General features: G+C 42.3%; 1 protein-coding gene across 1 annotated transcript; it reads left to right on the forward strand.

Annotated features, from left to right (window-relative positions):
* Positions 1-15,322: 15,322 nt before the first annotated feature.
* Positions 15,323-53,825, forward strand: tle3a (TLE family member 3, transcriptional corepressor a). Its single transcript, XM_088996333.1, has 21 exons — positions 15,323-15,771; positions 16,190-16,351; positions 16,615-16,715; positions 16,887-16,950; positions 20,873-20,917; positions 31,055-31,117; positions 31,617-31,721; positions 39,255-39,459; positions 39,849-39,856; positions 42,923-43,045; positions 44,983-45,033; positions 45,377-45,529; positions 45,979-46,111; positions 47,143-47,318; positions 48,170-48,243; positions 48,341-48,590; positions 49,126-49,373; positions 50,043-50,190; positions 50,265-50,415; positions 51,854-51,930; positions 52,214-53,825. The coding sequence occupies exons 2-21, from the start codon at positions 16,328-16,330 to the stop codon at positions 52,319-52,321; spliced, it is 2,307 nt and encodes a 768-aa protein (XP_088852459.1). The 5' UTR covers positions 15,323-15,771; positions 16,190-16,327; the 3' UTR covers positions 52,322-53,825.
* The last annotated feature ends 18,264 nt before the right edge of the window (positions 53,826-72,089 follow it).

Consider the following 72,089-nt stretch of genomic DNA (forward strand, 5'->3'; position numbering starts at 1 on the left):
CCCCCGTCCTGTCCTTTGTCTCCCGCTCCGACATGCCGCCTACGATTTATCTCCATTTATTTGAATTTCACACCTAATGAGATTCTTCCAGTTAGGATGGATCGGAGCGAGGCTGGAACGCCATTAGTCACTCACACTGTGAAGTCGCAGATAAATTTAGGCGCTCGCTGGGAGCCTGTCCAACTCCATGCACAAAATTAGGATACCGTGAATGTTTTTGTTTTTTTATTGCCTGCATTGATTATTTCTCTTACCGGCAAATATCATTGACCCCTCCCATCTTTATATTGCTTGTCCTCGTTCAGCTTGTGGGTGAGCTGGACTTTCCCAGCTGACGTTTAGAAACCTGTGAGTTACTGACCTGTTACAATTGTTGTTTATGAGTACTGTAAACTGTAAATAATACCGTCAACTACCATTCTAAGTGATTTAGAACACACTATAAAAACTGATTTGATTACAAAACAAATACAGTCAAACCTCGGTCTTGGTTCTCAACCAATGCGTTTTTTGACCAAACATTTCGTTTTTTTATGCCTCGATTTACAACCAAAAATCGTTTCTCGGCTAAACTGGGTGTCCCTGAATGCATCACTCAACTTCCCTCCGCTTCCTTATACGTCACTTCTTTGTGTCACGTCTCATTGTGACTGACGCATTATCTTCGTGTAGCGTTCCACTGTGAGAAGGCGTGTTGGCATTGTTCAATCACGATTGAAAAAACGTAGACGTTGATTACATTCATTATCATGGAAAATGTTTCAGTTTTCAACCAAATTTTCCTGGAGCGGTTTATGGTTGAAAACCGAAGTTTGCCCGTACATCCATATGGGACAAAGGCTCTCAATACAGCCCACTAACAACGCAGGCTAAACTTAATTTTTCACTGTCTCTCAGTCACCAATCACTGCTTTTTTGACTCATTCACTGTCATTCTCGAATTTATTCGGGAATAGAAAATATGACGTAGGGCGCCATTCCCGAATTTTGTTCGGGTTTAGTTTTTTTATGCTATGGTTTTTCATGGCCTCTGGCAATATTTTTTTTCCATAAGAGGGCGGTATTTCCTTTTTGCATATTAGCGCTTAGTTCCAGCTTCAGCTGTTGTTTAAGCTCTACATAAAGAAATATATGTATGTATTGCATTGCACTTGGGACAGCCACCCTCATTTCAAGCTCACATAACTCCAAAACCATATAATTTAGGAATTAATTCCAGAACCCACAGAATATTGAGTTTTAGGACCAAATAAACATTCAATACAGCGTTAGAAACCTTAGACTCTCTTCCTTCATCAGAAAAAAATAGTGAATTCCTAAATTATATGAATCTGGAGTTATATGAGCTTGAAATGAGGGCGGCAGTCCAACATACAATGCAATACATACATATTGGTTTATATACGTAGCGCTTTAACAATAGCTGAAGCTGGAACAAAGCGCTAACATGGAAAAAAGGGAAATGCTGCCCCCTTGTGGAAAAGAAAAAAAAACATTGCTAGAGGCCATAGCCCACACTTTATCAGCGCTCACACAAGAAAAAGCAAAACCTGGCGCTCAACGTCATATTTTCAATTCCACAATAAATTTGCAAATGGCAGTGAAAGAGTTAAAATGGCGTGAAAAATTATTTGAGGGATGTCGGCGGCAGCAAATAAAAGCGGAGATTCTGTGTTGAGCGACTCAGCGGCACGTTGTGTGCGAACATGTGGCGTGTGTGTATTTTCTTACCTTGGTTCCATAACGTGACTGGAAGTGTGACCCGCTCGCTCATGGCGATGGTGATCATTCCACTTGCTTTCATTTACGCCACAAAAATGATGAAACAGAAAAATAACACACACCTCTCAATGGTTCATTTTCGATCAGGAGGGGCCCAAAACTTTTCGACCATCGATCGCTTGCTGGGGGCCCCTCGATTTCACATTCCTAAACTAAATGTGGGGTCCAGTGCATCCATGTGCGCATATCTGTCTATCTAGCTGGCTATCTATCTAATTGCTATCTATTTGCTGTCTATTAGCTATTTGGCTGGCTTGCTGGCTAGCTAGCTATTAGATGGCTAGCTAGCTAGCTGGCTATTAGCTAGCTTGCTAGCTTTCTATCTATTTGAGTTATTCCGGGTTGAGTGAATACTGGCACTTGTGGCTCCCGCTGCTCACCCACAGTGACTGTAAAGTTTCCTTGAGAGTTTTGAAAGGCCCTTATAAATTAAATGTATTATTATTATTATTATTATTATTATTATTATTAACATGAATTGCGCCAGTGTTACTTTGACAGCTCCCAAAATGTATCCCTTGACCTCCCCTCCCAACCTCCCCAATGAAATAGCAATGGGGTGGTTTGTTTTAGCCACCGGCAGTGGCGTTTCTGGCTGCGTGTCAGTAATCCAATGGCTGTAAATCCCACATTGGGGGTTAGCGGGGGGACGGAGGGGTGGGGGTGGTTTATGGACCTGCAGAGGTGAGCTTTCCCTTTGCCTTCCCGGAGAGGAGCTACGTGCTTGACATGTAAATGTGATCATTTGGCGGGTCAATTATCCTTCTTGCCTTGGCTGCAGCTCTGTTTGGTTGCTGACAGATAGAGACCCCCCCTCCCCCCGCGCCATCCCTCACCTCAACCCCCCCGAGCTTTGTTTGATCCCTGACAGGCGCAGCTTGTCAGTATGTGCTGGTGAAACATCCCTAATCAAAGAATCTGTCGGAGCGAGGCCACCGGCTTCCGCGGGGCTGAGCATCACCGCAGCCCTTTCATGTCGTGCGGCTGAAGGGAAAGGGGGAAAAAAGGCCGAGTAGGATCTTCGGCAGGTATACTGCGCTCTTTGTTTACGCCTTTTCCGAGCAGTGGGGATACGCAGATGGCCAACAATTATTTCTCTGTGCGCGTGGCTGCTGGCGGGCCACCAGCTTGCGTGAGATTGGTGTAATCCTTTATTATTTATGATTGTCTGGGATTTTTGGATCAAGATTGAACGCAATCTGTTGAATAACACCGAGATGAGCGCCAGGCGGGCGAGTGCGGAATGAAAGGCAAACAAAGAAGGGAGCGAGTGTCCTGGAAACATGCAAATGAAGATGCAATACTCACTGTTACCGTTGCTCCCGAATGCAACACTCTTTAATCCCATTAACACCCACTAAATAAACCATTTGTTCTAAATTTGCCACTGGTGCTGTTTATGCTAATCGGCCATTTGCTGGAGGCCATTTCACGAGGCATTTTGAGGGCACTTGCTAATAATTACATTTAATAAGGAAGTAGATTTCCATCCCCATTTGAAATAAAAATAAGAAGCTTAGCCTCTCTCACAGGACAGCGTTTAATTGTTGATTTGGCTCGAGCTCACTCTCTAAGGGCATCTGACATTTTTAACCCTTCTGCTTCCTTGTGCGAGGATACCACACCACTTTGAGTATATTGCAATGGCAGCACAAAAAAAGTTGTTTGGTCTTATGATGACATTCTACTGACTGTAATTACATAATTTGAGGATAAAAATAATGCTTTTTGTTCCCGTCTCCTTCAATGCATATTGTGCTTCTCATTCTGATGTGTACATATTGGCCACCAGAGGGCGTTGTGAGATTAAATGAGATAATAATAATAATAATAATAATAATAATAATAATAATAATAATAATAATAATATGTTTCATTTATAAGCGCCTTTCAAAACTCTCAAGGTCACTTTACAGTCACAGGATAAGTTTTTTCTGTGGGCGAGCACCGGTAGCCACACGCACCAGCGTTCACTCAACCCGGAAGTAATTCAAATAGATAGAAAGTTAGCTAGCTAATAGATAGCTAATAGATGGCTAATAATAATAATACTTTGTATTTCGAAGCATCTTTCAAAACTCTCAAGGACAGAGATAATAGATAGATAGATAGATAGATAGATAGATAGATAGATAGATAGATAGATAGATAGATAGATAGATAGATAGATAGATAGATAGATAGATAGATAGATAGATAGATAGATAGATAGCAAATAGATAGCCCATACATAGCTAGCGAGGTAGCTAGCTAGATAGCTTGCTAGATAAATGGATAGCTAGATAGATTAAAAGAAGTGAAGAGAGGAAAAAAGAAATAACAATAAAGTCAAGCGAAAAAGACAAAAGAGCTAAATGGGATAAAAGAAAGTTCAGTCAAAGAACAAAAAAAAGAAAAAAGGCACATTCGAACAGTGTGACAAAATGGCCGCCAAGGCAAAAAAGAAAGTTATAATAATAATTATTATTATTATTATTATTATTATTATTAATATTATTATTATTATTATTATTATTATTATTATACATTTCATTTCTGTGGGTGAGCTGCTGGGAATTTGGATTTGCCTTTATTAGTCTTGCAGTCAACTAGTATCAAATAGTAGTCTTGGTGCAACACACAACGATTCAACATCGCGTTATTAATGTTTTCCTTCTAATTTCGCCATCAACACGAAGTTTTCAGACCAAACTAAGTACCCAAAATGAATTGTGTGTCGCTTTCTCGGTCAGTGACGATTACCTACCGTGACGTCACGGTAGGTAATCGTCACCAACTCAAAAACAAGACTTCCTGAATATTTAGCGTCCAGTTTTTGTCAACAAAAAAAAACTCAAATTGTTGGTCCGTTTTGTAGAAATAAGAAAAAAATTGGCTTTTTTGGCGGGTGCATTTGGATAAGTTCTTTTAAAATAACACTGAAGACAATAAATAATAATAATATGTTTCATCCCCTCCACATATTACTTCTGGAACACACAAAAAAATGAATAACCAGTTTTCAAATTTGAAGTAAAACATAATGACTCTTATTGTGGTTTATATAGGACAATGAAATTTTGGTTTGGGCTTTAGAAAACGTCATGGAATTTCACAAGTTTAATTTGCTTTCACAGGCTGAATAAAATGATGCGGCGGGCCAGATTTGGCCCCCGGGCCTTGACTTTGACACCTGTGCTTTAAAGGCAAAACGTGCAATTTAAAGCAAAGGTTCTTTGCTCCATCGCTGACGTACGCATTGAGTTGTGCATTCAGTGGGAGGAAAAAGGCTTCGCTTATTTCCACCTGGCCAATCTCATGATCCCAATGGAGCGCCGAGTTCTGCTCTGGCGGGCCCATGAGTGCAAGTTCCAGCTCTCCGAGCTCTCTGATCTTCTGTCAGACCTTTTTTTTTTTTACTGACAACTTCCGGAGCTCTCTATTATACTTCTCCACTCACTCTTTTCCCCATTCGCACACTGGGCTTCTGTTTTTCAACTCAATAATGAACTGAAGTCGCCCTCCAGAGAAGGCCACCATGCTGGTTCCTGTTGAAGGGATCTTTTTCTCCGAGCCCCTGTTAGTCAGCAGGTCCCCGAGGGAGCTCCTGAAAGTATGTTTTTAAGTGGCACTGGGTGTGAAAAAGTTGAAAACTGCTGATCCATGCCACGTGTTTTATGGTACAGTGAGACCTCAACTTACGAACTTAATTGGTTCCCAGACAGAGTGTGTAAGGCGAAAAGTGTGTATCTCAAAAAAATATTTCCTATAGGAAACCATTAAAATGGGAATAATCCGTTCCCGGGGTTCCATAAAATATACTTTTCAACTAAATAAGCCTTAAAACTACACACAACATACCTTATTCTATGTATAATAAATGTGCTATTGTATTGTAATGAAAGAAATACACTCCATTGTATCATAGTCATTTTATTTACATTTGTGATGGTCATTTATGGCTTGATGGAATGGCGTTGGAGGTCGAAGGTCAAAGGGAATTGCTGTTGGGAAAGAGAGGCGCATTACATGAGGACTGTAATTAAAGAAATAACCTGTGCTGTAAAATAACGTTTTATTTACCTTTTTGATGGTCGTTGATGGCTTATGGAAGGAGAGTCACCTTCCATAAGGACTGTTCGTAACTTAACCTCTTGTGCTGTTCGGTCGTGTGCTTCCGCCGAAGATCACTCCGCCAGCCGTGGTGGGTGTGACATTTGACGTTTGTAAGACAAAAAGTTTGTAAGTTGAGGTGTTTGTAAGTTGAGGTCTCACTGTATATTTTAGCATTAAGCTAGTGCGTCTATGCTCGATGAAATTATGTGCTAAGGCAACAATTGTTGGTGTTTCAATCTACAGTTTAATTAATGTTTGACTTGTATTGGTAGTTTTACAGTAAACTTTAACTGACTGTGACAAATAAACCGCTTGAATCAAGCTTGTGAACTCTGTGGGTCTTCTTTTCAATTTCCCTGAAGTGATTTTCTTCAACGGATTCTCACCTCTTGACATGGAATAGGCATTGACCAATTGAATTAATTATCTTCTTCTTTTATTTTAATTATGTATGTATTTATTTATTTGTTGAATTTTTTAATTATTTTTTTAATTCATGTATTTGTTTGTTGATTTGTTTATTTATGAATGTATTTATTTGTTTATTTGCCTATTTGTTTATTTATAATTTTTTATTTGTTCATGTATGTATTTATCTTTTTTATTTATTTGTATTTTGTTTAGCCATTTATTTATCTGCCCCTTTGTTTATTTTTTATTTATTAATAATGTATTTAGCTATGCATTTTTTATTATGTATCCATTTATGTGTTCATTATTTATTTATGTATGTATTTATTTATTTGCCCATTTATTTATTTACACATGTATTTATTTTTTATTTGTTAATGTATCTATTTACCGATGCGTTTTTTTCATTAATTTGTTATTTATTTTTTGCAAATCTGTTTATTATTTGTATTTGTTAATTTATTTATGCATGTATTTGTTTGTTTATCAATATATGTGTTATTTATTTATTGATTTATGTATTTTCCCGTTTGTTTATTGAATAATTTATCGCTCTATGCTTTTTTATTTTCACGTTTATCCATTTATTTATTTGTTTATTCGCCCATTTGTTTATTGACCCATTTGTTTATTTTTTATGTATTTATTTATTTATTTATTTATCTATGTTTATCCATTTATTTGTCATTTATTTATTTGCCCATTTTTTATTTTTTATTTTTGGATTTATCCACGCATTTATTTATTTTTGTTTATCCGATTATCTATTTATTTATTTATGTATTATTATTATTCATTTTTATTTAGTTGTTTTATTTATTTATTTATCTATTTATTTATTTATTTATTTACATGTCAGTGTTTTTAAATGTTGCACAGGAGCAGATTTGTTTTTCTTTTATCACTATATCGTGTTTATTTACCGTATAGATCGCCAGTGGGTCGTAAACGTATCACCCGCATTAAACAGCGATTTGATGGATGTGCCTGGCAGTGTGAGTGAGGCAGAAGAAGCAGCGTCTCATTGAGTTTGTAACAGGTCAGCTGTGAACGATGACACCGTACATCTTCACCAGGCGCTCACCAGGTTGGCTCACATTTCACACGCTCTGACCTCTGTGCCAATTACATTTTTCCAGCATGCGCTCATTACCTTGATAAGGCGGGCAGACGATCATGTGAAGTCATTCCCATGCCATGTGAAAGGAATCATGAACCATGACTGAATTTAGGGCCAAAGAATCTTTTTAATCACATCAACCGTTTAGCAAACTGGATTAAAGTAACCAAATCAGCTCAAGATTGGCTTAGTCAACTGGTACTGCTTGAACCTCTGATGCGCTTAGTGTTGAATCATTCGTAGGTGTTTGTGTCTCAAATTGTGGGTTACGTCTAGAAATGAAGCAAAGACAGACCGCCTGTGAAGTCGCTGCACTAAAGCAATGCGTGAATCACTTTGGTGGTCTACTGGCAGACAAATTACAGTGTCACCCTTCTGCTTCGTCTTCCTAGGTTTCAAATGCCGTGGACAGCAAAAATAATAGTTTGCAACATCCATTTATCCATTTTCGAGATGGCGGAGCCAAAGTAGGTTCATAGGCAGGATTATTTATGGCAGCCATCTTAGTTTTAACCCTATGGTATGTTTAGGTTTAGACAGATTTGAAACATTTTTACATGTGATAGTTTTAAGTCCAGTTTTTGTCAACAAAAAAACACGAATTTTTGGTCCGTTTTGTAGAAATAAGAAAAAAAATTGCCTTTTTTGGGGGGTGCATTTGAATAAGTTCTTTTAAAATAACACTGAAGACAATAAAGACTCATTCAATAAATCGATTTCAATAATGATTTGTATCGTGTTTGTCCCTTGATGTCATTTTTATATGGAGCTAACAATCAGACAGCTTGCATTTAACTCATTCACTGCCAGACATGTGCAAAAATGTGTCCAGTCCAGTTCCAGGGTTTTTGTCATTGTCACTTGAATTCGAAGAACCACAGATTATTGAGTTTTAGGACTACATCAACATTCAATGAAGCGTAAGAAACCTTAGGCTCTCTTCTTTCATTAGAAAGAAAGTTCATTTCTAAATTATATGGGTATGGAGTTATATGAGCTTGAAATGAGGGTGGCTGTCCAAAATACAATTCAATACTTACATATTGGTTTATATAGGGCAGGGGTCGGGAACCTATGGCTCGCGAGCCATATATGGCTCTTTTGATGATTGCATAAGGCTCGCCGATAAAACTAAATACATATTCTTGCTTTTTCGGCATTCATTTCCTGTTGGGGCTGCAGTTGGCGGAAAGCGCAATTTTGATTGAGTGACACTGACCTAGGTTGGCGGAAAGCGCAATTTTGATTGGACGATCCTGGCCGTCATGTTGAAACAGGTAAACGCCCCGTTAAATGAGCCCGACGAGTACACTTCAGCTTGAATGCACCGGAGCATTCGCCTTTCAGAAGAGAAAAGGTTCTGATTGGAACTTACAATGAAACAGTCGAATGTCAGTGACATTTTAACAAGCCCCATGTTAACGTTAGCATTAATATACTTCTGCGAGAAGTATGTTGCAGATAGTAAGTGTGGAAGCTAATGAGCCGTGTGCAGGCTAGCTAGCAGTAACTTCGCGTATGGACCCGGAAAGTTGACTTTCATTCCGATCGTTCCGCTGGATTTTTACCAATCATGAGGAACGGAAAATCATTCATGTTAACGGCAAGTGCTATCACAAAGTTCTTTTAAAACACACATTCTGACATTTTGATGAAAAGTGGCCACGTGTGCGTGCGTGTTTACATGTGTGTGAGCGCGCTAGTTCGCGTGTGTGTGGCTCTCACTGAAAAACATTTCGAAATATTTTACTTTTATGGCTCTCTTAGTTAAAAAGGTTCCCAACCCCTGATATAGGGCTTTAACAACAGCTGAAGCTGGAACAAAGCGCTAAGATGGAAAAAAGGGAAATGCTGCCCCTTGTGGAAGGAAAAAACATTGTCAGAGGCCATGGCCAATGCTTTATCGGCACCCAAACAAGAAAAAAAAACTAAAAAATTCGGGAATGGTGCTTTAATTCCTAAATAAATTTGTGAATGGCAGTTAAATTCCACCAAAATGATGTTACGCTACCTGAGCCACCACTTAGACCAGCTTTGAGCTGCTCTTAATTCTGGTCTTCTTTCTGTCTCTAAATTCTCAGGTACGCCGGAGCGCAGTAAAAGAAAATGCCCTCGCTCTGCTGGAATTCCCAGCATGGCACAACCCGGTCTGCCAAATTCCAAAACACGGTAAACTAAACTTGCCCTCACATGAAAAAGAACACGTGCCAGTTTTTACCCGCAGCTCTAGCGTGCCTGTCCACGAAAATACTGCTGCTTCACTCATTCACTGCCTGACATGTGCAAAAATGTGTCCACTCCAGTGCCAGGGGTTTTATCAGTGACGTGCAATCAGGGAAGGCAGGTGAGGCTGTGCCTCACCTGTCATCATGGAAATATCAAATGACAAAATTAATTAAGCAGTTATATTTATTTAGTGATTTGTACTTTAAAGTTCTTTTCCATTTAACTTCACCATTTTTGGATTTTTTTTTCAAAATCGCTGAATTTTCACATTTACCGTTCAAATACTAAGTGGAGACGAGTGGTGAGGCAGCAGCCGGCTGAGCCTCACCATGGATTGCGCAATGACTATGCTAACTGTGCTGGCTTGCTATGCAGTGAGACCGCATTGCTGTCCCTCTGCATATTGCTATTAAAATGTTCAAACATTTTTAGTATATGAACTAAATTTCAACAGTTTAGCTGGTGTATATAATGTACAGTCACTGTGCATTATAAACACTGTACTGCAGTGTTTATTTTATTTTTATCAAAACTGTGTGCATAGGTGAGGCACACAGTTCTCCTGCCTCATGACAGGGGGCGCTGGTGATTCTTTTTGCACCTCCTCATCTGCAGAATAACAAAATTAGTGACAGCAAGCCACAGTATACAGTTAGCAAGTTAAGTGCAACCATCCAGTCATTTTTTTGTGTTGATTGGCCTTATTTTCAGAATGGAGGATTACAATATTTAAAATGAAAGAAAGAGAGACTTTTATAACTGAAGAAGGAGAAGGAAGGCTTCTACAAAGAAGGTATAGATGCCTTTTTTCAGAAGGAGCGGCGCATGGACTTCATTTATAAGTAAAGGTAACACGATAATCATGTTTTTTTTTCATTCTTTTTTTCCATGCTACAGTTTATATAAAGAATGCTGACATGGCATTTTACACAAAAGACGTTAACCGTTGCCAATCAAATGGTGAATAAGCTACTCTGTAGAGTTCGTATCTTTGTAAATCTGACTGTGATGACGTCAGTGCCTCACCAGCCACGAACCTCATCGCACGTCACTGGTTTTTATCATTGTCACTCAAATTCCAAATTAAACGGGTATGGAGTAATATGAGCTTGAAATGGGGGTGACTGTACAAAATACAAGACAATACCATACACACATGTTGGTTTTTGTCGCGCTTTAACACCAGTTGAACCTGGAACAAAGTGCTAACATGAAAAAAGGGAAATGCTGCCCCCTGCAGCACTTTAACTGCACCCAAGCATGAAAAAAAACAATACCCGAACAAATTCGAGAATGCCTCTCGATGTCCAAATTTCAATTCCCGAATAAATTTGTGAATGTCAATGAATGAGTTATAAAAAACAATCATCCAGTCATATTGTCAGAGAAACGTCTGTGCAAGCTCTCAGTCGTACAGGAGTGGTCCATCGATGAAAAGGTTTCTTCAGCCGTCATCTGTACTTCTTTGAAGGTGTCGGACGTTTCGCTTCTTATCCAAGATGCTTCTTCAGCAAACTAAAGTCTTACTGGTAGTTTCGGCACTATGATAGCTACTGATAGCTTCTATTGTCCTGACTAACGACTGGCCTGATTGCCCTATTTGCTCTGGTATCACCTCATCAGCATTACTAATCCTATGTTGCCGAAACTACCAGCAAGACTTTAGTTCGCTGAAGAACAGATGACGGCTGAAGAAACCTTTTCATCGATTATTGTCAGAGATGTTCGATCGGACAAAGACTGGAACCCAGAAAGATTGTCTTTACTACCAGCAGGAGATGCAGCCATTCATGACAGACGTCTGAATTCTGCAGGCCTCTGCCAAGCTATTTATTGAGAGTAATTGAGATAATTCTGTAATACACATGCCAGGCCAGTAGATGGCAATGTCAAGAAACATCATCCACGTCTGCGGCGATATTGCTACATGCACACTTGTCCATCCACAGTGCACTAAAATCACACCTGGTGATTTTTTTCCTTGTCATATTTGACGTCTCTTAGATGCAAAACATTTAAAGGACAACCGACGCCACCGGACAAGTTATGTCCATAATTTGTAAAATCACTTCAAATGACTTCTACTGAGCGTATTCTACAATAGACATTCTATAGCTATATTTTAAGACAGACTGAATATTCAGGAAGTCTTGTTCTCGAGTTGATGACAAAGCCTGACGTGACGTCACGTCTGGAACGCCCCTGACCGAGAAAGCGACACACAATGTCTTCGTGTGTTGACCCCGGAATTAGAAGGAAAACACGTAAATAACGCAATGGTGAATTGTTGTGTGTTGCAGCAAGACTACTATTTGATACTAGTTGACACAAATTCCCAGCAGACAAATCAACCCATTTCCAACGGAGCTTGTGCGCCATCTTGTGCATTTTCTGGGACGCTACATTGGAGTCCAGATGCATCAAAATGATCCGGAAGGACTTCTTTAATTGATTGCAAACATTTATGCTTTCCTCTTCAGAGCTATTTGAATCATATTCATAAGTGGATGAGTAACAAGAACGCATCTTCTCCGAATCTGAAGCCATTGTTTTGATTGTAGAGACGTCCTGGCGTGACATCACAAATAAGGGGGCGGGACCTTCTGAAACTGAAACTTTCTGAGGTCATTTTGAAGTAGTTTTGGGACACTTTAACTCCTTTTTCTATTGGTGATTTGCATTTGACTAAAAATATCAGCCTGCGTGTTTTGGGGATTTTAGATGCTATAAAATGTTTTTTTCTGATGTCAGTTAGGAAACAAAAAAATGGTGTCGGTTGTCCTTTAAACAAGATGTTATCAATCACGGGTGTCAATATTTCAACGCTGTTGTCCAACACAACAGTTTTTTTCCTGTCAGGTTTACCACCCCTTAAAAGCTTGCAGTTGCTCTGACAAACATGACGTCCTAACCGTAATAAAAGTGAAAGAGTCGAACATGGCTATGAGCTCCCGCTAATTGTTCCGTGCTAGCGAATGTTTGTTTTGTGTTAGCGTCGCGCAGAAAGCGAGCCGGTTGGCAGCGGCAGCGAGAACAATCACCGCTCTGTCAAGAATTTGAGCCACCTCTGCAAATAGGCCAGTGTGTAATGCCCAGGGCTGGGAGTTCCAGTCAGGCTGGGCTTTCCGTGTAAATAAACAGTGCTGAGGGCTCACGGGGTGGACAACCAATCACCTCAAACCCCCCCTTCTCCCTCTATCTGGGGTTTGGCCAAACCTTTGTTGCCTTTAATCCAAGTGCTCTCTATTGCACAGCAAGGGGGGTTGCCTGGCTCAGATTAGGCTCTTGTGTGTGCTTGAGTTTCTCACACAGTCTTTATTTTGGGGGGGGGGGGGGGGTGTGTTAGGAAGAGGGGGGTGGAAAAGAGAGAGAATACAAAAAAAAGCAGCCATTCCGTTTCCTGAAGGTGACTGACAAGAATGACAAGTGGACCACTGCTGGGCTCAGAGTTTAACATGACACAATGACCTTTGCATTGCCAAACTACTACTACTGTACAAACATGCCATGCTTTCACACTTTCAGGCCTGGCAGAACATCACTCCAGTGAGGAAATAGAGCCGTAATAAAGTAGCACTAGCATTTAGCGTTGTCCATAATTCCCTGTTAACTGCACCAGTTTAAAAGTTGATAAATGGGTGACACTGCAGCGGTGTTTGAAACCTTTCAATCACCCCTCGCTCTATTTTTAGTCTATTTCCTCTCTATTTCCTGAACTCATTACACAAATTAACTCATTCACTGCCATTCAAGAATGTATTCAGGAATTGAAAATATGACGTAGAGCGCCATTCCTAAATGTGTTAGTTTTTTTTTTCATGCTTGGGTGCCGATAAAGCGCTGGCCATGGACTCTGGCAATATTTTCTTTCTTTCTTTTAGCGCTTTGTTCCAGCTTCAGTTGTTGTTAAAGGGCTATATAAGCCAATATGTATGCATTGCATTGTATTTTGGACAGCTGCCCTCATTTCAAGCTCATATAACCCCAGACCCATATAATATAGGAATTCACTCTTTTTTTGTTGAAAGAAGAGAGTCTAAGGTTTCTAACGCTGTATTGAATGTTTATGTAGTCTTAAAACTCAATACTATGTGGAATTCAGGTGACAATGACAAACACCCTGTATGGGCAGTGAATGACTTAAAACTTGTTTATAAACATGCTTAAAGGTTAGTTAAAATCAGTCGGTTTAGCCTTATATTGAACACGAATAACATTTCTGATTGTGTTTTGTTGTTGTAACGTGTTCTACTTATATTAAAGATGAATGAAAATTAAAGAAAAAAAACAACTGCAATGCATCATGGGGTATATTGCTTCGGTAGCGGCCAGTCGTTAAGTGCGTTTTGCATACAGTGAGGTACTGGCCACACATTTGAAATGAAAAGCGCGACCAAACTCGCTGTGTCAGGAACTGTGGCGCGTGATTCCACAGTAGCCATGACAAATACTCGTGTTGGTGTCCGCTTATCCATCGGGCTTATCCATGACGCTGTGCCGCGTCTGAGAGCAAGATAGCTCGTTAGCCTTATGCTAAAAGCTAAAACATTCAACTCGCTTTGCTCACGCAGAGGGAAAACTACAGGTTGTAATGTTACAACCGCTTCCTTTTCCTCTTTTGTTTAACACTGGCTCTCATTACCACGTGGTGGTAACAGATTGTTTGAACAGGAGAGAAAAGCCATTCGAAGCTAATTAAGCAGCTATTGCAGCCTCTATTCACAGGCAGAGGACCGAGGAGCACAGGCATTTGTCAGCGCTTGACCCCGCGTGGTATTGATTGACAACGCCGCCGCGTGACTGACAGGCTCCATGAGAGCGGACCAATCGGAAGCCGGTGAGTAAGTGCGCCGCGTCGCCATTGGTCGAGACGCCTTAAAGCCACAGAAGCGACCCACGTGGGGCTGAGTTGGAGCTTCAAAAACAAGGCTCCGACATGGCTGATGTTAATATCAGACAAAGGCAATCGGCTGTCCTCTACGGTGCGGCGCAGCTAGCAGCCTAAATTAGCTCAAAGGGCGTCCGAGATGTGTCGTATAAACGAACTATCTTGGCGTATATGCCGCGTGTGTGTGTGTGTGTGTGTGTGTGTGTGTGTGTGTGTGTGTGTGTGTGTGTGTGTGTGTGTGTGTGTGTGTGTGTGTGTGTGTGTGTATATATATATATATATATATATATATATATATATATATATATATATATATATATATATATAGTCATTAAGGTGTCCTTCATGGTTTTGTGGGGACCAACGGGGGGGGGGGGGGGTAAAGCGTCTGATTCGAGGCTTTTACTTCACATATGTGGCAGCAAACCGTGTCACGTCTCATCAACGTCTCGCACGCAAACAAGTTCATTTGGCGTCCGAGGAGATAGGCTTCGAATTAAAATTGCGCGCGTACCTTTCGCACCCCTCTCTCACCGGTTGTTGGTCTCACCCATGAAAACTTTGATTTGGGTGGCAAACAGGCGCGCTAATGAGGACGCGCTATATGTGCAGTCTTGGTCCAATTTGAATGGCTGGTGTTTGTGTGTGTGCGTGCGCGTGTTCGTGTACGTGTATATATATGTACGTGTGTGTGCGTGCGCAGTAGCCAGAGGCGGGGCGAGCGTCTCTGTGCGATGACGTCACGACGTGCCGCCACTACCCCACGTGGGCCCTCCGCCCTCCGATAGGCAGATGCGGTCGTGGTCTTGGCGAGTAATGCGATTGGACAGATCGGCGCTTTCACGGTAGTTCAGCCCCGCTGCCTGTGTGTGGTAACCGGGCTAAACTGGACAACTGAGGGGGAAACGCGAGATGTTGGAGAGCAGCACCATGTTACGCTTTTAAAGAATCTCCTTTCTGTTCTTTTTGTTGTTGTTTTGAACGCACGAAGGAGCTGTTTTGGATTCATATTTTCGCCGCTCTTTCGGGGATTACGCCGGCCAAATTCCTGGGAGGTTCGCGGTGGAGGCTCGACGAGGAGAAAAGTACTTTTGTTGGAGCTCCGACCGCATCGCAGTGTTTTTCTTCGCCCGCTACTCCCCCACCCGGTGTGGCCGGGTCCGCTCCGGAGACGGGATGCTCCGCCACGGCGTCTTCCGGACGGATTAAACGAGTGGATTTTAGCCCGCTGCCTCTTCCTCGGTGAGGGGTACGTTTAAAAACGAGCGACGGGTCCCATTTTCTCGGCTTTCACGTGACATTTTCGGGGGGTGATCGACGCGCGGTCGGAGGGAAGACCGCCGTTGCTTGATTCTGCTCGCCTGTTTTCTCTTCCTTGTTTTTTTAATTTACACTTTAAACTATAAACCGCGCCGTTATTCGTACACCACCTGCGTTCAAGTGTCTACTCTTTTTTTTGCGTTGTGTTTTTTTTCTCCCAAGCGAGAATCTGTTTCGTGTGTGTGCGTGTGTTTGTAAAGCGACCGAATAAGGTCACCCTCGAGGCGCTGCTGTTTCTTTGGCTTCCACTTACTGATTGCATTATTCTCACAGGGATTATTTGTTGCAAACAAAAGTACGTTTGATTGTACCCCTGGTGATTAAACCGCGTCGTTCTCCCAACACAGGCTATTCAACCCCCCTCCACCCACCCCACCCTGCTGCCCCCATCCCCCTCCACTGACAACAAGCCCCCTCAGCCCGCCTGCTCTTTTCAACCATTTTGCCAAAGGACCTGGAGAAATAAACAAAGGGTCGATTTCAAGATGTATCCACAAGGCCGACATCCGGTAAGAGGCAATTTTACCTCTGTGCTTTGCATTTTTGGACATATTTTGATGGTGTTGACATGGTTCCTGACAGAGCTGAACCCCCCCCCCCTCATTGAGTATCTCAAAGGTTATATTTCAAGGCCACATATCTGATTCATGTTTTTTTTTCTCTTTCCATTCATTGCTTTGTTAACAATCCCATTTTGATCAAGTCAAGACGGGAGCCATTTTGGAGCGGCTTGTGTACTTCGTCATGCTCAAAAGTCGTGACTGTGTTTCAGGCTCCTCACCAACCTGGCCAGCCTGGCTTCAAATTCACTGTAGCGGAGTCATGTGACCGAATTAAAGATGAATTCCAGTTCCTCCAAGCCCAGTATCACAGGTAGTGTTGACAAAAGACATCAGCGCTCACACTCTCGCGTTCCATTGCCAGGTGAAGGCTAATATATGGTTGCACGCGGAATGGAAATGCCCTGTAATCCGCTGCCAAGTGGTTAAATGAGTTATTCAAGTGACAGCGCGTCAGTAATTGACACCTCCTCTCCTATTTTAGTCTTAAGGTGGAGTATGACAAGCTGGCCAATGAGAAGACGGATATGCAACGCCACTATGTCATGGTAAGATCACAGGCTGCAATGATGCGCCAAAATTGCTGAGCTTGTTAAGAGCCTCGTTTGGGCAACGGGAGACGGGATCTATTGTGATAACCTGTGCGGTTGTTAGGGCGGCTCGAGGGGTACGTAGGAGCTGGTGGATATGAGGCTGGGGGGGGGGGGGGGGGGGGTGATTGACAGCCGGCTGGCATCGGGCTGAAGCTCCATGACATAACTCCCAATTACTCCGGTTTTGCCGTAACGAGTACGGTTTTCGTGATCACATTCCGGGTTGTGGTTTATGAATGAAAATGACGGTTTCCAATTCAAACAATAAGTCAAAAATCATCAAAATAGTAAATACCACCTTTCATTCAAAACAGTAGATCGTTATGTATCATATATAAATTGAGAACAGGCGATCGGCACGATGCCAGCTGTTAGCTTCCTTTAGGTCAGGGGTGTCAAAGTCATTTTTTTGCCGCGGGCCACATTGTAGTTATGGTTTCCTCTCGAGGGCCGTTATGAATTTGGGGAACCCATTAGAATATTTAAATCCCTTCAAATATTACATATAGAGCACACAGCAAATTAATGAATAACTCGTTTTCAAATCTGAAGTCAAGAATAATGACTTTTATTGTGGTTGACATCCAAAAATATGACATTTTGGCTCCGATTTTAGCAATCGTCATGGAATTTAACAAGCTTGATTTGCTTTCGCGGGCCGAAAAAAATGATGCGGCGGGCCGGATTTGGCCCGCGGGCCTTGACTTTAACACCTGTGCTTTAGATGAATTGCGCGTGCTACAGGTCATTCCTGGAATCGAGAGTCATGCGTTAGCATTTTTAATAATTATCTTGTAATGGCATCTGCCGGAGAAAAAGCTACAAAAAGTGTGAAATCTAAAAGACAACTACAGTCGTTTCGGCGAGGAATACTCCCAAGCATTTGCAGGAGTTATATCTCTGTCAAGAAAAGGTGAAAATGACGGCAGTTTGTCATTTAAGTTTGTTGATAGCTATTTTTGTCAACCCATATAGGAATGTAGGTTAGATGTGTGTATTTGAAGTTATTAGCAATGTCTTACAATTCATTATACTTTTCAAATACGATTGATTATTCAATGTTTGGTTACTTCTATTTTGTTTTCTTAAAATAGTAGCAAACATGATATTTTCATGATTGACAAGTTGAAATAGTGGTATTATTTCTTATTAAGGGCGGCCCGGTAGTCAAGTGGTTTGCACCGGCTTCACAGTGCAGAGGTCGCCGGTTCGCGTCCCGGTCCGGCCTCCCTGTGTGGAGTTTGCATGTTCTCCCCGGGCCCGCGTGGGTTTTCTCCGGGTCGCAGATTGAAGACTCCAAATTATCTTTATTTTTTTTTAAAATTAGCTTTAAATCTTTATCTTTCAAATTATCAATTTTAACTCATTTTTATTGGTGTTTTGCATTTGACTAAAAATATGAGCGTGCGTGTTTTGGGTATTTTAGATAGTAAAACGTTTTTCTGATGTCTGTTAAGAAACAAAAAATGGTGTCGGTTGTCCTTTATGTCGCTGCAATGTTAAAAATCATTTCGCTTCCCCTGACGACTATATAACTATAAAGACTAACATGACTCATATAATAAACACAATGCCTATTGCACTTTTTCTTTGGCTTTTGCATGACAATTTAAATCAATCAATAAATAAATCTCTATGACCGACCGGGGCCTGCGGGATAATACTAGACCTTTCTGGTTTCAAAAGTTGACAGCTATGCCATGATATTGAAAGGTCAAAGGCCATGTTGCCCCCCACCCCTTAGTGTGTGCTGATCTGATTAATCTCCTAGGAGACCCGCCGCTTGCGCACATGCACGGCCGTAAATGGGGCCGTGGCGTGTGGGAAAATGCACCCAACCAAAATGGAGGCACTCCCATACAACTAATAGACTCCCATACAACTCATTTTTTTGCACAAAGTACCAGTGTGGGTTTGGAAAACATAGGCGTGCCTGTGACGCGGGATATTTAGCTGTCACCTGATGCAATGAGAGACCCCCGGTGTCTGAGGTAAACACGCACGTTGAAGCCAAACCTTTTTTTTTTTTTGGAGTGGCGGGGAAAACAACATGTCAGGCAGACGGGGGGGAGGTGGGACAAATACGAGGTGTCTGCTTACACGGCGGGAGACAGAAGGTCTCTCTTGTTTGAGACTTTTTTTTCTCCCTTCAACGCTAATGGACTGAATAATGCATTTGCTTCATCAAAATAGACAGTGACTGGAAAGCCATTTCAGCCCCCGCGGCCACCTGTGGTCTGCCTGGATTCAGCCACACACTCTGACCCGTCTTGAAATAACACAAGTGTTGTGCAAACACTTCAAGACTGAGTAAATAAATGTTCTGGACGCGGGAGGCTCTTGATGAAAACCTTTGATGGTCTACCGCTGTCACCGGAAAATCAAAAAAGTCAAATTCTTTGCTTATTTGTCCGCTCAGATCACATTTTGCGTCTCATCTTTGCTTATGGTGATCCCGATTTCGATGCGGTCAACGCGTTCACATCGGTCTCATCCCGCTCAATTTGGATATTGATTGATCTTGTAACGCAATGTGAATAATAATAACAATACATTTCATTTATAAGCGCCTTTCAAAACCCTCGAGATCACTTTACAGTCACAGGATAAGTTTTCCTGTGGGTGAGCAGCGGCAGACACGCGCCAGCGTTCACTGAACCCGGAATAACTCAAATAGATAGAAAGCTAGCTAATAGATAGCCCAGCTAGATAGTGCGCCAGCTAGATAGCTAATAGATAGCCATATAGATAGGTTATATGGGTCTGGAGTTACAGAAGTTTGAAATGAAAATACTGCTTAGGGATGCTTTGTTTGAATTTGGAAACTATCGCCCCCTTTTTTAACATATTGATAAAACCAGTGTTTGAAATAGCGTCTGCCCGGTGGCCCGGGGCGTACAACTTTCAAAACGTCTCGGCCCAGATGGCCGACAACTTCAAGAAAAATTTATTTTCAAATCAAACGTTTGTTTTATTCAATAAAGCAAAAGCTACAAACAAAAAGCTACGAGCCGCGTGGACTCCACTTTCTCAGCGGCTTTCAAAACTCTGAAGTACACTTTTCAGTCAGTGTGTAGTCCGAAGCAGGCTTCTGATTGGCTGCCGATGCTGAGTATGCAAATTGCCAAACGAACGTTCGCAAATCAGAAGCCTGCTTCGGACTACACCCTGACTGAAAAGTGTACATCAGAGTTCTGAAGAAACACTGAGAAAGTGGAGTCCACGTAACGTTGAACAGACAACACAACGCATACGTTGCATTGTACACCATGACGACAAACGGCAACTGGAGCAAAATCTTCAGCAAGATATATTTACCATACATTAGGCAAGGGAGCATTTGTGGTTGGTACTTTCTTAATAAAAAAAACCCTTTAAACTTCGCAACAATGTTTTTATTTTATTTTGATTAGATGTCTTTATGTGTTTTAAGTTGTGAAAAATCGGGCAGGCAACTTCATGGCCGGGCCGGGAACTTTTCAGAGTTGTCTGCCCGGGTGTCCACTAACTTTTTGTCATGAGTTTCAGACACTGATAAAACTTACAAATAAAGGCCTCAAAAAGCAAATAATCAGAATATGAAAACATATTTGTCCCACAATGGGGAAATTTGCAAAAGTAAATAAATGAAAAAGTATAGGGACTGGAAAAGGAAAAGAGCTGCTGCGGAGGCAGCCACACAGGGGGGCGCCATCTTGGATGGGCAGAGCATGCTCACATATCGTTCTTTGATGACGTAAGCTTACCAAGACGTTACGTGGAACGACGGTGATCTAAATGTGCTTCAAAGAAAATCTGCACGTTTAAAAAAAAAACAATTTGATATCATAGTTCCAATTGTATATTATGCTAAATGTCCTCTCTGTTTGCTTTGCAGTACTATGAGATGTCTTATGGACTCAACATTGAGATGCACAAACAGGTAGGTGCCCTCAAGGGATTTTTTTTTCTGTGTTGTTGGGGGAAGGGGGGGGGGGTCATCAAAACTGCTGTAAGAATATAAACTGTGTCCCACTCCTGAGGCGTGCTCATGAACTCATTCACTGCCAGACGAATACAAACGTGTCCACTCCAGTACCAGGGTTTTTGTCATTGTCACTCAAATTCCAGGATTTATAGAATATTGAGTTTTAGGTCTAAATAAACATTTGATGCACTGTAAAAAAAACCTTTGACTCTCTTCTTTCATCGGAAAAAAAAGTTAATGCCTAAGTTATATGAGTCTGGAGTTATATGAGCTTGAAATAGGGGCAGCTATACAAAAAGCAAATGCTGCCCCCCCATTGAATGAAAAAAAAAACAAACATTGCCAGAGGTCTGATCTGTGCTTTATCGGCAAGACAAAACAAAACCCGGACAAATTTGGGAATGGCGCTCCACGTCATGCTTAATTCGGGAATTGCAGTGAATGAGTTAAAAAAAAATCGTCGCAATCAACCCAAACCACGATTGTCTTTCATGCAACTGTCAACATTTTATTGTGCCTCAAAACTTTTTCACTCCATCAATACTTTGTATCAATATCTCATTTGAGGGTGCAATAACTGCTGGACGCCCACACCTGACCTGAAGGATTCTCAAGAAGTCCTCAATAGGCAGTTTGACTCATCACTGAATGTTTATGGCATATTTTGCAGTAGGACATTGAATGTTGCATTATTTATTATTTTACGATGGGAAAGGTTCTTGCCTGACTCGACTGTTGTAAGTCTTGTAAGACAACCGCCGGGAGGAGATTGAAATCCTGGATTTATCTCAACCTGTTGATTAGATTTAAGTAGACTTTGGCTGGCGGGACCTTTGACTTCCTGATTAAAGCGAACATATTAACGATCAGGGTCAGGGATGGATGGTCATGACAGGAAGTGGGGGCAAAAGTCGTTTTGTCACTGGTTGTACAGCTGTTGTTATCGGTCACCTAACTTGTATCTTGGTTGAGTGTCCTTCTGTCTAAAGTGTCTTCGGGGTTAATGTGTCCGAATCAGAAGGTTCAAAACGAGTCACGGCCAACAGTCTTATATCCTCAAAATGTTCATTTTGTTGACCAAAGGACTTTCCCGCATTTGGTCCACTTTCAAGATTGGTAGTGGGTAGAAGCTTCATATGTGCGATGGTCCGTGTTGTAATGACTAGGGCGGAAAACGGCAAAATGCCTGATTTTCGATTGTTTTGAGTGTGATGTATCACTGTTGGAAATTTGGGGGGGAATCCTCACCAGGTTTTGGTACTTGATTTGCCTGCCTATCATTGAGCTGAGCTTGATTCTTGACTTTGTTTTCACTTTTGGTCAACATTGATCTGTCTGATTTGTCTGTCTGTGTAGATTTTGACTTGGTTTTTCACCTGGTCCTTTACTCATATCGGACTGGGTTTGGCATGTGGAGCCTGATTTGTTTTGACTGGCCCTTGACATGTTTTGATATCGTTCTCACCACGTTTTTATCGATCTATCATCTGTCGTTCTGTCGACTTTTTTATCTGTCTATATGTGTGTATTTTATATATATATATATATATATATATATATATATATATATATATATATATATATATATATATATATATATATATACAGTAAAGTCTCGTTATATCGATATCGGATATATCGATAGTCCCGGTTATATCGATATTTTTTCGGACTCCCTTGAATATCGATATAACGAGACTTTACTGTGTGTATATATATATATATATATATATATATATATATATATATATATATATATATATATATATATATATATACACACCCGGTTATATCGATATTCAGAATCAGATCAGAATCAGAATCATCTTTATTGCCAAGTATGTAGAACACACAAGGAATTTGTTTCCGGTAGAACACGCTGCACTAGTATCGTTGTCAAAAAAACTGCTAAGTGGCACTATACAGTTCCATTTTGGCTACTGTTGAATATTTTTTATATCGATATTTTTTCGGACTCCCTTGAATATCGATATAACGAGACTTTACTGTGTGTGTATATATATATATATATATATATATATATATATATATATATATATATATATATATATATATATATATATATATATATATATATACACACACAGTAAAGTCTCGTTATATCGATATTCAAGGGAGTCCGAAAAAATATCGATATAACCGGAACTATCGATATATCCGACCCTGTTTGCATGTAATTATCCCCGTGCGTGCATAGAAATAGTATCGATATAACCGGGACTATCGATATATTCGGTATCGATATAACGAGACTTTACTGTATATATATATATATGTATATATATATATATATATATATATATATATATATATATATATATATATACAGTAAAGTCTCGTTATATCGATATTCAAGGGAGTCCGAAAAAATATCGATATAACCGGGACTATCGATATATCCGACCCTGTTTGCATGTAATTTTCTCCGTGCGTGCATAGAAATAGTATCGATATAACCGGGACTATCGATATATCCGATATCGATATAACGAGACTTTACTGTATGTATATATATATGTGTGTATATATATATGTGTATATATATATATATATATATATGTGTATGTGTGTGTGTGTGTGTGTGTGTGTGTGTGTGTGTGTGTGTGTGTGTGTGTGTGTGTGTGTGTGTGTGTGTGTGTGTGTGTGTGTGTGTGTGTGTGTGAAGTGCATTAAACACATGGCTTAAGTCCTTCGATTCCCGGGTGTTCAAAGCAGTGTGCTCGTTCGTCCCTCCCCCCGCTGCCATCACCCCGCTCGGCTAATGACAGTGCCGGAGGCGCGGGGTGATCCATCCGAGTCTGGGGCTTGTGTCGCGCTGCCACATGTCTGTCAGACCCAGGGCCACTCTGATAGCTTCTGTCAGGCACTTATCGCCAACCAGAGGGCCGGCGAGGCATGAATGGGGGATGGGGAACAAGTAGCAGAATAGAGACGAGTTGGGAGGAGGGGCAACAACCCTGGCCCGGCTTTGTGTAAACAGGTTAATCGACTGATCCATTTTAGCGGCTGACTTTTTTTAATTTATCAGTCTCCTCAAAAGAGCTGCGGGAAGTGCTTGAATAATTCATCAGTGGAGGCCCTAACCTGCTGAACGGCGTGTTTGTGAGCAAACAGTGTGGGCCCCCATCCATGCCGCTCACCCATCTTCTGCGTAGGAGGGGTGGTTGGAGGAAGGGGGGAGTAGACGGCGAACGTTAACAGACGAGGCTGGGATGGATTATTGGATGCACACAAGCATATTACTTTCCTGCAAGAAGAATTTATTCCCCAGTGAGGAAATCCATTCGTATAACCGTGCTTTGGTTCCTCAAAGCGCACCGTAATTCACATTTTGGCATGCAGACGGCGGCCCCAGTGGACTGAGGCCATGCTGATATTTGACCCCACCACCCCCCTCACTACAGGCGATGTCTGTTGGTAATCACGGTCATCTGTTCCTTGTTAATCCGTCCGATTGGGCTGTTACCTGCAGTCGTCATTCAGGAATGGGAAACCGAGGCCGTGGGATATATATATATATATATATATATATATATATATTATTTTATTTTTTTGCAGCCAAGTAATTGTCACAGCGGGCCAAAACAAACAGCCAGCCACTGGACTTGTCTGCTGTGTACATACACAAGAGGCATGTGGAGGAAAGTGCAAATGGACGATGTCTTAATAACCTCAGCCTGCTGCTTATAAGGTCCACTTATGGAAGCCATTTTGCATTTTAACAAACTATTACGCCAGAAACCTTCGACTGGGGTCGAGCTGTTTGAATATTCCTTCGTTTCTGAGGCACTTTCAGATGCCGCGGATGTTTAACAGCAGCCTGAAAATGCAATGTCACAGTTGATTTGTGTGTGTGTGTTTATATATAAACATTTATATACAGTGATTCCTCAGCTTTCGAACTTAATTGGTTCCCACAAAGTGTGTGTAAGGTGAAAACTGTGTCTTCCAAACATTAATTTCCCGTAGGAAACCATTAAAATGAGAATAATTCGTTCCCAGGTCCCCATAAAACAATTTTCTACTAAATAAGCCTTAAAACTACACAAAATATACGTTATTTTATGTACAATAAATGTGCTTTTGTATTGTAATTAAAGAAATAATCTGTACTGTGTAATTAAGTCGTGATGTAGTTTACTCTTGATGATATCTGAGTGAAGTTGCCGTGCTTTTTCGGTGATAATATCCTCACTAACATGGTCCACTGCGAGCTGCTTTTCCTTAAGTAAACAAAAGTTTTTCAACCTCTTCTATTTCAACCTCTTCTTTTCCTAGACACGTAGCAATGGTCGATTTAGCGTACTGGGACGCTAAGTCACACAAACGCACACCTCGTTCATGTTTCTCGATGATCTCCTCCTTCTGCTCGACCATAATTTTTTTTTGTGTCCTCTTCGGCTTAACACTGGCCTGTGGTGGGGTCTTTTTCGGTTACATCATAGCGAAAGTACTCCACCCGATAACAAACCACATCTGCACTCAAAGGGGGTGTGGAAAGTGGTGATGAAAACTAGGCTACTGTGGCGCTGTTTGACCGTGTGGTTTGGTGTTCATCCGCCGAAAACTAGTCCGCCAGCCACCGTGCCGCTATGTGGTTCGGTTCGTCCGCCGAAAACTAGTTTGGATGCCAATATTATATTCTTGCGAATTTAATGTTTGTAAGGCAACATGTTCCTGGGCTAAAGCATTCGTAAGCTGAGGTAGTACTGTATATATGTATTTGTATATATATATACACACACACACATACGCCTGGCCGAGAAATGGTCTGACTCGCGATTCTCATATGTTAGGCAATTTGGTGGCCCTTTAAATCTAACAGGTCAAGTACTGTTTGTCGACAAATCATGTGACCAGTTGCCCCCCCCCCACCTCCACGCCCACCCCTCCCCACCGCCCTTGTTATTTAATCCTAGTCAGTTTCTCGCCTCGCTTCTCCAACTCTGCCGACGGCTCCGGGCAAACACCTCGTTGCATGCCACTGACAAAGCAGGCCGAGAGTGTCCTTAAAGTGGTGCTACACAAGTCCGAGTACCTGTAATTGTGTAGCGGCAGCGTCAAGCTGGCCTCTCAAGGGCAGAGCTGTCATCTGCTGAAAGTGACAGTAACCACCCGTTTTTATCTGTCAGCGGCACAACAACAAGAGGAAAGGGAAAAAAAACTCCTCCCAGCACACTATCTTTTTTTTTTAAGCGGTTGAATCGAGTTGACACCTTGTCTGCGTATTTGCATGCCGGCGCACGAGTGTGGGAGAGTGCGCTGCCAGTTGCTGAGGGCCCAGCGGATGAGCCACCTCCTGACCTCTGTGGGCCAGCTGTCACGTTGACGCTAAGCTACAGAGGAACGGGGGGGGCTCAAGGCCTTCTCACAAATCCCGTCAAATGTTGGGCCGCTATTGACATGGCTTATCTGGACAAACAGGGATTACGCAGGCTCGGTTGCGTTTCAGCCATTTCTGAAGGCCCTTCTTGAGCTCTGTCCCGAGCACGCACTCGAGTGCGTTAATACCGAGGCTCATAAAAGCCTTTATCTAACCGTCACCATTGCTTGTTGATCGGGTTTATTATTTTATAGGGGTCAATGTCTTTTCTTTTATGCAGACGCTCATCTATCGTGTTGTTAAGGACCATTGTATCCAGCAGTTCCGATAGCGCATCTGGGGTACAAATTACAATTGTTCACACCTTAATTCCGCTTAGAATGGCAAACCGTTTCTCCGTCATGCGTTTTGTAAACCATGGAGGCGTGATGGTGATTGTTTAGTCATGTAAACAATGTGATGTCACACTCGGCAAGAATTTAGCCAAACTAGACTGCTACGCGGTACCGTACGGAGCTGTCAATGTTGACATTGTTTGAAAACCCGGAAGACAAATAGATTTGGGGATGAATCGTTTTGATATTTGCGTTTCCTTTGCCTACATATTGCGATTTTTTTTTTTTTTTTTTGTTTATTGAAACACAAGTCAACAACAATGGTGGTTACACCCCGGCGAAAAATGTCAGCGTCTCAATAACTCATCTTGTGCCCTTAAGCACCAATTACTGCTTGACAATGATGTCTTATGCGGTTCACTAGTTGGCTTATTGTGGAAAGGTACTTCCGTCTGAACCGTCTCGATGGCAAGGTCCCATTGAGGCGTATATAGGTGTTGTCTTGGTCTCGTGATGTCAAAATGTGCAGCTAGCTAGCTAGCTAGCTAGATAGATAGATAGATAGATGAGTTTTGAAATGAACCCAGGTTGTGATTTGTTTCCCTTATGAGAGAAAAGCAACTTGTGCAAAAAGTGCCAAATCATTTAATAGTTGGACATGTGCAGTCACAAGCTTTGAAATGATCATGTTTACCTCATTCACTGCCATTCACGAATGTATTCGGGAATTGAAAATATGACGGAGAGCGCCATTCTCAAATTTGTTCGGGTTTTGTTTTTCCTTGTTTGGTTGCCGATAAAGCACTGGCCATGGCCTCTGGCAATGTTTTTTTTTTCATTTTCCTTTTCACATCTCCTTTTTTCCATGTTAGCGCTATGTTCCAGCTTCAGCTGTTGTTAAAGCGCTATAGAAACCAATATGTATGTATTGAATTGTATTTTGGACAGCTACCCTCGTTTTAAGCTCATATCTCCAGCAGCCCCATATAATTTAGGAATTCACTCTTTTTTTGGATTGGATTGGATATGCCTTTATTAGTCTCACAGTGGAGAAATTTACATTTCACAGCAGCAAAGTGATGAAAGGACTGAGAGTAGAAAAACAAAATACATGAGCTGCTGGAAAGGCAGCCACTCCTGCGGCGCCGTCTTGAAGTCAAAAGAACAAAAAAAAAAAAACTAAATAACAAATAATATGACAGCATAGAGACAATATGACCAAACAAAGACACAGAGAGACATTCATTCTTCAGGACTTGCTGTACCCTCTTTGTGATGACATGAAGCAGTTCTAGATGAAAGAGGAGAGGATCAAAGCGTCTTTCCACCAGTGGATCAGGGACATCATGGTGGAATGTGCACGTCGACTACAAGCTAAATGTTTAAAGCAAACACGCAGCTGTAGCATCCATTGACGAAAAGAGATTGTCTCACATCTCCTGTTCCACATAAATCTGCTTCAATTCCAAGCCGCAACAGTTCCACATACGCATCGGCGCTCTGCGCTGACGCTCCTTTCTTCTTATCGCGGGTTCCTCAAGCCATGCATGCATCCATCCAGCCGCAGACTGTCCAACAGCACTGACCTTTCCGCTTTTTCTGATGAAAAAGGAGAGTCTAAGGTTTCTAATGCTGTATTGAATGTTTATGTAGTCCTAAAACGCAATATGATGTGGGTCTTGGAATTCAAGTGACAATGACAAAAATCCTGGCACTGGAGCGGACACATTTTTGCAGGTCTGGTTGTGAATGAGTTAAGTTCACCTGGAAAGGCTTCATTGCATTTTAGGCCAATTCTGAACTTTCACCCTAAAGTAAAATATTCTGATCTTTATGTGAGTAGTACATTAATCTATAATAGAATAAACATAATCTGATTCATCATGCATCAATGTTTTTGGGTGTCCTGGATCAGGCATCCATTAGCTCAGACAAAAGCAAATTAACTAATTTAATAAGAAAGACATCTTATTTATCTACTTCAATTAGCATTAACTCAACAAGCAGTTTGGCTCACTGGTGTTTTTTTCTTTAAAAAGTTCACTATGAGAACTATGCAAATTTCTCCAAATCAAAAGTGGCATAAAAACATATCAGTGAAATGCTAAATCAGATTACAAAACATAGGCAGACTAAACGGCGGTGTCACTTCTATTTATTTGTTTTATGAAACAATGGCATGTAAACATGGGGATTTCACTTCTGAAGAAATTAACCAGACTAGGATTGCCGACTTTGTTGCTATTAACTCATTCACTGCCAGACAATGTGCAAAAATGTGTCCACTGCAGTGCCAGGGTTTTTGTCATTTTTACTCGAATTCCAGGAGCCAGAGAAGATTAAGTTTTCGGACTACATAAACATTCAATGCAGCGTAAGGAACCATAAACTCTCTTCTTTCATCAGAAGAAATGAGTTAATTCCTATGTTATGAGTCTGGAGTTATATGAGGTTGAAATGGGGCAGGTGCACAAAAGGGCAAATGCTGCCCCCTCGTGGAAGGAAAAAAAGATTACCAGGGATCTGACCAGCGCTTTATTGGCATCTAAACAAGAAAAACCAAACCCCCGAACAAATCTCGGAATAGCGCTCCACGTCATATTTTCAATTCCCGAATAAATTCGCGAATGGCGGTGAATGGATTAATGACACTGCAATTTGAATTGGGATGGTGTTTGAGGTCGAAATACAATCAACTTTCTGTCGCTGGACAACCAGGGTGTCAGTCATTTTTTGTCGCGGGCCATATTGTCATTCCGGTTTCCTCTCGGGGGACGTTATGAATTTGGGTAAGCCATTAGAATGCTCGAATCCCCTCCACATATTGAGCACCCAGCAAATAAATGAATAACTCGTTTTCAAATTTGGAGTAAAAAATAATGACTGTTCTTGTGTTTTACAATTAGAAATTATGCTCTTTAGCAAGCATCATGGCACTTGACCTGCGTCATTTGCTTTCGCGGGCTGAGTAAAATGCCGTGGCAGGCCAGATTTGGCCCCCGGGCCTTGACTTTGACACCAGTGCTGTACATGAAAAAACATGTATGTAAAAAAAACAACACATTGATGAACAAGATAAAGCCTCCAACCCACCCCCCCAAAAATCCTATATTTTCATCTGGCTGGCCAAGCTAAGTGGCTCTTCATGTTGCAGCTTGGGTCAGCGGATCTCGTTGTGTTGCACATTACTCCCCAATCTCTCTGGGGCTGCTCCGAGGTAATACATCAGGCTGCCAAAACAGCCTGGCATTTCTGCCATGTGTCATAAATAAGCTGGCGGTCCCGCATAGTACATTTCTTTTTTGCACGTGGATGTGCACTCGCGCGCGCGCGTACGTTGCTCCAAATGAAAAATTGTAGCAAATCCCTGTGATGTGTTTGTGTTCCGCAGTGGCCCTGGAATGAACTGCAGCTCATAAATTCCATAGATGATGTAGCTTTGGCACTGTTATTTTTCTGCTCTCAGTGCAGAGCTTGAACCTGAACACTCTCATCTTCCATCCCTGGAAGAAAAGAGCAGGCAGAGCAAGCCAGCTGTGCAGTGTTTTTACAAAGGGGGTGGGGGGAATGGATGACGCCCCCTTCAATCCCCTTCTGCACACCTCCTCCTCTCTCCATTGGCCCTCTCTTTCTCTCTCCCTCTCATTTTTTTTCAACCCAGCATTCATTTTGCACTATTCATGTGATCGACAGGCCGAAAATTCAATTTAATGACCTGCCTCCAAGCACGTAATATGATTTTAAAGCCTGTTACGGTCAAGGAGAGGTACCATTTGCATAATGATCCCAGCAAGATAGGGCGAGGGCTGCAGCCGTTGCCATGGCGCTTGCGAGACAGGCGGAGGAACGGAGGCAGAGCCTCTGCGGTGGAGGGGGGGGGGGTCGCATTGGCTTTTCACCATTAAATGGAGCACGAAAAAGGGAGCATCGCCTCCCGTAGCATTGCTAAGTTTATCGTGTCTTCCGCTTGAGGTCGTTTCTCTTAGTCATTTCTTACACAGTGCCCGAAATGTCACATGTAAGCAACAAATTTCGGATGGAGGGGGGGCACTTTGCGGGAATGCGGTCGAACATGGAGGTTAAGTGCGGGACGGCGCACTCTCCGGCGAGAGAGGATCCTCTCAATCCGGCAGCACTCTGCCTGGCTGCCGCCTCATATCCGTTTAGCGTGGAGTGCACTCTCGGCACAGCTGTGCACACCACCCCCCCCCCCCACCCCTTGGGCCCGCCTAATGTTTTAAATCTTTCAAATATCAATATCACGCTGTTTAGAGGATGTTGAGTCAAGCAGTTCTGATTGCCGCTGTAATTGACTTAATCGGCGTAAACATTAAAGGCGGAGTTAGGCCAAGCCACTGTCTGTCTCCTCGTTTCACGTCTCCTTTGTTTTGTGCTCCTTCTCTTGTCTTTCAGACGGAGATTGCCAAACGGCTCAATGCTATTTTAGCTCAAATTATGCCTTTCCTGTCGCAAGAGGTAAGATGTGAATGGAGGCCCTCGAAAATGCCGTCATGGTACACTTTTGACATACTTGATGCCTAGATTGTACCACTTTAGACTGAGTATGCGGTTGGAACATCCGTCGAACATTGCTGGTCGAGCTTTTGTTTGTTTGCAGCCCTAATTTCAAATAAATTATGATTAATTTCAGATTAATTCAATGAATTCATTCTGTCTCCCGAATTTTATTATCAAGATGTTTTACTGTACAAGGCACTGTTTTAAAGTCCAACACTCCCAATTGAAATGATCAGCTCTGCTTTACCTGATAACAATCCCGACCAGTCAAATTGTGAGTTGATAAAACATGATTGTTCCAATTCGCATTCAAGAAATTCTGAAACCGGTTAATTACATCCAGGCAGAGCATATAGTTTCTTCTTGTTATGAAAATATCGATTGGTTAGCTACCTAGCCTTGTATCTATTTGAGTTATTCCGGGTTCTCATGCTTGTGTGTTCATGTCGTCCCACAGCACCAACAGCAGGTTGCTCAGGCGGTGGAACGGGCAAAGCAGGTCACTATGACTGAGCTGAATGCCATCATCGGGGTACGTGGACTTCCCAATCTGCCTCTCACCGTGTGTACCCCCTTTTATTCATTTTTTTATAAGAAAAAAATACATTTTGGTTTGTGCCTAGCAGGCAAAAGACATGTTTGTGAATGCTATTCATGTATTCTATGTCAGCTACTGTTGATGCTATGCCTTTTGAAACTATTTGCTGCGATCTATCTGTTTATCTAGCTGTCTTTCTGTATGTCTATCTGCCTATCTACCTCTCTCTGTCTGTCGGTCTTATCTATCTGTCTTTCTGTTTGTCTGGCTGTCTATCTCGCTGTCTGCCTAATTACCTATCTCTTTGTCTAACTACCTGTCTGTCTAATTACCTGTGTGTCTCTCTGTCTCTCTGTCTCTCTCTCTGTCTATCACTCTTTATCTATCTATCTATCTATCTATCTATCTATCTATCTATCTATCTATCTATCTATCTATCTATCTATCTATCTATCTATCTATCTATCTATCTATCTATCTATCTATCTATCTATCTATCTATCTATCTCACTGTCTGTCTGTCTGTCTCTCTCTCTCTCTCTCTGTCTGTCTGTCTCTCTCTCTCTCTGTCTCTCTGTCTATCTAGCTGTCTTTCTGTCTGTCTTTCATCTATCGCTCTGTCTATATAGCTGTCTCTATGTCTCTTCTCTGTGTCCATCGCGCATTTTTTTTTTTGTCAATTTCACGCAGCCCCAGAACATATTTATTTACGTATTGATGTTTCTGGATAAATTCCAGAGCTGCATTAACTACAAGTGGAGCTCTGAACTCCCACTTCGGTCTCTGTGGCATCTTCACTGCCTTGTTGTGCGTTTATAAATGAGAGCCTGAGCGCTCTTGAGAATCCTCCTCTCAGCCGCTATTGCTATAATTGGTTAAGGTTTTAACGAGGAGCCTCGTCCTTCACTGCTGACCTGGATAGCGGTGGGAATGAAAAAGGCTGAGGGGGTGCGGAGGGGTTGATGACAAACGCAGGCAGGCTGAAGCTAACACGACGCACGCGGCAATAGGGCCATCCACGACTCCTCCGCATATGGGGGAGGCACTGCATCCATTGCAGCCTTCAAAACAACATCTGTTCCTCATTGATCAGCAGCAGTCTCCCACCGCTGCCGTGATTGGTTTCACCTTCCCCGCCGTCAATGATCGACTGCACTCGCAGAGTCTTTAGCGTAGGCCGGCCGCTCGGCCGCGTAGGCTGATTGGATGATTGGAGACACCTATTGGAATTCAATTGATACCTCCTCGGGGGACTTTTGGATGCATTTTTTCTCAGTGAGTGTCTTGAGACAATGGATTTTTATCCCCGTTGCACTCAGCCAGATGTTTTACTACACTTCGGCAAGGGTGCTTGGTGTCGATGAAACAGAACTGATCCGTAGCTACGCCGCTTTAACCGCCGTACAGCCTTGACTCTTTGCGTCGTGGATTCAGTGTGAAGGTGCCGTGGTCACAGGTGATTGTTCTGCATCTTTGATTGTGATTGTTTGGGATCAAAAGGGATCCCGGAAGGAGTATTTCCTCGTCGTTAGTTAGAGACACAAAACACACTTTGAGAACCTTTGAGTGAATTTCACTTCACTGTTAACTCATTCATTGCCAGACGTTTAAAAATGTGTCCACTCCAGTGCCGGGGTTTTTGTCATTTTCACTCAAACTCCAGGACCCACAGAATATTGAGTTTTAGGACTATATAAACATTCTATACAGCATTAAAAACCTTAGATACTCTTCTTTCATCAGAAAGAAAGAGTTAATTCCTACATTTTATGGGTCTGGGGTTATATGAGCTGGAAATGAGGGCGGCTGTCCAAGATACAATGCAATACGTAAAATATCGTTATATCGATATCGGTTATATTGATAGTACTTATTACTATTACTACTACTATTACTGCTTATTACGATACTATTTCTATGAACGCAAGGAGAAAATTTACATGCCGCAGGATCGGATATATCGATAGTCCGGTTATATCGATATTTTTTCCGACTCCCGAGAATATCGATATCACAAGACTTTACTGTACATACATATTGGTGAATCAGAATCGTCTTTATTGCCAAGTATGTAGAACACCCAAGGAATTTGTTTCGAGTAGAACACACTGCACTAGTATCATCATCAAAAAATTGCTAAGTGGCACTATACAGTTCCATTTGGGCAACTGTTGAAAGAGTTCAAAGAGTTAATGGCTTGGGGGAAGAAGCGATGAAAAGGTTTCTTCAGCCGTCATCTGTACTTCTTTGAAGGTGTCGGATGTATCGCACAACAGACTGCTTAGGCAACATAGGATTAGTTATGCTGATGAGGTGATACCAGAGCAAATAGGGCAATCAGGCTAGTCGACTGTCAGGTCAATAGAAGCAATCAGTGGAGCCGCAGGGAGTAGTCCTCTGTTCACCTCAACCCGAGAGCAGGGACCTATCACAGCAGAGTCCGACACCGCCACGTCTGGACAGTAGGGATATATATAAGGCCGAAACTACCAGTAAGACTTTAGTTCGCTGAAGAAGCATCTTGGATAAGAAGCGAAACGTCCGACTCCTTGAAACAAGTACAGATGACGGCTGAAGAAACCTTCTCATCAATGGACCACTCCTGTACGACTGAGAGCTTACACAGACATATTGGTTTAAAGAGCACTTTATCAACAGCTAAAGCTGGAACAGAGCGCTATCGTGGGTAAAAAAATGCTGCCCCCTTGTGAAAAAGAAGAAACATTGCCAGAGGTCACGGCCAGCGCTTTATCAGCACCCAAGCATGACAAAACAAAAACAAACAAAACCCAAACAAATTCGAAAATGGCGCTCTACATATTCATCATATTTTCAATTCCTGAATAAATTTGTTAATGGCAGTGAATAAGAGAAAAACATATTTCTGACAGAAATATCAATGGCTGGTATCAAGAAACATTTACTCCTCGATACCTTGAAATCAGCCCGCTATCAGCCCATTAGGATACCTGGTGTTGGTACTTACATAATAATTTTCAGTGCTATTTATATTATCAAGTATTATGAAGTATTCTGGCCTGCCCGCCCATGACCCGCTGGCCGCTCCTGGTGCAAGAGTTGGTGATGTAGCTTACTGTATGTTTTACCTTCCCATCTGTTATTCATTGAGGAGAAGCTCTGCAAGGCATTGCCAAAATCCTCATGCATATTGTAAAGTGAGGTCGGGTGAAAGAGCATGCCAGGCAGCCTTCAGGAGATGGCTTGCATGCCTTATTGATGCTGCTCAGGGCCATTAATAGGATGCAAGTAGGGCAGACGCGCGTGTCGAGATGGCTGCGAGTGGTTCCGGTTTGAGTTCCTAATAGACTAAATGTCAACTAAGCCCGGATGTACTTTTCCTGAAATATGTGCAAATGTCTTTTTAATTGATTGTAAACTGAATGACGGCTGTGTTTTTGCGCATGCACCCAGAACCGGAAGGTAGTGCAATATACAGTATGCGCCAGAAAGCTGTCAGGTTGAATCAGGCGAAAACTTGGCATTTTGTCGGATGCGAAAAAAAGTACCGTTATTATGACGTTGAGCGCCATTCCCGAATTGGTTCGGGTTTGTTGTTTTTCTTGTTTGGGTGCTGATAAAGCGCTGGGCATGGCATCTGGCAGTGTTTTTTTCCTTTCTACAAGGGGGCAGCATTTCCCTTTTTTCCATGTTAGCGCTTTGTATTAGCTTCAGCTGTTGTTAACGCGTTATATAAACCAGTATGTATGTATTGAATTGTATTTTGGACAGCCGCCCTCATTTCAAGCTCAAATAACTCCACACCCATATAATTTAGGAATGAACTCTTTTTTTCTTGTGAAAGCAGAGAGTCTAATGTTTTTTTTGCGCTGCATTGAATGCTTCAGTATTCCTAAAACTCAATATCCTGTGGGTACTGGAATTCGAGTGACAATGATAAAAACCCTGGCACTGGACTGGACACATTTTTGCATGTCTGTCAGTGAATGAGTTAATGGCATGTTTTAAAACATTTTCCATATATAAGGCGCACTGGATTGTAAGGCGTACTGTGTTTTTTTTAATTTTGAAGACTTTTAGGTGGGCCTTACAGTGTGGAAAAAAATGTAGGTCTTTTTCCTGAAGAAACCAAACACACTCCATTTATTATTGTCCTCATTTCTGGTCATCTAATGAGGACTCTTGCTGATCAGCCATGCATATTAGCCATTGGTGGCTCATTAAACACAATGAGAAGGGATCCCCCCAAGACCCCCCACCCCCCGACCCTTATTTCCCCTCATGGACACAATATTATAACACACTTGCTCTCTTAAATTACAGTATTTTCCAATGTAATAAGGCCCACTCAAAGGCCATTTTTCTTTCAAAAGATGACCCTGCGCCTTAGACGCAGGTGCACATTATTTGTGAAGTAACTTTTTGATACCGTATTTTCCAGTAAATAAGGTGCACCCAAAAGCCTTGATTTTCTGCAATAGATGACCCTGCACCTTATACGTAGGTACGCCTTATATGTGAAGTAATAATGAGCTACAACAGGTCTCGCAACTACTGCCAGCAGCCACTGACTCCATTTCTACCCATAGAAGAAGTTATGCATAATCCCAGCCTCTACTGTAGCGCTGTATAATGTGGTGATATTTGGAAAACGTTTATATATTTATATGTTATATTTGGAAAAGTTTCTTCATTCTTTGAAGGTGCGTCTTATCTATGGAAAAAGTTTGAAAATACACCATTCATTGTGGGTGCCCCTTATACTTTGGTGCAATTTATAAACAGGCAAATACTGTATTTGTATATTTTAAAAACCTTTTTTCACTCATTGAAGGGTGTATAGTCCTTATCTATGGAATAAGTTTGAACATACACCATTCATTGGCGGTGTGCCTCATAATCTGGTGCGACTTATACACCGTCAAGTGCGGCATTTATATATTTGATTTGTAAAACTTTTTTTCATTCATTGAAGGTGTGCCTTATAGTCCGGTGCGTCTCATATATGGAAAAAGTTTGAAATCGCACCATTCATTGGGGGTGCGCCTTATACTCTTGTGCACCTTATACACCGGAAAATACGGTAATTATGTATTTAATTAGTACAACTTTTTTCATTCATTTATTTAATATATAGAAAGTTTGAACATACATCATTCATTTGGGGTGTGCATATACACCGGGAAATAGTGTTATTATTTTGGTTGTCCATTTCCCCAATGCAGGCCTCTCAAATTTCCAGAACGAATGAAGCAATTAACACACACAAAAAACATAGACGGTGTGTTGTCCCACCTCCCCGATCTTTAATTCCCGATATTGGTCAAGTGGCGATAATGGCAGCTGATTGAAGCCATTCTTGTAAAAGCGAGGAGGCATGCGTCATAAGGGCGACTGAATTATTCAACTGGCTCACAGACGGGTAATAAATTGCTGATGTTTTTTTATTGGTGTCTCAGCTAAGTATTATTTAACCTTGCTTTAAACTGCTTACTTCCATGCTACGGGGCTTTTAACTCCCATCCATTTCCCTGTGCCTCTCAAATATTGATGGTGAATATGGGAGGGTTGAGTGAGTGCCAGCGTGGGACCCGCCACACACACAAAACGCACACTCCAAACACTCCAAGTGAGACGGCTGCAGTGCCAACTCTTGGCACTTAGCGATTCTGTTTTTTTTTAAGTGTGCCTGTGCAAATGATTCATGTTCTGTTAATCCGGGAACATGAATATGATGGGGGTAAGAAGAGGCTGCTTGGAAGTTTTTTTTGTTGTTTTTTTTTTTTTTTGGGTGGAGGGGGTTAAAATCAGGTTGTTGTTTAAACTGCAGGCTGACAGATTCCTACACATCCTCGCGTTGCGAAAGAGGATTTCTCACGGGTGGCGCAGAGGAGCGTTAAGTGCTGCGATGCTGCTGTGCATGAGTTTACCTGAAATGTTTACTCTGCATTAAGTGCAGGTCGACTCAAAGTGGCTCTTTGACGTTACCGCTTCTTTCATTCGAGATGCTGCTCCTGTAGCACAATCAAGCGCTGTGTTCCCCCAAGTCTCGTGCATTAGATTAGTTCAGGGGTGTCCAAACTTTTTGCAAAAGGGAGCCAGATTTGGTGTGTTAAAAAATGTCGGGGTGGGCCAACTTTGTCGGACGTTCTTTGCATAATAGCAGCAATTAATTGAAATATATTTCAGCGAGCCATTCTGTGTTTTACATTTGCTTTTTTAATTTAATTTCATCTATCTTAAGCATGTGTTTTGGTTCTTTTGAGTCATGCATATCAAAATTGGATTGACTTTGAATATTGAAATTGAATATTCATTTCACTTCACCCTTTTTAATACTAATTAACTTTTTGTCATAGTTGAACAGATGTAATTGTTCTTTTGTTGTTAGTCGCCATTTTAGAAAATGATTGAACATCGCCATTTTGGAAAATTGGATCCCTCATTTAGTCAATTACCGTATTTTCCGATGTATGTGGCTCACTGGAGTATAAGGCACAACCCCAATGAATGATGTATTTTCAAGCTTTTTACAGATATAAAGCGCACCGGACTATAAGGCGCACCTTCAATGAATGAAAAAAAAGGTCTACAAATACATGAATACTGTATTTTCTGATGTATAAGGTGCACTGTAGTATAAGGCACACCCCCAATTAATGGTGTATTTTCAAACGTATTCCATATGTAAGGTGCGTCTTACATATTTATAAGGCGCACTGGACTATACGGCACACCTTCAATGAATGAAAAAAGTTTTACAAATACTTAAATATTGTATTTTCCGATGAATAATGTGCACCGGAGTATAAGGCGCACCCCCTATGAATGATGTATTTTGAAAAGTTTTCCAGATACAAGGCACACCGGACTATAAGGCGCACCTTTAATGAAATAAAAAACTTTTCCAAATATAATATACAAGTATATAAAGGTTTTCCAAATATAAGGCACACCACATTATAAGACGCTACAGTAGAGGCCGGGGTTATGCAGTACTTCTTCTACGGGGGACTTATTGTGGCTCAATATTACTTCACATATAAGGCGCACCTGCATATAAGGTGCAGGGTCATCTTTTGAAGAAAATCAAGGCTTTTGGGTGCGCCGTATACACCGGGAAAATATGGTACTCGTATCCGAATTTGCTGTTCCTAATCGAGCCTCTAGATGGCAGCTTATCACAGGCAGGAAACAGCGCTGCTGCCCAATGGATGAATTCTACATGCGGGCCGGACATTATTGATTTGATGACGGAGGCTGCGGGCCGGATGACAATTGACCACGGACCACATTTGGCCCCCGGGTCGGACTTTATACATGCGGTTTAGTTTTAAAAAAGGAGGATGGGGTGTCGGTTGGTGAACACAGGTCAACGTTGCTACTTTCATGGGTGCAAAGCTACGGTTGGCACAGTCCCGAAATAACTCCGCCCAGAGTGACATTCCGATGCCGACGGTAATAGAAAGCGTCAATGTGTTGAGATCATCAACAGATCAGCCTTAGTGCTGTTTAGTACGTGTTCTCGACTCGCCTTTTCCCTCTGACCCACTTGGTGTCTTGCGTTTGGTTTCTCAGCAGCAGCAGCTGCAGGCTCAGCACCTCTCCCATGCCGCTCACGGGCCTCCCATCCAACTGCCCCCGCACCCTTCTGGACTGCAACCTCCCGGCATCCCTCCCGTGGCGGGATCAGGATCGGGCCTGCTCGCTCTCGGAGCCCTCGGCGGCCAAGCCCACCTTCCGGTAAAGGACGAGAAGAACCATCACGATCTGGAACACAGAGGTGAGCTCCAATTAGCCACACGCCAACGTGTAGCCGAATGTTGCGACAGCTGTGTTGGATGTTCAACAAGGGTATAACATCTCATGGCGGAGGCGCTCCTCCGTCTCTGTAGAGCAGTCGCGGGGCCCTTAGGTGTTGAGCACATCCTGTCTGTTCACATTCTGTCGAGGTAATGAGCTGATACATTCCCAGCCCGTGACTGCATACGCTATTCAACAGCTTTAGCAAACCGATAAGTGAGGCCTCATGCCCTCAAGTTGATTCTCACACAGGGTGGGGATATGTAAGGGGGTGTCTGTTATGATACGCTAACTGGTTTCTTTTCCTTCTTTCTCATGCTTGACTTCATCTTCCTCGTTATGACCGCCATGGCCATGTTTGCCGCACAGAGAGCACGGTGAGTGTGAAAGCAACAATGACTTTTTCCATCCTCTGCATTAGCTTTGTCGCTTTTTGTTTTTCATTGGTAGCACACTAATGTGCTTAACATGTCTTTCTCCAAATTATGTGGTTGGAGTTAAGAATTAGGGCTCTGTGAAGTTTTTCCCCAGACAAATTGAAATTTCGAGTTACTCGTCATTTGTTTGGCCACCCTGTTCTCAAACATTCCCTGACAGTCTGAAAGGAGCTAATCAAAGCTTCAAATTCCGAACCTTCCGCAGCCACGCTGATGCTATTCACAGACTGAAAATAATGGCCCATTAGCCATTAAAAAAATGTCAGTAAACCAGAATGTTTAATAATCAATCTTATGCTGTACTGTCTTTAACTCATTCATTGCCATTCACAAATTTATTTGCCCATTGAAAATATGACGTTGAGCGCCATTCTCGAATTTGTTCGTTTTTTGTTCTTTCATGTTTGGGTGCCGATAAAGTGCTGGCCATGGCCTCTGGGAATGTTTTTTTTTCCACAAGGGGCAGCATTTCCCTTTTGTCCATGTGAGCGCTTTTTCCAACTTCAGCTGCTGTTAAAGCGCATTAAAAACCAATTTGTATGTATTGCATTGTATTTTGGACAGCCACCTTCATTTCAAGCTCATATAACTGCAGATCCTTATAATTTAGGAATTAACTCTTTTTTTTCTGATGAAAGAAGATAGTCCAAGGTTTCTAACGCTTTATAGAATGTTTATGTAGTCCTAAAACTCAATATTCTTTGGGTCCTGGAATTCGAGTGACAGTGATAAAAACCCTGGCACTGGAGTGGACACATTTTGCACATCAACTGGCAGTGAATGAGTTACTGTAAGTTAATTGAAGACTATAAATAATAGAAAATATTCCCGAATCATCAACCGTTGTGCTTTGGCAAACATTCCTGACCTCTTGCTTGAATCAACAGCGACAGGTTCCACCTCACCTGCGACTGTAATCAGAGCAAGCAAGATAGAAAATAGCTCACAATGTTGAAAGATTGAGGGAGAAGGAGGGAAAAATCTCTATTCATAGATTTAATGGACTCTTACTTTCCTCATGGTGACCCCTCCATAAAGTTCAGTGCAATTCTGTAAACTCGAGGTGCTCGGGAGGTGGAGACGGCCCGGATGGACTCTTGCAGCTGGGCTGGGAGCGACTTGGGTTCCTCCCGGTGGAGCTGGAAGAGATGAAATAGACGGATATCAAGGATGTACAAACAACCTATAGAAAATGGATGCGAGAGAGATGCTTTTATATTCCAATTATATTTAAATTGGTGACGATAAAACATACGTATTACAATTTGTTTTTATAGTATTTTGCAAATGACCTACTCAATTATTACATGTTTATCCAATTCATGCTGTAAAATAGTTTTTAAAGTGGTTTTGAACAGTCATTTTCTACAGTTGAAATGGGTTAAAAATATTTCCATTGATTATTATGCAAAGTGATGTTTCGGTTTTCGAACAAATTGGTTTTCGAACAGGTTTATAGAAGGGATTATGGTCGAAAACCAAGGTGTCACTGTATTTCTATTCATAATTGTAGCTGTGGTTTTAATTATGTGCCTGTTTTGTGATTGTAAAGTGTCCTTGAGAGCTTTGAAAGGCGCTTATAAATAAAATGTATTATTTTTTACTTCAAAATTGAAAACTATTTATTCATTGATTTGTTGTGCCCTCTACATGCAATGTTTGGAGGGGATTAAACATTCTAATAGCTTCCCCAAATTCATAAGAGCCCCCTGAGCGAAAACCGTAACTACAATGTGGGCCCCGCGCCAAAAAAAATGAGTTTGACACTCTTGTCTTAAAGGATTTATTTGATCCTTCCCATTGTCTCTCCCTTCTGTTTACCAACTCGTTCCCCCTCCCGCTTGGCACGCGATGAATATTTTGAGGCACAAATGGGAAAGTGTTTTGATTTCCTCGTGGGCGGACCTTCCCGAGCATTTGATTTGAATGGCCGTGATGGCTGATGGCTTGCGATGTGTGGGCGAGATTGAGTTTCGCTAGGCCCGCTCGCCTCAATGGGTTCAGTCATGTCTGAAGAAATGTCCCTCCTGAGATGATTAGCGGGAGTTTTTTTTGTTTTGTTTTTGTTTGTTTCTGCACTCTCGTCCGAGGTCATTTGATAGCCCAGTGGTGACTTTGGTTAATGAGTCACGCTAAGCATCCCTTTAAAGGTCAGTCATTATCCAGACCGTGGCTTTTTGCCCGGGCTGCTTGTCTGTCGGTCATTGTTCACTTCTTTAGCTTGCCGCTGACTTGTCCACATTATAGCTTTTGTTCCACACGGTGAATCGAGGGGGGTGTGGGGATGGACTCCAGCCAGTTCCTCCCATTCAGTTGCCGTCTGGAGTGCGCCGTCTAATGCTAGTGTGGGCGCGCGGGCTCCCCCGAGAAGCACCGACCTCTGTCCCACGGTGTCGTACCCGCTGGCAACGCCGAGGTTGTCTTTCCGCCTCAAAAGGCCGAACTGACACGGCGCCCGAGCGCGGCGCGGCAATCAATGGCCGCCACATCCACATTCTCGCTCTCACGCTTAGCCTGAATGACGGCAGAGAAAAGGCCCTCTGTTCAGCCACAACACTCTGCTCATGTCACCGTGTGGTTGTTTGTTGTCCAGCTCTGAGGAGGAGGGAGTGCCCCTCCACCCACCCCACCCGGCTTAGAAAACAAGCCATCCTCCTTTCAGTTCAAGATAATGGCCCGTTCTGTTGTGTGGCTAGAGACAAGCTAGTGTGTGTGTGTGTGAGTGTGTGTGTGTGTGTGTGTGTGTGTGTGTGTGTGTGTGTGTGTGTGCGCGTGTGTGTGTGTGTGTGTGAGAGAGAGATTGTGCTTGGCTGGTGTCAGGGTACCCTTTGGTGCTGGTTCACAGCTGCATTTTAAGAGTCTGCGGCATCCATAATTGCGCAAATGAAACACTTTTAGTGTTTGCCTTGGCACAGGGTGTCTTCCCTGTGAGCAACTTGTAACAAAAGAATGATTCACTGGTAGATGAAAAGCTAATAAAGCCTTTGTTTGCCTTTCTGCTTTCAGAATAACTCAATATCGCCATCCGAAAGCTTACGCACAGCTAGCGAGAAACACCGCAGTTCCTCAGACTACAGTTTGGACTCCAAGAAACGGAAAGTGGAGGAGAAGGACAGCATGAGCAGATATGTACGTTAACTGAAAAAAAGTGACGATGCTCATCAAATATTTATTTGTTAACTGTCTGAGATGTTTGCTCGGACAGTTTGAACAAAGGCTGGAACACAGAAAGTTTGTCCTTTTCAATTTTCATGAAGCCACTATGGGTGGGCTTGTCGACTGCCACCTGACCTCTGCAGCCCCTGCCAAGCTTTTTATTGATCTTCTTCTTTTCCTTTCGGCTTTTCCCTTCAGGGGTCGCCACAACCAATCATTGTCCTCCATCTAACCCGATTTTGTGCATCCTCTTCTCTCACACCAGCTACCTTCAGATCCTCTTTGACCACATCCATAAACCTCCTCTTCAGTCTTCCTCTCGGTCTCCTGCCTGGCAGTTCAAGGCTCAGCGTCCTTCTACCGATATACGTCTGATATAGTCGCTCTCTCTCCTCTGGACATGTCCAAACCATCTCAGTCTGGCCTCTCTGACTTTCTCTCCAAAGCTTCTAATACAGGGGTCTCAAACTCCGGTCCTCGAGGGCCACAGTCCGACATCTTTTCCAAGTCTCCCTGTTGCAACGCACCTGAGGCTGTGTTACAACAGGTGTGTTGCAACAGGGAGACTTGGAAAACATGTAGGCCTGCTGCCCTCGAGGACCGGAGTTTGAGACCCCTGCTCTAATATGAGTTGTCCCTCTAATGTACTCATTCCTGATCCGATCCAACCTGGTCACTCCCAAAGAAAACCTCAACATCTTCAGCTCTGCTAACTCCAGCTCTGCTTCCTGTCTTTTCTTCAGTGGCATTGTCTCCAGTCCAAACATCATGGCTGGTCTGAAACCCTTCTATCACACATCACACCTGGCGGTTTTGTCCAGCCGTTCCAGCCTGCCTGGACACGCTTCTTCACCTCTTTTCCACACTCTCCATTGCTCTGGACAGTTGACCCCAAGTACTTAAAATCCTCCTCCTTCTTGATCTCTTCTCCTTGTAACATCACTGTTGCGCTTGGATCCCTCTCATTCACACGCATATATTCTGTCTTGCTATGATTTATCTTCATTCCTCTCCTTTCCAGGGCATATCTCCACATCTCTAGTTTCTCCCCCACCTATTCCCTGTTCTCGCTATAGATCATGTCATCTGCAAACATCATGGTCCAAGGAGATTCTTGTCTAACATCGTCTGTCAGCCTGTCCATCACCATAGCAAATAAGAAGGGGCTCAGAGCTGACCCCTGGTGGAGTCCTACCTCCACCTTGAATTCCTCAGTCACACCGACAGCACACCTCACAACTGTCTTACAGTCATGATACATGTCTTGCACCGCTCTGACATACTTTTCCGTCACCCCAGAATTCCCCATGCAATACGACAGCTCTTCTCTGGGCACCCTGCCATACGCCTTCCCCAGATCTACAAAGACACAATGCAATTCCTTCTGACCTTCTCTGTACTTCTCTATCAGCATTCTTAAAACAAACACTGCATCTTTTGTACTCTTTTTCTTTTTTGGCATGAAGCCATTCTGCTGCTCACAAATGTTCACTCTTGATAGTACATGAAAATTCAAGTGATTGCATTAGTAAAACACAACCTTTGTTTTTTGAATATCACACCCATGGACATCCCTCCAAGTCGTCCCCTGGTACAAGAACCAACAGAACGTAGACATTTTAATGAGTAGCCTTTCCATGAACTGATAGATTTGTACCCTGGCTAATGAATATCTTCCTGTGCAGGGGTGTACCAAACTCTCCCTTTGCCCTAGGCTAGATTTGTTACTTGAGAATAACTGTTGAACAGGCTGGGTCTGTTCACATCAAAGTGAGCACAGATTGTCTGTGCTTCCATTGTGGGCCTTGTGTTCGACCAGCTAAGCGTACAACAGCATGAAACTTTTAAATATGAACTTCCATTATGCATATCCTCTATCGCTAACTCACATGTGCTCTTTCTCGCAACAGGACAGCGATGGGGAGAAAAGTGATGATTTGGTGGTGGATGTTTCCAATGAGGTGAGCTTACATTGCTTCTTTTTTTTGGAAAATGTTTAAAGAATGGAGTGGGGGGATTTTTTTTTGGGAGGGGGTCACAAATTTTTGCTGGGGGGCATGTTTGAGAAAATGTACATTTTATCTCAAATATGAACTCTTCCAAGGCTGAGAAATTAATCAATTGCCCAGCCTGGTCTTAGTTTGGTGCTTTCTGCTATCTTTGTGACTGCTTTATTTCCTGCATAGGATAGTTGTCAATATTAAGCGCTTTTTATACCAACTTCAGCTGTTGTTAACGTGCAATAAAAATCATCATGTATTGCATTGTATCGTATCCTAAATTGAAATGTTCACTTTTCTCAAGGACCCCGCCACGCCTCGGGCCAGCCCAGCCCACTCGCCACCCGAGAATGGCATTGACAAGCCCCGCCCCCCCAAGAAGGACACACCCAACAGCCCCGCATCGGTGGCGTCCTCTGGAAGCACCCCGTCCTCCAAGGCCAAGGAACTCAGTCACGTAAGGTTGCAGCCCCGTCGGGTTCAAAGTCGGCCAGAAAAAGGGGTTTAAAAGTGCCGATGTCCCAATAAAAGCAGGACGTTTTTGGCAGTGGATTAGGCCAATCGCTGTCTCGGCTTGAAGTGCATGACTAAAAATCGGGGATAAAATTGTCCTGAATTAGGATCAGTCGGGTTTTCGCTGTTAATAGCTCAATGTATTTAACCATTCTGAGATTTGACCCCCCTCCCCCAAATGAAAGATGAAAGCTAAAGCAGTAAAAGGATAAAAAGTGTCTCCCCCCCATTGTGGCGGTGATCGGTTTTGGAATAAATAGCAGTTGATGGCTGTACAGGACTGCAAGTGTTGTCAGAATTCGACGGGATTAAGTTCACTTTGCTCTCAAATCGGCCAGTCTGAATGCTGCCCAAATTGTGAACGCACTCTCGCTGCCGTCGTTCCTTCGACAGAATGACAAATCCTCGACGCCTGGCCTCAAATCCAACACCCCCACCCCGAGAAATGATGCCCCCACCCCTGGCACCAGCTCCACTCCTGGCCTCAGACCCATCCTGGGCAAACCACCAGGCATGGAGGCTCTTGGTGGGTAGCATTCTCTCTCTCTCTCTCTCTCTCTCTCTCTCTCTCTCTCTCTCTCTCTCTCTCTCTCTCTCTCTCTCTCTCTCTCTCTCTCTCTCTCTCTCTCTCTCTCTCTTCCCTACTTCTCTCTCCCCATCTCTCTTTGTGTCACTCCCTCTCCCTCACCCCTCTCTCTATCTCTCTCTTTCTCCTCCCTACTTCACCCTCCCCATCTCTCTCACTCTCTCGCTTGCTCTCTCTCTCTCTCTCTCTCTCTCTCTCTGGTATTCTCTCTCTCTCTCTCTCTCTCTCTCTCTCTCTCTCTCTCTCTCTCTCTCTCTCTCTCTCTCTCTCTCTCTCTCTCTCTCTCTCTCTCTCTCTTCTCTCTCTCTCTCTCTCTCTCTCTCTCTCTCTCTCTCTCTCTCTCTCTCTCTCTCTCTCTCTCTCTCTCTCCTTCCTACTTCTCTCTCCCCATCTGTCTTTGTCTCACTCACTCTCCCTCACCCCTCTCTCTCTCTCTCTTTCTGAACCTCCCTCTCCCACCCCATCGCTTGCTCTCTTTCTCACCCCTCACTATCTCCCCATCTCTCGCTCTCTCTGTCTCGCTCTTATCCCCCCCCCCCTCTCTCTCTCTCTCTCTCTCTCTCTCTCTCCCTCTTTCTCTCTGTCATTCTCGCCCTCTCTCCCCCTCACGTCCATCTCTCTCCCCATATCTCGCTGTCTCCCTCTCTACGCCCTTTCCCTCCCCCACCTCTCTCTCTCATCTCTCTCTGTCTCCCTCTCTCTCATTTAACCCCCTTTCTCCCCCCACCACCCCCCATCTCTGTCTCCCCCCTCTCCCTATCTCTCCCCCTCCCCAATCTCTCTCAGTCTTGCTCTCTCCCTCTCACCACTTTCACTCTCTATTTCTCATCCCCACCCTCTCTCTCCATCTCTATCTCTATCTCTGCCCCCCCTCTCATAAAACGCCACTTGGCTTTCCCGCCCCATTTGTGCTCAATCTGCCGTCGCGTCACACGCTAACGCGCTGCACCGCCGCTTCCTTTTGTCTACAGCTGCCCCAGCCTTGCGTACACCTCTGTCCATCGCGGGCTCCTACCCCACACCTTTTGCCATGATGGGTCATCACGAAATGAACGGCGGCTTGACAAATCCCGGCATGTACGCCGGTCTCCACATTTCCCCTCAGATGAGCGCAGCAGCCGCAGCGGCTTACGGACGCTCACCCATGGTAACTCACATGCTTGAATTGACAATTTGGCTCAGAATGTCTGGAGAGGACATATTGATAATGTTTTACCAAGCAAGTTACTTAATTTTTGTCATAGTACAGACGGTCCCCAACTTATGAACGAGATACATTCCGAGCGGTTGTTCGTAAGGTGAATTTGTTTGTAAGTTGCTTCAGTGCTATATTTTGTATGGAATGTATGTCAAACACTGAACGGTGAAGTATAAAACACAGACGCTTTAACAGTCATAAAATAAATTCACACCTACTGTAGTACGACGACATATATCCTTGGGTCTTCACTAAGCCATTACTGAAGCTACTGGTACGTAATGACTGAATTACATGCCAGCAGCCATTACTTTTTGTTATGCATCGCGTCCTCCTGGAGCGTCAACTCGGATGGGGGATTTCCTCTCAGCCCACATACCCCACGCAGCCAATTCCAAGCGAGCTCGCCCGGAAAAAGGCGCACAATACAGCATTTCTGTCCAAACATTTTCCGACATACTGTACCCGCAAAAATGTTATTCGTAACTCAATGTTCGTCAAATGAAAGTTGGTAAGCATCTGTAGTAGTATTTTCTTTTTTTATGTGTCCAAAGCACAAATATTACCAAACTGATCAGTGATGCACATTTATTGGTTTATTTTAGATTTCAGAAAAACAGATATTGGATTGGATTTGCCTTCATTAGTCTCACAGTGGAGACATTTACATTTCACAGCAGCTAAGTGATGAATAAACCTAAAATTGAATTTTGTTTTGGACTGTCTAGAAGCAAGCAAAAAAGTCAGAAATGTTCCTATTCACTGCGGCTAATCGTTTATTTCATTGACTTCTCTTTCAGGGTTTTGATCCCCACACCCACATGAGAGCGCCCGGACTTCAAGCGAGCCTCACCTCCATTTCAGGAGGCAAACCGTAAGTACTGCACCTTATTTATTGTCGCAATGCTAAACCCCCACCTTGTAAGGTGAGGTCAACGATGAATTTAAAGCCCCTCCCGTTTCCCCTCCAGTGCTTATTCATTCCACGTGAGCGCCGACGGCCAAATGCAGCCCGTGCCTTTCCCGCCCGACGCCCTGATCGGCCCCGGAATCCCGCGCCACGCTCGTCAGATCAACACGCTGAGTCACGGCGAGGTGGTGTGCGCCGTCACCATTAGCAACCCCACCCGCCACGTCTACACGGGCGGCAAAGGCTGTGTGAAAATCTGGGATATCAGCCAACCCGGCAGCAAAAGTCCCGTGTCGCAACTGGACTGTCTGGTGAGGCATGCCGTGCCGCTGATTCACCCGCTTCACTCATCGCGCGCCTTTTCACAACCCCATTTTTTTTTGGTTTGTTTTGACAGCTACGAGCTGTTCTAACAAAATATTCCTTCCGTTAGCCGTCGGACGATCTTTTGTTACGTGCGGGGGGGCCCCACGTCAGACACACCCGCTCACGCGCACGCTCAGCTGACAGCTTTACTTTAACAAAAAAAGAAAAGAAGAAGCTAGCTTTTGTTCAATAATACGCCCTCTCGACCGTAACGTTTTTGTAGGAAGGAGGCGATAACGACTACACGACATTTAACGGAGAATATCAACACAACAAAGGAATCGTGACCGTACATATCTGTTGAAAAGAGAGCCTAGTAGCTAGTTTAGAAGCTAGCCTAGTTTGAGAAGCACTCATATTGATTTGTTATGACACCTGCTTTTTTTTTCTTTCTAAATACCCCCGCCCCCCCCACTCCACACCCAAAGCCGCCTGGCCTGGCTCACGCATTGATTGCCTTTTGTGTCCCTTGCGCAATAGAACAGGGATAACTACATCCGCTCGTGTAAGCTGCTGCCCGATGGCCGCACATTGATCGTGGGAGGCGAGGCCAGCACGTTGACCATCTGGGATCTGGCCTCTCAGACGCCGCGGATCAAAGCTGAGCTCACCTCCTCTGCGCCGGCGTGTTACGCCTTAGCCATCAGCCCAGACGCCAAAGTCTGCTTCTCCTGCTGTAGTGATGGAAATATTGCCGTGTGGGATCTCCATAATCAAACTCTTGTCAGGTGGGAAGAAAGCTTCTAAACAGCGGATGAAAAGGTTTCTTCAGCCGTCATCTGTATATATATATATATATATATATATATATATATATATATATATATATATATACCTAAAAACGAGCAACCACTCATTTGACGACAGTGAGGTTAAAATCTTAGCGAAAAATAGATGGTTTGAAAGGGGAGTAGAAGAAGCTATTTCTACAAAACAGCAAAACCCTTCACTAAATCGCCATGGTGGTGTGAGGTTCAATTTGGATCGTGCTTACAAAAGAATTCTTAGATCGTTACCACGTAGGCATAGTCATATTGATGAGGTGATACCAGGGCAAATGAGGCAATCAGGGCCAGTTATAGATCATAATCAGTCAGGACAATAGAAGTAATCAGTGTCGCCTCAGGGAATAGTCCTCTGCTCCCCCCCAACCTTAGAGCAGGGACATATCAAGGCAGAAGGTCTGGCACCTCCACCTCTGGACATGAGTTCGCTGACAAAGCTCCTCGGATGAGAAGCGAAACGTCCGATACCTTTAAAAAGTACAGATGATAGCTGAAGAAACATTTTCATCGATGGACCACTCCTATACTGACGTAGTCCTAGAGTAGCCTACACAGATGTCTAAACAGCGGATTTCTTTTTTAATCTTTCCCTTCCTTTTATTTTGCTCCTAGGCAGTTCCAGGGTCACACGGACGGCGCGAGCTGCATTGACATATCCCACGACGGCACGAAGCTCTGGACAGGCGGTTTAGACAACACAGTACGCTCCTGGGATCTCAGGGAGGGGCGGCAGCTGCAGCAGCACGACTTCACCTCGCAGGTACGGAAATGCAAACAAAAGGCGCAATTAGGCAATTTTGGTTGATTCAATTGTCGTGCCGATTTTCTTTGCAGATCTTCTCACTCGGCTACTGCCCGACTGGCGAGTGGTTGGCTGTGGGTATGGAGAGCAGCAATGTGGAAGTGTTGCATCACTCCAAACCAGACAAGTATCAGCTGCATCTGCACGAGAGCTGCGTACTCTCCCTCAAGTTTGCCTACTGCGGTATGAACGCACACAAAAAAAAAGCAAGAGAGACCTTGGCATATATTGAATCCATTGAAAAATCAATTGTCAAAAATAATTTGATCTCATTCACTGCCAGACATGTGCAAAAATGTGTCCACTCCAAAAAACAAAACCCGAAATGATTTGGGATGGCGTTCGACGTCATACTTTCAATTCCCCAATAATTCGTGAATGGCAGTGAATGAGTTAAATAGGGATGAATAATTTACAAAAATAATCACATTGTGATACTTCCCAATCGCTATTTTATTTTATTTTATTCTATTCTATATATTTTTTTATCTACCAGGTCCTCTTGGCAATCTATTTCTTAATTTTTAACAAATTCAAGCCATAACTATTTTATTTTATTCTATTCTATAGGTATTTAATCTGTATTTTTTTTATTTACCAGGTCTTCTTTGCCATGTATTTAATTTTAACAAATTAAAGCCATAATTATTTTATTTGTTTCATTCTATATTATATTTTTTATCTTCCAGGTCCTCTTTGCCACATATTTATTTTACTTTTAACAAATTCAAGCCATAATTATTTTGATTTTATTCTATTCTATATTATTTTATTTGTTTTTATCTAGCAGGTCCTCTTTACCACATATTTCCTAATTTTAATAAATTAAAGCCATAATTATTTATTTTTATTCTATTCTATATTATTTTATTTGTTTTATATTCTATTATTTTTTATTCTATATTGTTTTATTTTTTATCTACCAAGTCCTTTTTGACACATATTTCCTAATTTTAACCAGTTAAAGCCATAATTATTTTATTCTGTTCTATTTTTTTTTAATCTACCAGATCCTCTTTTCCATTTATTTCTCAATTTTAACAAATTCAAGCAGGAATTATTTTATTTGGTTTAATTTTATTCTATTCTATATTAATTAATTTTGTATTTTTTTAATCTACCAGCTCCTCTTTGTCATGTACTTATTAACCTTAACAAATTCAAGCCATTATTATTTTGTTTTATTCTATATTAATTTATTTTTGATTGTTTTATCTACCAGGTCCTTTTTGCCACATATTACTTGATTTTTTACAAAATCAAGCCATAAATGAATCAGTATTAAAATAACATCAGATTGAGGAGACATAAATTTCATGGACTAGTTTTATGCTACAATAGAGAAAATTTAACCACAGATTAATATTAAAACATGCTTCACATCACTTCATTAACTGCAGTTGTTAATTTACCAAAATGTATATTTGCCCACCATTATTTGCACATTTCCCCATTGTTGCAAATGTCCCCATTGTGGGACGAATAAAGGTTTTCTGATTCTGATTACAGCTTCACAAAATATGACCTAACTAGCATAAACGACAAGTCAGTGTGCAATGAGAAAAAGTCAAATAGCAGCTTCCTAAAGTCAGATAGAATTAATCTCTGCCCTCCCTCACAGGAAAATGGTTTGTTAGCACTGGGAAGGACAACCTACTGAACGCTTGGAGGACTCCCTACGGCGCCAGCATATTCCAGGTATGCCGATCAATATTTTCTTTCTGTCTCTGCTCCAAAAGCACGTACGTATTTGAACTAAGAACGGAGGTCACCGCGACCGCAGTCCCGCTCCCCTTTCACTGAAAGCCGAGTTATTGACTCAACAAATAAAAGTGGCTTGGAAAGGCAAGCCAGGCTTCCTTCCGCTTGACAATCCCCCCCCCCCCATCCGATCTGTCGTCACCCCATCTCCCCTCCCTCGACTAAAAATGACGTAACCCAGCCTGAAATGCTTTTCCTTGTTTTTTTTTCTTCTTGGCAGTCCAAGGAATCCTCATCTGTCCTGAGCTGTGACATCTCCACGGATGACAAGTACATTGTGACGGGCTCTGGTGACAAGAAGGCCACAGTCTATGAAGTCATCTACTGAGCGCTTTGGCTGCCATGTTCCTCGTTCGTGGACTCCCCAGCCCCCCCCCCCCCCTCCCCCGACCCCCCCGCAGACGGTGTGGATGTTGCCTGCAGCGCCCCTCACGGACAGACAGCCAATAGGTTTGGCAGTGTCAGACCAAAGTGGATTTTTTTTTCTGGCCCCCCACCCTCGGGTGTTGTGACTTCATCCAACTCACTTGTACAGCGTGAGCGGATTGGATTGGATGTGGATTTGCCTTTATTAGTCACACAGTGGAGAAATGTACATTTCACAGCAGCAAAGTGATGAAAGGAATGAAAGTAGAAAAACAAAATACATGAGCTGCTGGAAAGGCAGCCACTCTCGCGGGGAGAGGGGTTCTCGGATATGACTTCTTATTTTTAACGTGGGAATAAAGTTCCATGACACAGCAAGAAGCGGCGCTTCGCTCTGGATTTTTTTTTCATTGGAGGTCCTGTGAAAAGTGTACATAATGGAGTTTAAAAGAAGAAAAAAAAGGACTTTTTATAGATTTATATTTGGGTGTCCAATTACACTTGTGATGGTTCTTTCTTGTTCTGTGTTTTACTTTTCCCTCTGGGAATGAAAATTAGATTAGGACTTTGTAAGAGGATATTCTAATTCCTCCCCCTTTACCAACACCAACAACCCCCCCGTGGAGCTTGTTTTTCACCCTTTTTCACCCACAATGGTTGCGCTGGCTGACCTTTACAGAAATCTAATTTGGATTTTTTTAAAAAAAAATTTAACCCCTCCCCCTGAAAAACCTCCTCCTCCGCCTTCACTGGATTTTGCTTTAACACAAAGGGTTGACCCATGGATTTTAGCGTTGGATAATTCCCCAAAAATCTTTTTTGATCAGACTGGAAGCAGGAAAAGCATTGGTCTGTACTACTTTTTTGCTCAAACTCTGGAAGAGGAAGAAAAAAAACAACAACTGGGTGAAGACCTCGTTGTGGACTCTGCTTTCAATAACATCCAAATGGATTATCTACTGAAGGATTGATGGCTTTTACATAGAAGCAGCTGGGTCTTGATTTTTTTTTCCGCAGCCTGTTGATGTGACGCTTCATTTCCTCGTTCAACAAAGTCATCCGTCTAAATGCTCCTTTTTCTTGCTTGCTGGTGTTTTTGTTGTTTTTTTTTTCAATGCTTTGTGACTGATATACAAGTCTTACGGTGGCAAGTAAACGTCATCAGCACATATGACAGTTGGCGTATGCTAATTTTCTTTCTCGGAGCTATTTCATAATATTCCACGACAATTGTCTCGACGTAAGCGCATTCAAACTCGCATTGGTGTCGTCATCCTTGAAGACTGTACAGTTGGCAGTTGTTGAGAAGTCAATAAACTGTTTTCGTATAAAAGAGAAAAAAAAAACACTATGGCTGTGACTGCTGTTGTGCAAATTCTTGAGGACAATTGACTTTTTGGTAGTTTTTCCACTTTTTGATCATTTAGTACAAGGGTGTAAAACTCGTTTTTTTTTTGCCGCGGGCTACATTGTTGTTACGGTTTCATCTCAGGGGCCGTTATTAATTTGGAAAAGTTATCACAACAATTTAACTCATTCACTGCCATTCACAAATTTATTCCGGAATCCAAAATATGACGTAGAACGCCATTCCCAAATTAGTTTTTTCATGCTTGGGTGCTGATGAAGGGCTGGACATGGCCTCTGGCAATGTTTTTCTCTGTTCCACAATTGGGCATCATTTCCCTTTTTTCTATATAGGCACTTTGTTCCAACTTCAGCAGTTGTGAAAGCGCTATATAAACCAATATGTATGTACTGCATTGTATTTTGGACAGCCGCCCTCATTTCAAGCTCATATAACTTTAGGCCCATATAATTTAGGAATAAACTCATTATTCTGATGAAAGAAGAGAGTCTAAGGTTTCATACATTGCTTTGAATATTTATGTAGTCCTAAAAGTCAATATTCTGTGAATGTTTATGTAGTCCTAAAAGTCAATATTTTGTGGGTCCTGCAATTTGAGTGACAATGACAAAAACAATGACAAAAACCCTGGCACTGGAGCGGACACATTTTTGCGCATGTCTGGCAGTGAATGAGTACATGAATAACTAGTTTTCAAATCTGAAGTCAAGAATAATGACTGTTAATGTGGTTTATATGGGACAATTTGACATTTTTGTTGGCACTTTAGCAAGCATCACTTGACATGCTTGACTTGCTTTCGCGGGCCGAATAAAATGATACGATGGGCCAGATTTAGCCCCCGGGCCTTGACTTTGACACCGTGGTTTAGTGCCATTGTGAAAAGCCAATCTAAACTTTCGTTTAGATTGAGGTTTAAGAACTTTTCTCGTAGGATAGGTACGAATATGAAAAACTGCATCCTTAAAGTCACATTTAATATCCTTTGTATGCAATCAGAGGTTATAAATGATTTATGTTCATCTGTGTGCTACTAAGATTATTTATATGCCTGATTTCATTTGAATCAAATTTAGTGTTTGTTGCTGCGCTTCATCTCTCATGGTGGTTGGCTATGATTTATTTATTTAATTATTTTAAATAATTAACTCAAGATATTTCAGCTGACCTTCATGGAATCTGAAATGTTGCATATACAATAAGGCACCCAAAAATTCATAATCAGGGAACTGTGGAGCCCAAGTGAATTATCTTGTAACTTGAAATTGCATCAGAAAGGAGACTTCTGTGATATGTGTTCAGATCTATTTTATCTATTATAAGAGTCTTTTACGTTTTGGCATTTGACCAAACAATTCCCAAAGCAAATACGCAAACACTCATTTTTTCAGATTGCATTTATTGGTCCCTCCAATGGGGAAATTTGCAATCGGCAAATGTAAAAGGGTATAAAGGATCAACATACTAGCCATAATCAACATACTTGATTATGGCTAGAAATATGGTGTAACTTGTTAAAAGTATAAATTTTTACATATGGAATTTTGTTCCTAAAATTGTGCAATGAAATATTACACACATTTTTTTCTCAGTTAGGAAAAATTGAGCCGTTAGTAAGGTCACAGTGTCTCGCAGGTTGACAGTATAACTTGTCATTGTTGCCATTTTTTTATGACTGGCTTGGCGTTTCTTTGCAAAGCACAGTCTCTTCGAAGACCGTTAAATGTTAGAAAATAACGCTAAATGCAGACAGGCAAGAGTTGACAAGGTTCTCTGGAGAAGCACAAGAAAAAGGCATTCGACACTCTTGGCAAGACCAAAATACGAAAACTTGATATATATATATATATATATATATATATATATATATATATATATATATATATATATATATATATATATATATATATATATTGTTTTAACTAAAGCAATTTCTCACTCCCAGCAATCCTCCATTTTGTACTCACCAAAGCTAAGACACAGCTAGCTAGCGTTTTGAAATGAAGGAAAAAGGATGCCCATTTAAAGGTAAGATCAGAGCATTGTCATCAAATGGTGAGTAGTTTTACATTTTTGGCATGTTACTGTGCCGATGACCATTTTATATTTGAGTTATTGGTGTAGAATTCCGGGTTGAGTGAACGCTGGCGCGTCGGGCTGCCGCTGCTCATCTGCAGCAAAAAAAATACTTAACCTGTGCCTCTAAAGTGTTCTTGAGAGTTTCAAAAGGCACTTAGAAATACAATTTATAATAATATTATTATTATTATTATTATTACTAGTAGTAGTAGTAGTAGTATTAGTAGTAGTAGTTGTTGATAAAACAGAAGGAAGGGAGCTTGAAACCAGAAATGATTCAACTAGCTTAGTGAAGACGCAAACTTGGTTGTGCTTGTAACTCATCATTCCAAACGAGTCCATGCCTGAAGACCAAGATGATATATATATTTTTTTGAATCTGTGCTTGACAGAAAGGTTGTTATGGCGCTACCAAGTCTTTTCTTTGAGACTTCACGCAGCGCCGCTTGAGAAACATGATGCAAATACTGCTCTTAAATTCTTTCAAGTGGGCTTTCGGTAGATGAGTACTTTTTGAGCGCCGATGAGTTGAATGCCCCCCTCCCCCCCCCTCCTCGGTCCTTGCACTCCACAGCCAGGCTCCTCTTCTCTGATTTTTTTTTGTGTTGCCCCTCTTTACGACTACCTCTTCACAGATGTTGTTGTTGGATTATAATGGTGGGGCCGGATGCTTTCAGCATGGAGCCAAGCGCCGTGGCCCGCTCTCACGGGGCCCATTTGTTAACGGCTATAGTTTTTCACGCTTTTCACCCCCCCTCCCTCCCCCCTTTACATGCATGATTCAAGTGTGTTCTTCCTCCCCAACCAGCTTCTTGTTCAAGTACAGTTTTCTTCCTCACTTAATCAAACAAGTGGAATATCTCCCGATGAATGGTTGGATTTCTGAGTGGCTATTGTACTCTGGTGCGGAGGGTTCATTGCCCCCCCCCCCCTTCCGATGCTCAATGGAGGGCTTTCACCAGGTTCTCATGGAGGAGCCCAGGTTGAGTGGGGCAAACATAAAAACGCCTTCCAGTCTTCCGCTTGTTGAAGCCAAGACGCTCCAGGGGTGTGGGTCACATTTCTAATGCCAATACATGTCAAAGATGGCCGCCATTTCCTCCTTCATGACAACCTTTCTTTCGATAACGAGGGGGACTGGCACCATGATGAAATGCAGAATAATAATCCCTTAATCACCTGAGAATTGCCAATTGGAGGCTTTATCTGCGACGGAGGTGAAAGCCTCCCAGTGCCAAGTGATTACATCGTTTGATCTGGGTAATCATGTCTTCACTGGGCCTGCCTTTGGGCCCGAAGTCTGTCTAGCTCTAATCCACAGTGCATTCTAGTGGAATCGTATTACACAAAGACCACCGGGGTTCTCCTTGAGAGGGAGTGGGGTTGAAGGAAGAGGTTGTCATGGAAACAGGTTTTCCTTTTCTTCATCCCCTACACGCACGCGCACGCACAGCCTCCTGGGGTAGATAAGCAAAAGGACGGGTTCTACGTTTACTTCCCATGAACCTTCCAATCCGAGCAGGCCCGGTCCTGATAAGACTGGGCCACGAACGACCACGGGCAGAAGATAAGCAGCTCGAGCCAAGGCGAGACGCCATCAGCTTCCAACCAGGATGGAGAAACCTGCAAACAACTCGGATTTATTTGGATTAGGTTGGATTGCTTTTGCCACTATGGTCACACTATTTTTTTTTTTTTTTTTTTTTTTACAGGGGGAGAGGCTGAGGTGGGTGTGTACATTTGCACTTGATGTAGCACTTCAGCTAGTAGAATCCCCTTGGACAAATAGCTGTGGAAACTTCTTTGCATCAGTGATTCCCAACCAGGAAGTGCGAGAGATAATCAAAACTCTCCGATTGATGTACAGATATGTGCAAATATCATATTGTCATTCCAAATTCTGTTTATCTTTGTTTTTCCATTTAGATTTCACAGTCATCTTGTAAATAATGACCCTGTAAAATCAACAGTTTGAGACCAGATGCAAACTAAAAACACCCAAAGTTGTGAGATGACAGTTTTCCAAATGTCTTCTCAAAGTCTTCTTATGTATACAGTTAGGTGAAATAAGCTGGTAACAATTGCATACACATTATTTTTCATCAAAACCATCTTCTGGTTTTATACTGAGCGCCCATTTCCATTTCCCAAAAGCCTCACTTTGACACACCAAATGAGACCAATACACGTGCGTCAATATTGTGCACAACATGCTAACACAATCGGTTTACTTGAATACACGTTCTTTGAAGAGAGCACAGTAGAAACATGACTAACTACACGGAAAAATATATTGGAGCTTCTATGTCAGGTGCTATGCTTTTCTCATGGCCTCATTTTGTGTCTGTGTTTATATTTGTCTTTTTTTGTTTGGATGGAAAATAACTTGTTTACATTCAATCATTTTATGAACAAAAATGGATTTATGTCTCTTTCTGGAACATACTTATAATGTTTGGAATAGTTTTAGTTGTGCTAAATTTAAACTGTACACCTCCATTTCCCAATACCCATTTTACGTCGTCGGTTCTTCAATTATTTGACTGTTTCCTCTCGGGGGCGTTATAAAGTTGGGAAAACCATTGGAATATTTCATGTCTTCCACATATTACATCTAGAATGCACAACAAATTAATGAATAACTCGTTTTTAAATCTGAAGTAAAAAATAATGACTGTTATTGTGGTTTACATATGACAACTTGACATGCTTAGTTTTCTTTTGCGGGACGAATAAAATGATGTGGCGGGCACAGACTTGGCACTCGGGCATTGACATTGACACCTGTGGTCTGCGTTTGCTTACATGCCCGGAGTATGTAACTCGCTCCACAAATGACACCACAGGAGCATCGACAACACCGAGGTAAACAAGAACATATTTGGACTTTCAAATAACTTTTAGCGTCCCAGTCCAGCTGTCTGAATGACTCTTGGACGAGTAACACCCACTCCAAACTTCACTGATACACGTATCAGTATTACGTATTCGGGACCCCTCACGCCCAGACCCAAAAATATTGAGTTGTAATTTTTTACAGTTAAAAATAAAATATTGCCGATATGAGTTATTTCATGTTCGTGCCCTGCTTTTCCAATTGAAAGTACGAAAAAAATACATGGATATTGTTGTCAGCTAGCATCGGTTGGATACCTGTGAACCTCGGCTAGCAAAATACCACATGATGAGTTTCAAAAGTGACTCGAGAGGAATGACAGTGACTATTGTGTATCATATTCTTTGCTGGACAGATTTTTTTTTGGTGGACGAAAATTTACAGAGCAATATGTGAGGTTGTCAATATCGCCCGGAATGCTGATTTCCATGGAGGGACAATGAGGGCTCTCAAGCTAGTCCAACACCCTCAATTTGTAAGTAAATCCGAATCCGATCGCCAATCTCTCACAGTTTTTTTTATTTTTACTATTTACTATTGTTTCTTGTTATTATTTACGGTGCCTGTAATTTCGATACACTCAATTTTGATCGTGACGTTACACAAAATCGGACACTATTTGCCGATTTTTTTAAGTGCGGTACACAACACCTGGAGTCTTAAAATAAGCATACGTACTTATTTTCTTATAGAAACATGCACAACTTCGATTCTAAAACAGTGTCGTGGCTGATTATGGTGCTTGTGCAGTTCTTAATAATTCACTTGCCTTCCCAATTTGTTTAGCAACCAGTCAGGACTGACAATCGTAAATGTTAAACGTGTTTGGAAAAAATAGCGTGTAACATGTTTTATTTATAGATGAAGTCACAACTTGATGTGGTTAAGTTGCATTTTGTTTTCATTGACTTAGAACGTCCGTTTTTAATGTTTTGTGTCAACAGCCACAATAAAATCCCTGGACAATCATTTGTCAATAAGAGCCTGCAGCTGGCAACGAAGCTTGCACTAAATAAAGTATTAGTAGGGACCCCTTTTTTATCTCCAGGGCAACGAGAACATTTGATTTGAAGTGTTGCAGAAATTGGATCTCAACCTCAGTTTTTGGCCCCTAGTCTGTATTTTCACAAGAAAAACACTATATCTATTTATTGTTGTCCATTGAAGCATCCGTCACTTCCAGTATTCCCCACTGAGCCTCACAAAAGCATAGGCGGATTAGATTGAAAAGACAGATGAGCAATCTTTGCAATGGATCTCTTTTCAAAAAAATATATTATGACATAATCATGTTTTCTCCTTAAAAGCCCAGGGGAGAGCTGTCTGTCAGATTGCACTCCTCTCTTGGCTCCCTGGCCCGAGCAGAAACAGCCGTTGTGTGTTAATAGAACCCAGAAGGCACTCTGAAACCTGACTACCCATTCAGCTTTACTCGCCCAACCAGGAGATTAAAGTCAGGGAAACATTACTGGGGTGGGGGGGCTGGATAATTGCCCCGTGTCTCCAGCAGACAAAAAGCAACGTTGGGCAATTTCCCCTTGTAAATTGTCAGGAGAGGCTCAAGGATCCTTCAAGGCTGCAGCAAATTGTACGGTGCTGTCCAGCAAACTAGCAATCTCTGCATATTGTGAGCCTTTCCATATAGCTTCGGCTATAATGACAATTTGCACTCTGATAATGGAGTGGAGGCACCAAATAGACTTTGTGAGTACACTTTCAATATGAAAAGGACTGCCTCGGTCACCACTTTGCTTTCTCTCATGTTTTTAAGTCTCTTCATTTTGTATTCAGTTATTTATTCTTTCCATTCTTTGTGTTTTCTTAAAAGTATTTGTCACCTCCACCATAGCATTATTGCAACATGCTTCTCGAAGGACGAGTTCAGCCTGGCGTAAAGGAAACACCTGCAAGCAATAAAGATCATCATAGGTGTCATAGGCTCAGATCCCGAATCACTTATTTCTGTTTGGAAGCTATGAAAGTTCAGCCGCTAGGCCACTTTAGGACATCATTACAAGAAATACAGTTTGTTGTAAATATTATTATTCTATACGGTGCTTGGCTGGGAGAAATGAACAGGTTTAGGGTCGTAGCAGGTGTCCAACTATCTGGTCTTCGAGGGTCGCTATCCTGCATGTTTTAGATGTTTCCCTTTTTTATCATGGTCAAGTTCCTTCAAAAGTCATCCTCCGCCAATTTGTTTAATTTGTGATGAGACTCGTGATCGCAGACTGCCGATTATCATACTGCCAGACATGTGCAAAAATGTGTCCACTCCAGTGCCAGGGTTTTGGTCATTGTCACTTGAATTCCAGGACAAACCGTAGACCAGGGGTCGGGAACCAATGGCTCACGAGCCATAGGTTCCCGTATATGGCTCTGTTGATGTTTGCATCTGGCTCGCCGATAAAACTAAATACATATTCTCGCTTTTTCGCTGTTCATTTCCTGTTTGGGCGGCAGCTGGCGGAAAGCGCAATTTTGATTGGATGATACTGACCTAAGGTGGCTGTTGATGTTCAAAGAGCAATTTTAATTGGATGATACTAACGTAGGTGGCCGTTGATGTTGAAACAGGTAAATGCCTCCTTTTAAATAAGGCTGAAAAAAACAAAACACGAGTATCGTACACTTCAGGTTGAATGGACCAAATGATTCACCCTTGTGGAGAGAAAAGGTTCTGCCGTGATTCTAATTTGCAATGAAACAGTCGCATATCAGTGGCACTTTGACAAGGCCCATGCTAACGTTAGCATAAATATACTTCTGTGAGAGACAGCAGAAAGCAAGCATGCAAGCAAATGAGCAGTGTGCAGGCTAGCTCATTCCAATCGTTTGGCTGGATTTTTTTTACCAATCATGAGGACCGGAAAACTATTCATATTAATGGTGGGTACTATATCCCAAAGTTATTTTAAATAATACATTCTGACATTTTATTGAAATCATGTGTGTGCGCGCACGTGTGTGTGTGTGTGTGTGTGTGTGTGTGTGTGTGTGTGTGTGTGTGTGTGTGTGTGTGTGTGTGTGTGTGTGTGTGTGTGTGTGCGTGCGTGTGTGTGTGCTTCTCACTGAAAAACATTTGTAAATATTTTACTTTTATGGCTCTCTTTTTTCATCAGAAAAAATAGTTAATTCCTAAATTATATGGGTCTGGCGTTATATGAGCTTGAAATGAGGGTGGCTGTCGAAAATACAATGCAATACATACATATTGGTTTATATAGTGCTTTAACAACAGCTGAAGCTGTAAAAAAATGCTAACATGTAAAGAAGGGAAATGCTACCCACTTATGGAAAAGAAAAAACATGGCCAGTGCTTTATCAGCACCAAAGCATGAAAAAACAAAACCGTGAATGGCGCTCTACGTTGTATTTTCAATACCCGAATACATTTGCGAATGGCAGTGAATGAGTTAAGATAGATACCAAGTCCCAAGTCAAGTCATTCGCATGTTTTTGGCAAGCAAGTCCTAAAACTAGTAACTCAAGTCATGTGACTTGAGTCTTCAATCTCTGGCAATCATGAACACAAAACTACAATACCACCATATTATATATATATTTTGCCAATGAAGAACAGTCGCTAAAGGCTAAATGACCTCTGTTTTGATGGAAACGATGCCTTTGAGTATGAAGATTTAGATGAGCCGCCTTCATTGGCAGTGAGCGGCTTCCATTCCGAAAATTGGCTCAAACCGTTCTGATAACCTTGAGAGGGACAAGGGGGCATCTCGAGCAGTTAATGACTTGCTGTCAAGTGTTAAGCCTCTGTCCAAATTAACACAAGACTTTGTCAGGGCTCTCCTTTACTCAAGTACTTTCAGCTCCCTAACCCCACCACCACCGCCGTCCACCCGCCGCCAGCTACCTACCTGCTTTTCACGCTCTGCTGCCTGCGTGTTGTCTGACTCTGGCTCTGAGCAGCGCTCATTGTCATGGCGCTTCATGTTTGGAATTAGCCGCTTAATGAGAACAAAAGGAATTAATTGGTGGTTTTAAGCCTAATGAGACGGCTGTGAAATTAACGGGCCTCATCAATAGAAACAAATAAAATCCTCCAGCTTGTTGTTTGGGGCTTGGGGGCCGGGGTGGTGGGAGCATTATTCTGACAAAGCGTTTGACACAATGATGAATAGCAGGTCAGGAGAGACCATCTGGGCTATTTATTTATTTTTATTTCCCTACAGGAGTAGGGTGGAGGCGATTTGGCTGTAAGCGATGGTGATTTAAAAAAAAAAGAGGGATGAGAAAAAGGAGTCAGTTAAAAAAAAAGTTGAAAGGAAATAAAAAAAGAATTGGTTCGCTTCATTCATCATCCCTTTCAGATGATTCCACTGTCCGGCCATGGTTACAAAAGAAGAAGAAAAAAAACAAAAACCTCCATATGCATTAGCATGTGAAAGCTACTTGCTGTCAGACGATGGCTCCAGAAAGCCAAAGAGCTCTGATTTGGAGGGATATTTAACCTCCATTCAGATAGCAACAAAAGCCTGGCTGTCTGTCATGCTGAGAGCTCTGCTTCAGCCTGATTGGGGCTTGCTTTGCGAGGGAGGAAGACGGGGCGAGGAGGGAGGGGGGGCGCAGTGGGGGAGGTGAGCAGCCAGGATCACAGACCTCATTTGTTCCCCCTCTTTACTTTAGCCTGTCTCTATTCCCGCCGAAGAGCTGCATTTCCTCTTAGCAATGCCCCCAAAAAGCCCCCACATCCCACCCAACACCCTCCACACTTCTCTCAAAGTTGTAAATGCAGAACCCGAGGAATACATTGGATGGGAAGGAGGCAGATGAAGGAGGAGTAACACATCTCTATCGAGCAACGCCGTTATCCGCCTCTGCTGCTTCAAATGGCGCAATGAGGAAACCGTCGACGTGATGGCGGTTGCTTATCGACATGTCATCGACCCCGCCTCTGCCCCCCTGCCCCCCATTCCGGCCACCCAGACGGAGCAGGTCGTGCCAAGTCTGTTAGTGCATCATGGTGAAACCGCTTGCTTTGTACACCTCGGAAATAAACAGGCTGTGTCTTCGGGGGTGGGAGGTGGCAGGCTGGCTGTCTCGGTGTTGTTTAGCTCTCTGGGTGGAGATAAGGAATTCTTTGATGGGCCCGAGAGAAACACCAGCGATTTAGAGCGGCTAATCTGATTTATACTGAGAGGCTGTGGTCATTGCAAGGAGCGGTAATTACAGAGAGGGATTAGGTGCACGCTCCAGTAGCTCCCAACCTGTAGGGCAGAGAGAGAGTTCAAGGTTTAAGGCATGAGAAACTGCTTGTTGCCGCAACAACCGCAGAGCGGTTTATGGCGCGGAGTATTTTACGGCACTTGAGAAATTCGCTTTTGACAGGCTCTGGCCAATAGAATGATGTTCAAGGGTGTGTTAGATTTACCACGGGAAGGTTGCAGCCTTGAATTTTGTCGTATTAAATCAATGAGGTCAAAAATACGACAAGATATTTCAAGTCGCTAGCCAGGTCAATACAGTGGGACCTTGGCTTATGAACTTAATTGGTTCCCAGACAGAGTGTGTAAGGCGAAAAGTGTGTATCCCAAAAATTAATTTCCCATAGGAAACCATTAAAATGAGAATAATCCATTCCCAGGTCCCCTATAAAACATAATTTTCTACATTGTAATTTTCTAAGCCTTAAAACGACACAAAATATACCTTATTTTATGTATAATAAATGTGCTATTGTGTTATGATTAAAGAAATAAACTGTACTGTACAATAACATCATTTTATTTACCTTTGTGATGGTCGTTAATGGCTTGATGGAATGGAGTGTCCGATTTCCTCAGCATTAAACACTAGATGAGGAACGTAGGCTTCTTTCACCATCTTGAGGAATGATCCCTTGTAGGTGCTTTCTCTGTGATTTATCTATTTCATCAATTGTGATCTGTTTAGCTGGGTTAATAGCTTTTTGCATCAAGTGTACAGATGACTTGTGCGGGTTATTTGTGGAGCCTGATTGATGGGATATTTAACCTTCCAGTCTACACTCTGCTTTTGAACTATCAAAGTTGAAATGGGTCCAAATTTCACTGTTTTCTATCCATTTTCTCGCGTCCATGTTTTTTTTTCACTTTTTTTTTCAAGCTCTGTCCTCTCCCTTTCCTGTGTGTGTTTTCTCACACTCTCTCTCTGTCTGCCTGTCTCTTTAATGTTTAACCCCCCCCCCCACACACTGCTGCGTTCTTGACCAATCACGTGGCTTTAACCGACGACTGGTGGCAGGGAATAGAGGACAAAAAAAAGTCCGCTGACATTTCCTTGTTTGGTGAACGGCCTCGTTCACGACCGACGCATCACTCATTGTGGCAGCTCCGTGTGTATCCCGAAAAATAGTTCATATGCCAAGGTAAAATTTAAATAAATGTAACGTTCGTAAACCGAAAAGTTCGTAAGCCAAGGAGTTCGTAAACCGAGGTCCCATTGTAGTTGGTTAGCATTATGATGAGTTTGAGAGTTAGTCATGAAAATTCTTGACAATAATCACCCATTTCCGCCATCTGTCGTGGCTTGGAATTGATGCAGATTTATGTGGGACAGGAGATGTGAGACAATCTCTTTTTGTCAATGGATGCGACAGCTTTGAAGTTTGCTTTGAAAACTTAGCTTGTAGCAGACGTGCACATTCCACCGTGACGTCTCCGATCCACTGTTGAAAAGGAGTCTTTCATCCTCTCCTCTTTCATCTAGAACTGCTTCATGTTATCAAGTGGTTGTCTTGTACTCAAACATCATAGAGTACATTGGGGAAAGTCGTTAAGATTGCACAACTGTCCATGTTTTTATGTTCCTGTTGTGTTTATTATTTTGCTTTGTGTTGACTATTACGTGATGCAGCTGCAGCTGTAACAAAGCGCGATATAAATTGGGATGTATTGTATTGTATCGTATCTCGGGTGGCGGTGGCCATTTTGCCGCTTGCTGTCGACTGAAAATGACATCAGGCCCGGCTCACTTAACGGCCAATCACAACTCAGCTGTTTTCTGAGTTCAGTCATGTGATGCTTGCCAGCTGAGCTGGGTGTGGTCGTTATCTGAACCCCGAGCAGCATCTGGCAAAATACCCTCCCCTCCTTTAATTCATATACTACAAATGCAATATAATATAGTACATGTCTAAGACTATTGCGGTCCCATAGAATAAATTAGTTTTGCTTAGTCAAGAGCATGTGTCAAAGTCTACGCATGCGGGCCAAATCTGGCCCGCCACATCATTTTATTTGGCCCGTGAAAGCAAATCAAACCTGTGTCCCATGTAAACCATAATAACACTAATAATAATCAAATATAATATAATATACAGTAAAGTCTCGTTATATCGATATTCAAGGGAGTCCGAAAAAATATCGATATAACCGGGACTATCGATATATACGACCCTGTTTGCATGTAATTTTCTCCGTGCGTGCATAGAAATAGTATCGATATAACCGGGACTATCGATATATCCGATATCGATATAACGAGACTTTACTGTATATAATACATATAATATATAAAATATATATAATATATAATATATGTATATATATAAAATGAACTATATAATAAAATATAATAAATAATAATAATACAATACATTTTACGTCACATTTGAAAACTAGCTATTCATTAATTAATGTGCACTCTATATGTTATATGTGGAGGGGATTAAACATTCTAATGGTTTTCCCAAATTCATAACGGCCTCCGAGAGGAAACCGTAACTACAATGTGGCCCACGGCAAAAAATAAGCTTGACACCCTTGTTCTCAGGTTTCTGTTTTTTTCCCCAAAATAATCATCGGGTCTCAACCTTTGTGGGGGACGTAAATTACTGCAATTTGAGCCCCCTATTTTAGTCTTCAATTAACCCAAGAAACATGTCTTACATATGGAGGGAATTGGAGTAGTGTCGTGACGTCATCCCTTTTGCCAGCCGTTAGCACAGCGTATAGTCTTTTCTTTTTCAAAGCTTGGTTACAAGAAAAGCCGCACGCATTCTGTCACCTCTGCAACGCGTCTGATTTGGAATGTGCGACGCATGAACACTCAGCATTGACAATCTGCGCACGTTTTTTTTCACGTTTCGGCAAGGTGCACAAAGCACATATTCAGCACCTTTCTCCTTGCCATTTATCAGTATATTTAAAATGCACAGCTGAAGAATTGCCCCACCAGAGCCGTCACTTCATCCACCGCAATGACTTCCACGCTTGGCCGCCGTTTCTAAGGTGTGTTCGGCTAATCCACTCATTGCTTCGCGCCTTCGGTGCCGTGAACCATAGGGCACCCGCTTGGATGCCCGTGCATAAATTACTGCCATAGAACATGAAGTGCCGGGAGGATTTTCCTTAACGATCGCCAACGCTTTAAACGCTTCTGCTTCAACAGTCGATATTGCTCAGCCCATTCAATTATTCAGCGGCCCGTTCCTCATTAACAAAATCCTGACCTTGACATGTCTGCCCTATTTCTCTCCCCTGACAAACTCGTCTCGCCAAACGACTCTGTTTGCTCTGATATGGGCTCGGAAAAGCCATGCATATTGATAAGTTGTTTGCAGCGTAATTGAAAATGTCAGTTATGAGGCCCACGCAGACAAAGGTCGGCTTCATGAATAAAAGCTGACAGACAGGCTGCTATGTATGGAGCGCATATTGTGTTGTAGGGAAGGTTGGATTCAGTTTTTATGCACATGGATGAACACCCAGCCCCCTTCTGGGCCCCCAACTTCCGCTCATTATTTGCCCACTGGACCCATGCTAATGACCAGAGCACATTTTTGTAAGCCTGAGCTAATTACATGGAACCACTTTGCATTTTCATATATAACGTCGCACATTCATTTGGGGTAAGTTGATTGAAATTCAAATCTGCTTGGAAAGGTCAAATTGTTCATCATTCATATCTCATGGTCTGGGTAAATATCCACGGCGCAAGGATTCGATTGGACTTGTGAATATTTTCATCAAATTGGCGAGCCATAAGGCAACGCAGGTGTCCTTCGGGTTCCTGTTTTGTCTTTGGCATGCAATGCAGCCTGTGCAACAGTGGCGTGAAACGTCAGTCAAAAACGCTCATGTTATGCGGAATGTTTGATCGGCTTGCGATTTTTCCTTTCATCGTTATTGTGACAACATTGAAACAAATGCCCACTCAAAATTATCATGCATCCATGCAAAATAATGCATACCAGCAACACTGAACGACTTCAAGTATGGAAGTTATCAAAATATCGTAACATAACAGTTTGATGGTTGCTCGATTGGCACGGTCTTCGGCGAAAGTGATAACAGTTTGAACTACGACCTCTTTCATGTCCACATACCCATCTTTGATATGAGCAACGTGCCGGCACAAGATTAGACAGTAGTTGATAAATGGGCAGTTAAAATATATGGCAACAATAAAGTCAACGTATTACCATATTTTCCAGTGTATAAAGCACACCGGATTATAAATCGCACCTACACAGCATAATTATATATATTAAATATATAAGGTGCACTGGATTATAAGGAGCATCTTCAATGAATGACATCTTTAAAAAAGTTTTTCATACATAAGACATTATAAGGCGCTACATAGAAGCTCAGGTTATGTTATGCAACAATTAGACGGTGCTGCGATCAAGGGAATGTCAACAAAACATACATACATGAAAATCTGGACTCACCCCATCCATATTGTGGGTTTTTAACTCATTCACTGCAATACTATGTGCAAAAATGTGTCCACTCCAGTGCCAGGGTTTTTGTCATTTTCACTCAACACAGTACCCATAGGGTATTGATTTTTAGGAATACATAAACATTCAGTGCAGCGTAAGATATATTACACTATCTTCTTTCACCAGAAAAAAGAGTTAATTCCTAAATGATATGGGTCTGGAGTTATATGAGCTTGAAATAAGGGCAACTGTCCATAACGCTATGCAATACATACATATTGGTTTATATGGCGCTTTAACAATAGCTGAAGCTGTAACAAAGCGCTAATATGGGAGAATGGGAAATGATGCCCCCTTGTGGAAAAGAAAAACATTGCCAGAGGCTATGGCCAGCACTTTATCGGCACCAAAGCATGAAAAAAACAAAACCTGAACAAATTCGGGAATGGCGCTCTACGTCATATTTTCAATCCCGAATAAATACAGGAAATGCAGTGAATGAGTTAATCTGAGTTTTATCACAGGACAATCATAAATATAATTTTCAGAGATTACCAATCTTCCTTCCCTAAAATGTTTATGTTCCTAATGGGGTTTAAGGTATTATTTTGACTTGCAAATTTTCAGAAATACTGTAAACAAAAACCCGTCTGAAATTCCATAAACCGCTTTATCCCTCATCGAGCTCTGCGGGGGAGCAATCCAAAGGGTTAGAGTGCTTGACACTATTTGGATTGGATTGGATTTGCCTTTATTAGTCTCACAGTAGAGAAATTTACATTTCACAGGAGTAAAGTGATGAAAGGAATGAAAGTAGAAAAACAAAATACATGAGCTGCTGGAAAGGTAGCCACTCTTGCGGCGCCGTCTCGAAGTCAAAAGAACAAAAAAAACCTAAATAACAAATAATATGACAGCACAAAGACAATATGACAATCCAAAGACACAGAGAGTCATTCATTCTTAAGTACTTTCTGTACCCTCTCTGTTACATGAAGCAGTTCTAGATGAAAGATGAGAAGATCCAAGTGTGTTTCCCCAGTGGATCAGGTACATCATGGTAGCACGTCGACTCCAAGCTAAATGTTGAAAGCAAACACGCAGCTGTAGCATCCATTGACGGAAAAAGATTGTCTCACATCTCCTGTCCCACATAAATCCGCTTCAATTCTAAGCCGCAACATTTCCACATACGCATCGGCGCTCTGTGCTGACGCTCCTTTCTTATTATCGCGGGCTTCTCAAGCCATGCATCCATCCAGCCGCAGACTGTTCAACAGCACCGACCTTTCCACTGAACAAAGCGGGGCTGTGAAGATGCTGCCCATTACAGGCGCAAAAAAAGCACAATGGCCCCAGAGCTGTCCAGCAATGACAGTCGAATGGCACTGACATTCCTCCCATTCAAAAACAGTACTGGCATATTCATGCTGCCGAAAAGGCACAAGCGCTCAGCACAGTCTCCTCCTTGATGAATGTCGTGGTCAAAAATGCTGAAAAACAATCCGTATCCATTCCACACGACGCACAACAACACAAAGTGATTAAAGAAAACATAAAACAAGACAAAAACAAACAACAAAAAAAGAGCAAGGCTCATGAGAGCACTTGCTGACGGCTGCCTACTCGGGCGCCATCTTGGCATTTCTACATAAACAAAGACTTGAACCTCAATCCCCGGGAGCCTCTGCTCGCCCACAGTCGCCCACGCCCGCCAGACCGCACCTTCCCCACATGCGGAGCAGTGACTGCCCGCTGGTTCTTTAATCGATCGCTAATGGGTTCAATTCCAGCATCGAGGAGCTGCTTGGAAGCTGGCCTTGAGACCGAATGAAGTGGAAATACCATTTGCGGCTTTATGAGCCGTTATACTGCAGTGAGAGACCTCTATTCGCCATGCTCCATAGAGCCGCTCAGACTTGCGCGCAATTGCCTGATGGTTTTTCTTACGCTGGCTCCCGCTGCTTCTGTCTCGGCGCTTTACATTTACACCGTGCCCTCCAGCGTTTCCATCTATTCAATCGGCAACAAAATAGCTTTGCGTTGCTGCATTTTTCACATGTCCCCTGTGGGATGGGTGGGAGGCGACATCGTTATCATCCTGGTAGAGGCCCGATGGATGGATTCTGTCCTTAAAAAATGGTGTGTTATTTATCATTTGTCGTTTTCATCACAGCGATGAGCATGGAGTGAGCGGAATAGATGAAATGATGATGGACGAGAACGGAGGGATATTCACTAGCAGCGTCTGAAGATGCGGCTGCGCGAGAGTTTTTGGCCCCAACACCCTACTCTCCCTGGTTTTACGGCTCTGCCCAGGATTCCGCAGTCCTCTTAAGATGCTTACTCTGGCTGAAACGCAAAGCTAAGCAGCCAACACTGCTCTACATTTCACAGCCAGTCCCAGCAGACGTGTGCTCTTTGAAGCATTTCTGGGCCAGGGATACGAGTCTTATTTGTTCAGTGCAGAGAGGGAATGGGGAGAAGAAATGCCAGCTTTTTTTTAATTCGGCGCTTTCACCATAGTGGAGAGTAACATCCTTTGACGTCTTAACAGAAAACATTGTATCACAGTGCTTGCTGCCAGATGCCTTGGTAGAATCACCCATGTCGAATAGCAAGAGAAATAAATGCTTCATTGAACTGCTGCACAGTGTAGTGATGGTGGGATAGAGGAATTACTGAGGAGAAAAGGCTGCTAGAACGTGGGTGTCGGTTTTTCAAGGAAGTGTAATTGTCCGATTGGAGCATCGGCGTGGTCGCCGTTACGCTGTTAGTGCATTGTTTGTATGTTGCAAGACAGAAACGTATCACCCACTAAGTGAGGGAATGAGTATATTAAAACTCCAAGGATGTTTTTTTAAGAATTCAGGCATTGACCCCAAAGTTAGGTTGTTATTATTATTATTATTATTATTATTATTATTATTATTATTGAGGAAAAGGTTTCTCAGCCGTCATCCGTCATCTATTTCTTTGAAGGTGTCGAATGTTTTGCTTCTCATCCGAAGAGCTTCGTCAGAGAATTAAAGTTTTGCTGGTAACTCTATTATTTTTATGATTATTATTTTTTTGTAATTTACATGGTAGGATATAGTAGAGTCTTAAAATGGCAGGCACTGAATGAGTTAACTTTGAATGGCAGCTGCTTTCAAAGTAGTTCCTCACATATTTGTTTTAGAGGTATTCCACTGATCAAGACAAGACGCTTGTCACCAGAAAAAAAAATGTTTTGTAGATCTTTATGTTCTTTCGTAGTCAGTATTACAACCTGGGTTGGTTTCAAGGACAACACTTGATGATGACTGAATATGGGAATGGCGTTCTACGGCATATTTTCAATTCCCGAATAAATTCAGCAATGGCAGTGAATACATTAAGATAGCTCAAATGAAAGCAGAAAGAGCAAATGTGAAACACAGAATGGATCGCTGAAATGTGTTTAAATTAATTGCTGTTATATGTAAAGAACGCCCGCCAAGGTTGGGCCCCCTACATTTTAGCAAACCAAATCTGGACCCTTTGATAAGATATCTACTGTAGTAAGTGCTGTCCCTGAAAAGGTTAAAAAGGCTCTGAAAGCATGCAGGACTGTAGTATGTCACTTTACTCATTTTTGTTGAATTAATGGTGCGATGATGTCACGCCAGTGGCTGACACAGCAGTCCCCCCCTACTGTAGGGGAAACGCAACCCAGTTTCAGGAGCATCTTTCCAACC

Source organism: Hippocampus bargibanti, linkage group LG05 (assembly GCF_051943395.1).
Source record: "Hippocampus bargibanti isolate YZ-2025 linkage group LG05, ASM5194339v1, whole genome shotgun sequence".
Lineage (NCBI taxonomy): Eukaryota > Metazoa > Chordata > Actinopteri > Syngnathiformes > Syngnathidae > Hippocampus > Hippocampus bargibanti.

Excerpts from the sequence above, each read along its gene's own strand:
- tle3a (XM_088996333.1), top strand. The coding sequence starts at position 16,328 with ATGTATCCACAAGGCCGACATCCG. Across the intron at positions 46,112-47,142 it reads ACCAGGCATGGAGGCTCTTG|CTGCCCCAGCCTTGCGTACA; the intron begins GTGGGTAGCATT and ends TTTTGTCTACAG. Across the intron at positions 50,191-50,264 it reads AGCACGACTTCACCTCGCAG|ATCTTCTCACTCGGCTACTG; the intron begins GTACGGAAATGC and ends TTTTCTTTGCAG.